General features: G+C 40.3%; 3 protein-coding genes across 4 annotated transcripts in view; 2 read left to right on the top strand and 1 right to left on the bottom strand.

The window, feature by feature from the left end:
• aldob (aldolase b, fructose-bisphosphate) overlaps nucleotides 1–1995 on the bottom strand; it is a 10821-nt gene extending 8826 nt beyond the window's left edge. Inside the window, exons 1-2 of the mRNA XM_061899931.1 lie at nucleotides 1877–1995; nucleotides 1319–1431 (exon numbers count right to left, since the gene is read on the bottom strand). Coding sequence (XP_061755915.1) covers nucleotides 1319–1430 — 112 coding nt within the window. The 5' untranslated portion in view covers nucleotide 1431; nucleotides 1877–1995. The remainder of the gene's footprint in view (nucleotides 1–1318; nucleotides 1432–1876) is intronic.
• A 9345-nt stretch (nucleotides 1996–11340) lies between these two features.
• On the top strand, nucleotides 11341–50433 carry rnf20 (ring finger protein 20, E3 ubiquitin protein ligase). The gene is made up of 22 exons (XM_061899928.1): nucleotides 11341–11492; nucleotides 12011–12198; nucleotides 15435–15503; nucleotides 15599–15697; nucleotides 16977–17124; nucleotides 17202–17387; nucleotides 17505–17620; nucleotides 21457–21603; nucleotides 21668–21742; nucleotides 21870–21989; nucleotides 30107–30286; nucleotides 30352–30487; nucleotides 30601–30722; nucleotides 30820–30976; nucleotides 32956–33271; nucleotides 34616–34733; nucleotides 34859–35008; nucleotides 35081–35293; nucleotides 35408–35533; nucleotides 40496–40636; nucleotides 48177–48281; nucleotides 49983–50433. Exons 2-22 carry the CDS (start codon nucleotides 12022–12024, stop codon nucleotides 50157–50159), a joined length of 3078 nt encoding a protein of 1025 aa, XP_061755912.1. The 5' UTR covers nucleotides 11341–11492; nucleotides 12011–12021; the 3' UTR covers nucleotides 50160–50433.
• A 2071-nt stretch (nucleotides 50434–52504) lies between these two features.
• LOC133552622 (voltage-gated monoatomic cation channel TMEM109-like) overlaps nucleotides 52505–64855 on the top strand; it is a 15724-nt gene continuing 3373 nt past the window's right edge. Inside the window, exons 1-2 of one of the 2 annotated variants that reach the window (XM_061899926.1) lie at nucleotides 52505–53289; nucleotides 55449–55508. In XM_061899926.1, coding sequence (XP_061755910.1) covers nucleotides 53071–53289; nucleotides 55449–55508 — 279 coding nt within the window. In that variant the 5' untranslated portion in view covers nucleotides 52505–53070. The remainder of the gene's footprint in view (nucleotides 53290–55448; nucleotides 55509–64855) is intronic. The other variant, XM_061899927.1, reaches the window with a different exon arrangement.

The following is a 64855-nucleotide window of genomic DNA, read 5'->3' as shown; positions in this document are numbered from 1 at the left end:
GCGTTTGTTGTGTCGGCTTCAAACTACCACAGGAGAGAGATTGAACCCTTCTAATTAAAAGTTGAAAGAGTTTTGATTTCTCGAGCCTTCAAAGAAGTGCTGCGCTGATGCTGCTGCCGTCTCAAGATGGCCGCTTAAAAGCAGGAAGCACCAGCGTGACCACACAATGCAGAGAAGTTAGGTACTTTGCGGGTAAAGATATGTTGACTGGGTGAAAGATGGAGGCACCAGTTTGACTCCAGGATACAGAGAAGGTAGGTAATGTGTTGAAGGCAGCTTTAAAGGCTTACTGAAAGCCACTACTACCGACCACGCAGTCTGATAGTTTATATATCAATGATGAAATATTAACATTGCAACACATGCCAATACGGCCTTTTTAGTTTACTAAATTGCAATTTTAAATTTCCTGCCAAGTGTCGTGTTGAAAACGTCGCGGTATGATGACACGTGCGTTTGACGTCTCGGGTTGTAGCGGACATTTTCCAGCCCGATCCAAGCTATAAGTAGTCTGCTTTAATCGCTTAATTACACAGTATTCTGGACATCTGTATTGCTGAATCTTTTGCAATTTGTTCAATTAATAATGGAGAAGTCAAAGTACAAAGCCTTTAGCCACACAAACACAGCCTATGTTTCCTTGTTTAAAATTCCCGAAGATCAAGCTTTACTATGGAACAGAGCGGTCAAGCGAACATGGTTCCCGACCACATGTCAACCGGCAGTTTTCGGTGTGAAAATTGTGGTGATAAGTCGGCTCTTACCGGAGACATCAGCGGAGCTTCCGTCCTGCTGCAGCTGCGTGACTTCTCTAAGAGATACTGGGTCAACACACCCGTCCGACTTTCAGCTACTATTTAATCTCACTAAAACACTAGTAAAACAATAGGCAGATAAGGGATTTTGCAGAAATATCCTAATAAATGTGTCTAACATCTGAATCGCTCCCACTACAATTGCCATTTTTTTTCCCTAGTCCTTCACTCTAAATTTCCTCATCCACAAATCTTTCATGCTCGTTCAAATTAATGGGGAAATTGTTGCTTTCGCTGTCCGAATAGCTCTAGCTGCTGGTGGCCATGATTGTAAACAATGTTGAGATGTGAGGAGCTCCACAACCCGTGACGTCACGCGCACATCGTCTGCTACTTCCGGTACAGGCAAGGTTTTTTTATTAGCTACCAAAAGTTGCAAACTTTATCGTGGATGTTCTCTACTAAATCCTTTCAGCAAAAATATGGCAATACCGTTAAAATAAGAAAATCTAATTTCAGTAGGACTTTAATTTTTGTTTTGTTTTTTACGATAGTGAACTGACCAGTGGACTCATCCGCCGCCAAGATGCCTTTCCCTGTGGCCACGATCTTCAAGGCGATTTCTGCCAGCTCCTTCTTCTGCTCCGTGGAGAGAGATGGGAATTGCTGAGCCATCCTGCAGCGGGGGAACAAACTGGTTAGTCTTGGCAGAAAGTATGAGGAACTTGTTGTTGTTTTCCCATGATCAGATCAAGGCTGTTGCGTCACCCCTGTAAATATTTGGCTTGCACTGTTGAACTTTGGCCTTCAGAGTAAGAGTTGCACACCTGGGGATGCTTGTAGGAAAGTTAACAGGGATTAGATCACATTAGAGGGGGGAACAATGGCTGCATAAACTTGCATAACTTGCAAAATGACACAGACAACGTTGCATTCATTCTGACGCGTCAGCACTCGCCCGCTTTTCAAAATAAAACGCTCAGTCAGCGAACAAAACAATGCGTGGCTCAGCAGGCGCGGGCAAACTCGTCGAGCAACTTCCGTAAACTTTAAAGGGCAGAATAAAACTTAGGTTAAATGTCAGCCTTTAAAAAAAACCGTGATAAAAGTTGACAACTTACTTGACAGGTTCGTACAGCGGCGAGGAGAAATGTGGAAAAAAGACGGAAGAGCGGCGAAGAGGACGTCGGGAAGTTGCTTTTAACACCAAGGAGGCGTGGCTAGGCGTGTGTGACGTGAAAGGGCGTGTCTCACAGAGAATAACGCGATTGGTCCAAAGAATAGACATGGGCGGACTTTGGCAAGGGGCGGATCCGTGTGGAGATTTTTTTTATTTATTTTTGTTGAATTTTCTAAACCTTTATTTATACATTTCAAAACATTTACAAACAGTTCAGAAATAATAATCAAAGTAAGTACAAAAACAGTAAAAAAAAAAACAGTGCCAGGGGGTTGTAAATTCAAAGCTTGTTTGATTGATTGAGACTTTTATTAGTAGATTGCACAGTACAGTACATATTCCGTACAATTGACCACTAAATGGTAACACCCCAATAAGTTTTTGAAATTATTTTAAGTCAGGGTCCACGTTAATTAATTCATCCAAAAACAGAATGCAACATATATATATATATATATATATATATATATATATATAAATTTTCTACCACTTACTCCCTTTGGGGTCGCGGGGGGCGCTGGTGCCTATCTCCGCTTATATATATATATATATATATATATATATATATATATATATATATATATATATGTATATATAAAAGCAACACGGAACGACACAGGAGGTCCTTCATACCGACTGTATAATGCATTTGTTCCTTCTTGACTGCACTTAAATGTAGAATATATGTACAATATATTTATATTATTCATTTATTGTATATTATATATATAATGTATGATATATACTATATTATTTATATTGTCTATTGGGAGCGAACTGTGGCGCTGAATTTCCCCCACGAATCCATAAAGCGCTTTCTATTCTATTTTATTATCCATCCCATCCATTTTCTACCGCTTATTCCCTTTTGGGGTCGCGGGGGGCACTGGCACCTGTCTCAGCTACAATCGGGTGGAAGGCGGTGTACACCCTGAACAAGTCGACACCTCATCGCAGGGCCAACACAGATAGACAGACAACATTCACACTCACATTCACACACTAGGGCCAATTTAGTGTTGCCAATCAACCTATCCCCAGGTGCATGTCTTTGGAAGTGGGAGGAAGCCGGAGTACCCGGAGGGAACCCACGCATTCACGGGGAGAACATGCAAACTCCACACAGAAAGATACCAAGCCTGGATTTGAACCCAGGACTGCAGGAACTTCGTATTGTGAGGCAGACGCACTAACCCCTCTTCCACCGTGAAGCCCTATTCTATTATATATATATATATATATATATATATATGTGTGTGTATATACATGTATATATAAAACTAAGAAAGTGCAAAGCCATAGGCTCACTCAATTCAGTAAATAACTTAAAGACCTGTGTGGAGATTGAAGAATCAAAACGGCACAAATTGTGTCATCTAATGTCGCAACACACCTTCGTGGGCTTGTTGAGTTGTGAGGAAAACATATCACGCGGGCAACTTGGTTCAAAGTCATTACCTGTTACGAAAGAGAGGACAAACGGCTGTATGTAGAAAGTTGCATCAGCTTTTGTGCTATTTTATGTCCTTAGATTTTTCCATTGTGTTTTCATTAGTTGTTTATTTTTGTGAACTTTTTCAACCACATAATTTCCCCATGGTGGGATGAATAAAGTCTAGTCTCCCCTAAAGTCCATCACTAGAGGAGACCGAACCAATCAGATCCAGCATGACGACTATAGTGCAGGGTCGTCCAACTCATTTTCATGCGCTCAGTAACAACAAATGATATATGAATTTGCCTATGCATTTGATTATTATACACATTTTTTTTTATGTAAACTGTAAAAAAAAAAAAAAATCTGTATTTTTTTACAGTACAAAAATAGCAACTCCATCCATCCCTTTTCTATTTCCCTTTGGGGTTGCGGGGGGGCGCTGCCTATCTCAGCTACATTTGAGTGGAAGGCGTTGTACACCCTGAACAAGTCGCCACCTCATCGCAGGGCCAACACATCAACAACCACAATTTTGCTATAAAATGTGCAGTGTTTTTTGCAACATATTACGGTAAATGGAAAAATTCTACAATTGTTTTTATATCATTCTGGCAACTGAGCTGCCAATTTTTTTACCGTTAAAAAAACTGTGATACTGTTTTACCATTAACAGTAAAAAATGTAAACCATACCATACCAACTTTATTTATAAAGCCCTTTAAAAACAACCACATTTAGAGAACAAAGGGCTGTACACCACAAAGAAATACAGGCAAAGCACAGTCTAAAAAATAACATTTAAAACAGATGTAAAATACACATTGAAAAAGCAAATTCGAATCATCCCGAGAACAATTTGTTAGAAAGTTAAAATTAGTTAAAAAAAGTTAAAAACAGTTTAAAGTCTCATGCAATAGATCTTACAGTAATAACACTGGCAGCTCAGTCGACTGAATTCCCCTTCATACCTTCATAGCTTACCAAAGTCTTACTAAAGCATTTTGATAGATTTTTGAGTGCCGTGTGCAAAGTTCTATATTTTCAATGAAACATACAAAAATGGGCTTCACGGTAGCAGAGGGGTTAGTGCATCTGCCTCACAATACGAAAGTCCTGCAGTCCTGGGTTCAATATAAATAAACATTGATTGATTGATTGATGGTAGTGCAGGATAAAAGAGCAATAAGGTGGAGATATAAATAAATAGATTACTGTATACTTCAATTTATTGTTCTATTTATTATCAACAGTCACTGCTGAGATTAGAAAACAAGGTCAAATTAAAGAAGCTTTACTTTCGACCAAACCCCTTCCCGGACATGTAAACATGAGGTGTTGTTTTTTAATGTAACCATGTTAAGCATGTTCAAACCAAACCATACGATCGCCCTGTTCTGTTCCAACATGACTTTCTTTGGCTCGGTGCACAAAGCATTAGGGACATGTTTGGATGTGTTGGGTGTGGAAAAACAACACACCGACAACATTTTGGAAGAACTAGCCGGGCCCCTCGGGCATAGTCTGTCCCAGTCCGTATAAAGCGCCATTATCATTATAATTGGTCAACCGCGTCTATTTTATTTTATTTTATTTAAAAGAAAGAAACATTGCAGCAGTTGGTTCATCATTGCAGTAACTTGTGTGTCACATGCAGCCACAGACATGCAGACAACAACAAACTTGTGTGATTGGGTCTGCCTTTGCACAATGTGGACTGTGAACTGGGTGCAACCTACTTTCAGGTATTGCTGATCACAGTTCAGTCGAGGGTCCATCGGTCACTTTTATTTATGGACAGAGGAAAAAAGAGGGAGGGGAGTGCAGTTTAATTCTTAGACCCAGAACAGAGAGAAGTGCATCATTTTCATTGTATTATTATCAATCAATCAATGTTTATTTATATAGCCCCAAATCACAAATGTCTCAAAGGACTGCACAAATCATTACGACTACGACATCCTCGGAAGAACCCACAAAAGGGCAAGGAAAACTCACACCCAGTGGGCAGGGAGAATTCACATCCAGTGGGACGCCAGTGACAATGCTGACTATGAGAAACCTTGGAGAGGACCTCAGAAGTGGGCAACCCCCCCCCTCTAGGAGACCGAAAGCAATGGATGTCGAGCGGGTCTAACATGATACTGTGAAAGTTCAATCCATAGTGGCTCCAACACAGCCGCGAGAGTTCAGTTCAAAGCGGATCCAAGACAGCAGCGAGAGTCCCGTCCACAGGAAACCATCCCAAGCGGAGGCGGATCAGCAGCGTAGAGATGTCCCCAACCGATACACAGGCGAGCGGTGCATCCTGGGTCTCGACGAGCGGTCCATCCTGGGACTCGACTTTGGACAGCCAGTACTTCATCCATGGTCATCGGACCGGACCCCCTCCACAAGGGAGGGGGGGACATAGGAGAAAAAAAGAAAAGAAGTGGCAGATCAACTGGTCTAAAAAGGAGGTCTATTTAAAGGCTAGAGTATACAGATGAGTTTTAAGGTGAGACTTAAATGCTTCTACTGAGGTAGCATCTCGAACTGTTACCCGGAGGGCATTCCAGAGTACTGGAGCCCGAACGGAAAACGCTCTATAGCCCGCAGACTTTTTTGGGCTTTAGGAATCTCTAATAAGCCGGAGTCTTTTGAACGCAGATTTCTTGCCGGGACATATGGTACAATACAATCGGCAAGATAGGATGGAGCTAGACCGTGTAGTATTTTATACGTAAGTAGTAAAACCTTAAAGTCACATCTTAAGTGCACAGGAAGCCAGTGCAGGTGAGCCAGTACAGGCGTAATGTGATCAAACTTTCTTGTTCTTGTCAAAAGTCTAGCAGCCGCATTTTGTACCAACTGTAATCTTTTAATGCTAGACATGGGGAGACCCGAAAATAATAGGTTACAGTAATCGAGACGAGACGTAACAAATGCATGGATAATGATCGTGGCGTCTTTAGTGGACAAAATGGAGCGAATTTTAGCGATATTACGGAGATGAAAGAAGGCCGTTTTAGTAACGCTTTTAATGTGTGACTCAAAGGAGAGAGTTGGGTCGAAGATAATACCCAGATATTTTACCGAGTCACCTTGTTTTATTATTTGGTTGTCAAATGTTAGAGTTGTATTATTAAATAGAGGTCGGTGTCTAGCAGGACCGATAATCAGCATTTCCGTTTTTTTGGCGTTAAGTTGCAAAAAGTTAGCGGACATCCATTGTTTGATTTCATTAAGACACGCTTCCAACTGACTACAATCCGGCGTGTTGGTCAGCTTTAGGAGCATGTAGAGTTGGGTGTCATCAGCATAACTTTGAAAGCTAACTCCGTATTTGCGTATGATGTCACCTAGCGGCAGCATGTAGATGCTGAAGAGTGCAGGGCCAAGGACCGAACCCAGCAATTATGAAACTGAATTACAAAGGGGAACGTAATATAGTTACACTTCAACAATTTAACACAATGTGCTTAAAATGCAGTCCGAAAGAGCAAATCTTAACCCTTTTCACATAATATAGAAAAAAAATGATTGAAAAATATATACACTATATTGCCAAAAGTATTTGGACACTTGCCTTTACGGGCAATTACGTGACTCGGGGCCACATTTGGAGAAAAAAAAATGTGTCAGGGGGCCAGTATATCTATTTTTGGGAATACTAATACAAAACCTCACAATAATGTCTAATTGAATGATAAAAACGTTATGACAGAGCGCCTTAAAAAAATTTAATGGAATTTTATTTTTTTATATGAACGATAAAACACTGAATATTGACAAAATATGAATGCCACACCCCCTTTCAATCGACATATTTTACATTCGAGTGAAACGCGACAAAAATGTAACAAACTGTGAAATATGAACGCGACGGGTACAAAATAAACCCAACTACAATCTGATATATGTGATATATCACTAAGCTTTAGAACACGGGTGTCAAACTCTAGCCCGCGGGACAACTTTGGCCCGCCGTGCAATTTTATTTGGCCCTTGAGGCAATATCAAATTAACATTAGAGCTGGCCCACCGGTATTATACAGCGCATTCGCTGCTAATACTCATACTTGCCAACCCTCCCGATTTTCCAACCATTCTGTAACCAAGGCTTCAAATAAAAAAAAGAGGCATTAAATGTTTTATTTAAATTGTATTTAATATACCATTGATGTCTTTCGTTTGTTTTTTGAAAGTTGATTTTGCACTATTAAGTTATGTAAGTATTGCTTGTTCTATGTTCATCGTTAAAGCAAATCAGTGTAGCAAACTGAGCAATAATTAACAATTTATTCATGCACTCTCCTTGAATGTTTGATTAATTAATTATTGTTATTTTCTTTTCTAATTTTTTATCAGCTTGTGGAAAAAGTTTATTTTGATATTTACTTCAGAAGGCTGCAAATGGAAAAGAGGCATTACATTTTTATTTAAATTTAATTTGATATGCCATTGATATTTTTTTATTATTATTATTATTATCATTTGAAACTTCATTTTGCATGTCACTATAAAGTTATATAAGCCTTGCTTGTTAAATATTAAATGCAAAATGTGTTTGGGTCCTTATTAAAAGGTTCATTTGTTCAACCTTGGCCCGCGGCTTTGTTCAGTTTAAAATTTTGGCCCACTCTGTGTTTGAGTTTGACACCCCTGCTTTAGAACGTTGTTGTCAAAATCTCCTTCCGTGTCCGTGGAAACGCTTCCCACCCACACTGCTTAGTGCCTCGTCTTATTTGCAAAAAAAAAAATGTTTATCAGTTTGAACATCAAATATGTTGTCTTTGTAGTGCATTCAATTGAATATGGGTTGAAAAGGATTTGAAAATCATTGCATTCTGTTCAAATTTCCCAACTCATATGGAAACAGGGTTCGTATTATGTACCAGGAACTGATTAACGTGGACCCCGACTTAAACAAGTTGAAAAACATATTGGGGTGTTACCATTTAGTGGTCAATTGTACGGAATATGTACTGTACTGTGCAATCTACTAATAAAAGTTTCAATCAATCAATCAAAAGTGTAGTCCTGTATATCAGTGTTTTTCAACCTTTTTTGAGCCAAGGCACATTTTTTGCGTTGAAAAAATGCGGAGGCACACCACCGGCAGAAATCATTAAAAATACGGAACTCAGGTGACGGTAAAAAGTCGTTGTCGCAATTGTTGGATATGACTTTAAAGCATAACCAAGCATGCATCACTATAGCTCTTGTCTCAAAGTAGGTGTACTGTCACCACCTGTCACATCACACCCTGACTTATTTGCACCTTTTTGCTGTTTTCCTGTGTGTTGTGTTTTACTTCTTGTCCTGTGCTCCTATCTTGGTGGATTTTTCTCTTTTTTTGGTATTTTCCTGGAGCAGTTTCATCTCTTCCTTTGAGCGATATTTCCCCAATCCATTTTGTTTTAGCAATCAAGAATATTTCAGTTGTTTTTATCCTTCTTTGTGGGGACATTGTTGATTGTCGTGTCATGTTCGGATGTACATTGTATTTGCTCCACAGTAAGTCTTTGCTGTCGTCCAGCATTTTGTTTTTGTTTACTTTGCAGCCAGTTCAGTTTTAGTTTCGTTCTGCATAGCCTTCTCTAAGCTTCAATTCCTTTTCGTAGGGGCACTCGCCTTTTGTTTATTTTTGGTTTAAGCATCAGATACTCTTTTACCTGCACCCTGCCTCCCTCTGTTTCCGACATCCATCCATCCATCCATCCATTTTCTACCGCTTATTCCCTTTTGGGGTGGCGGGGGGTGCTGGCGCCTATCTCAGCTACAATCGGGCGGAAAGCAGAGTACACCCTGGACAAGTCGCCACCTCATCGCAGGGCCAACACAGATTGACAGACAACTTTCACACTCACATTCACACACTAAGGACCATTTAGTTTCCGACATCTAGAAAGCAATTAGCTATCGGCTGCCACCTACGTATATGGAAGAGTATTACATGGTTCAACAACAACACATCATTTGCGGACTATAATTACTGGTTTGCAAAAAAATATTTTTAACCCAAATATCTGAAATTAGATCTCTCCCACGGCACACTAGACCAGTGGTTCTCAACCTTTTTTCAGTGATGTACCCCCTGTGAACAAATTTTTAATTCAAGTAGCCCCTTAATCAGAGGAAAGCATTTTTGGTTGAAAAAGAGAGATAAAGAAGTAAAATACCGCACTATGTCATCAGTTTCTGATTTATTAAATTGTATAACAGTGCAAAATATTGCTCATTTGTAGTGGTCTTTCTTGAACTATTTGGAAAAAAAGATATAAAAATAACTAAAAACGTGTGATTCGATTATGAATAAAGATTTCTACACATAGAAGTAATCACCAACTTAAAGTGCCCTCTTTGGGGATTGTAATAGAGATCCATCTGGATTCCTTCACAAAAAAAGAAATCTTTAACATCAATATTTATGGAACATGTCCACAAAAAATCTAGCTGTCAACACTGAATATTGCATTGTTGTATTTCTTTTCACAGCTTATGAACTTACATTCATATTTATTATTCAATAAATATATTTATAAAGGATTTTTGAATTGTTGCTATTTTTAAGAATATTTTTAAAAATCTCACGTACCCCTTTGGCATACCTTCAAGTACCCCCAGGGATACGCGTACCCCCATTTGAGAACCACTGCACTAGACTGTATCTCACGGCACACTAGTGTGCCGCGGCACAGTGGTTGAAAAGCACTGCATATAACCCCAATTCTTCAGACTTTGCACTGGCTCCCTGTTCATTTTAGAATTGATTTTAAAACATTGCTGTTTGTTTTTAAATCTTTACGTGGACTGGCACCTCAATATATCTCGGACCTTATCCAAATGTACATTCCTGCGCGCGCTCTGAGGTCCGAGAGCCAGTTCCAGCTCGTGGTGCCCAAGACCAGACTTAAGACCAGGGGAGACAGGGCCTTCTCTGTGGTCGGCCCTAAGCTCTGGAACACTCTGCCGCTCCATGATCAAACTGCTTCCACAGTGGAGTGTTTTAAGTCTCGTCTTAAGACCCACTTTTATTCTTTGGCTTTTAACACTACGTGAGTTGTGTGGTCCTCTGTTGTCCTCTGTGGTTTTTATACACTTTGATTTCTATTTTACTGTTTTAATTGATTTTACCCTTTAAAATAGTTTTTAATCATATTTGTTTTTATATTGTTTTTATTGGTTTTATATTTATTAATTTTTTGTTTTTATTCAGTCATTGGTGGAGCATAATATATATATCCATCCATCCATCCATCCATTTTCTACCGCTTATTCCCTTTCGGGGTCGCGGGGGGCGCTGGCGCCTATCTCAGCTACAATCGGGCGGAAGGCAGGGTACACCCTGGACAAGTCGCCACCTCGTCGCAGGGCCAACACAGATAGACAGACAACATTCACACTCACATTCACACACTAGGGCCAATTTCCATCCATCCATCCATTTTCTACCGCTTATTCCCTTTTGGGGTCGCGGGGGGCGCTGGCGCCTATCTCAGCTACAATCGGGCGGAAGGCGGGGTACACCCTGGACAAGTCGCCACCTCAAAGCAGGGCCAACACAGATAGACAGACAACATTCACACTCACATTCACACACTAGGGCCAATTTAGTGTTGCCAATCAACCTATCCCCAGGTGCATGTCTTTGGAGGTGGGAGGAAGCCGGAGTACCCGGAGGGAACCCACGCATTCACGGGGAGAACATGCAAACTCCACACAGAAAGATCCCGAGCCTGGATTTGAACCCAGGACTGCAGGACCTTTGTATTGTGAGGCAGACGCACTAACCCCTCTGCCACCGTGAAGCCCATATAATATATATATATACTTTTTATTTTATTTTATTTATTTATTTTTTTTTTTTTACAATTGTTTTTAACACGGCTGTGCAGCACTTTGGAAACGTTATTGTTGTTTAAATGTGCTATATAAATAAAGTGGATTGGATTGGATTGCTGTATATAGTGCAATGCGCCAAATGGCCTCCAGGTCGCTGGAGGGCGCCCTTGCAGTTTTATAAACACTGCGTCTTTCCGGCTTGCGTTTCCGTGAGGAGACGACTCGCAACATCAACATTTGTTAGATCCAATTGACATTTTTTTTTCTCCTAGTAAAAAGCGCTGCGTTAAAAGTGGTAAGCCTTTTTTTAAAAGACAGGCTCTGGGTGAGGCATATAAATTCAGTATTGGCTGAAACTGGGTTTTATTCTCAGTCGTTATGTGAAACCTTACGTTAGCCAGTGGCTAACATTAGCCTGCTAGCTGCTGCTAACGGGCGAAACACTACTTGTGTGGCTCTTTGAAATGTTGTTTGTTTGTTTTATTCTGCGAGATAAGTCATCTTTGAACAACCTTATTAGTACCTCAACCTCCATGCACAAACTTAAAGGATCTTATAGCGGTATAGCTCTGTTGGTAGAGCGGCCGTGCTAGCAAGTTGAGGGATCCAGGTTCGATGCCCGCTTCTGCCATCCTAGTCACTGCCGTTGTGTCCTTGGGCAAGACACTTTACCCACCTGCTCCCAGTGCCACCCACACTGGTTTAAATGTAACTTAGATATTGGGTTTCACTATGTAAAGCGCTTTGAGTCACTAGAGAAAAAGTGCTATATAATTCACTTATCTTACCATTTGTCTGCTTATGTTGTTTTAGGTGTGTTAAGGATGTCCGGGCAGAAGCGTCCTGCAGACCCCAGCGGTCCCCCTTCGTCCTCGGGTGTGCACCCGGAAAAGCGAAGGGAGCGGGACGGCGAGGACGGAGGAGGCTCCGGTGTCAGCGCGGCAGCAGGTGGGAGCACAGCGGTTGAGACCGTCATCAAACTTGGAGGTGTTTCCAACTCGGTGAGGTGGTCATTTTGCACAGTCACCCTTTAACGTGAACCAAATATGTCAATCATCAATCAATCAATCAGTGTTTACTGATATAGCCCTAAATCACAAATGTCTCAAAGGGCTGCACAAGTCACAACGATGTTCAGATGACACTTCCCCCCGTCGAGTGGATCTTGCATAATATTGAGAGAGTTCAGTCCATAGTGGATCCAACATAATAGTGAGAGAGTCCAATCCATAGTGGATCTAACATAATGGTGAGAGTCCAGTCCATAGCGGATATAACATAATTGAGTCCAGTCCAGAGTGGATCTAACATAATAGTGAGAGTCCAGTCCATAGTGGATCTAACATAATTGTGAGAGTCCAGTCCAGAGTGGATCTAACATAATAGTGAGAGTCCAGTCCATAGTGGATCTAACATAATTGTGAGAGTCCAGTCCGTAGTGGATCTAACATAATAGTGAGAGTCCAGTCCATAGTGGATCTAACATAATTGTGAGAGTCCAGTCCATAGTGGATCTAACATAATAGTGAGAGTCCAGTTCATAGTGGATCTAACATAATAGTGAGAGTCCAGTCCATAGCGGATCTAACATAATAGTGAGAGTCCAGTCCATAGTGGATCGAAAATAATAGTGAGAGTCCAGTCCATAGTGGATCTAACATAATAGAGTCCAGTCCATAGTGGATCTAACATAATAGAGTCCAGTCCATAGTGGATCTAACATAATTGTGAGAGTCCAGTCCATAGTGAATCTAACATAATAGTGATAGTCAAGTCCATAGTGGATCTAACATATTAGTTAGAGTCCAGTCCATAGTGGATCTAACATAATAGTGAGAGTCCATTCCATGGTGGATTTAACATGATAGTGAGATTCCAGTCCATGGTGGATCTAACATAAGTGTGAGAGTCCAGTCCATAGTGGATCTAACATAATAATGTGAGAGTCAAGTCCATAGTGGATCTAACATAATAGTGAGAGTCCAGTCCATAGTGGATCTAATATAATAGTGAGAGTCCAGTCCGTAGTGGATCTAACATAATAGTGAGAGTCTAGTCCATAGTGGATCTAACATAATAGTGAGAGTCCACTCCATAGTGGATCTAACATAATAGTGAGAGTCCAGTCCATAGTGGATCTAACATAATAGTGTGAGAGTCCAGTCCATAGTGGATCTAACATGATAGTGAGAGTCCGGTCCATAGTGGATCTAATATAATAGTGAGAGTCCAGTCCATAGTGTATCTAACATAATAGTGAGAGTCTAGTCTATAGTGGATCTAACATAATAGTGAGAGTCCAGTCCATAGTGGATCTAACATAAGTGTGAGAGTCCAGTCCATAGTGGATCTAACATAATAATGTGAGAGTCAAGTCCATAGTGGATCTAACATAATAGTGAGAGTCCAGTCCATAGTGGATCTTATATAATAGTGAGAGTCCAGTCCGAAGTGGATCTAACATAATAGTGAGAGTCTAGTCCATTGTGGATCTAACATAATAGTGAGAGTCCACTCTATAGTGGATCTAACATAATAGTGAGAGTCCAGTCCATAGTGGATCTAACATAATAGTGTGAGAGTCCAGTCCATAGTGGATCTAACATAATAGTGAGAGTGCAGTCCATAGTGGATCTAATATAATAGTGAGAGTCCAGTCCATAGTGGATCTAACATAATAGTGAGAGTCTAGTCTATAGTGGATCTAACATAATAGTGAGAGTCCAGTCCATAGTGAATCTAACATAATAGTGTGAGAGTCCAGTCCATAGTGGATCTAACATAATAGTGAAAGTCCAGTCCATGGTGGATCTAACATAATAGTGAGAGTCCAGTCCATAGTTGATCTAATATAATAGTGAGAGTCCAGTCCATAGTGGATCTAACATAATAGTGAGAGTCTAGTCTATAGTGGATCTAACATAATAGTGAGAGTCCAGTCCATAGTTGATCTAACATAATAGTGAGAGTCCAGTCCATAGTTGATCCAACATAATAGTTAGAGTCCAGTCCATAGTGGGGCCAGAACGAGACCATCCCGAGCGGAGACGTCCCCAACCGATGCACAGGCGAGCGGTCCACCCCGGGTCCCGACTCTGGACAGCCAGCACTTCATCCATGGCCACCAGACCTGCCCCCCCTTCCACAAGAAAGAGGGGGGCAGAGTAGAAAATAAAATAAACGGCAGATCCACTGGTTTAAAAAGGGGGTCAATTTAAAGGTTAGAGTATACAAATGAGTTTTAAGATGGGACTTAAATGCTTCTACTGAGGTAGCATCTCGAACTGTTACCGGGAGTGCATTCCAGAGTACTGGAGCCCCAATAGAAAACGCTCTTTAGCCCGCAGACTTTTTTGGGCTCTGGGAATCACTAATAAGCCGGAGTTCTTTGAGTGCAGATTTTTTGCCGGGACATATGGTACAATACAATCAGCAAGATAGGATGGAGCTAGACCGTGTAGTATTTTATACGTAAGTAGTAAAACCTTAAAGTCACATCTTAAGTGCACAGGAAGCCAGTGCAGGTGAGCCAGTATAGGTATACATATATATAAAGGTATATACAGTATAGGTATACATATATATATATATATATATATATATATATATATATATATATATATATATATATATATATATATATATATATATATATATATAAAGGTACATACAGTATAGGTATACATATATATAAAGGTATATACATCATAGGCGTAATATGATCAAACTTTCTTGTTCTTGTCAAAAGTCAAGCAGCCGCATTTTGTACCAACTGTAATCTTTTAATGCTAAACATAGGGAGACCCGAAAATAATACGTTACAGTAATCGAGACGAAACGTCACGAACGCATGAATAATGATCTCAGCGTCGCTAGTGGACAAAATAGAACAAATTTTAGCGATATTACGGAGGTGAAAGAAGGCCGTTTGAGTCACACTTTTGATGTGTGACTCAAAGGAGAGAGTTGGGTGTAAGATAATACCCAGATTCTTTACTGAGTCAGCTTGTGTAATTGTTTGGTTGTCAAATGTTAAGGTGTTATTAATAAATAGGTGTCGGTGTCTAGCAGGACCGATAATCTGCATTTCCGTTTTCTTAGCATTGAGTTGCAAAAAGTTAGCGGACGTCCATTGTTTAATTTCATTAAGACACGCTTCCAGCTGATTACAATCCAGCGTGTTGGTCAGCTTTAGTGTGAATGTTCTTGGTAATTGTTGCTCCTTGTTGCGTTTTAGGAAGAACAAGATATCAAAGCTCTCCAGACGAAGAACCGTAAACTGGGAGAATCTTTAGATCAACGACAGGTGCGTGGTTTGAGCTTTTTCCTGAACATTTTGGACATGCGTGCTTTTTTAACGATCGGGGCTAAAATTTACCTCTGGGTTTTGGTGTTTTGCAGGGGATTGAAGATGAACTACGAGAGAGAATCGAAAGACTAGAGACGCGCCAGGCCACCGATGATGCAAGTCTGCTGATCCTCAATAGATACTGGAATCAGGTGAACATCCAGGACACACTAGACCAGTTCTAGGCAAAATACGGCCCGTTAAGATTTCCAATCTGGTCCGCCAGACGTTCTATATAATTTTTTTAGACCTTTAACATCAAAACTGTAGCCGCCATTATGATGTGCAGTGCTGTTTTTAAATTAAGGTAAGTCTTGAACTATGAAAAAGCATTTCAATGTTCGAAATCTGCACTTTTGGGTGTTACATGAGTTATTACGGTAATCTATGTCACAGTAGCTCAGACGAGGAACAAAGCAGAGTGGGCGAGGTTTGTTTTCAGAGCAGCCAGCCCTAAACCATTTTTTATGTGATATCATACTGTAGGTGTTTATTACACTTTGCATTCATTTATTTCTGTTTTTTAAATTTTTGTTGTGTTTTGCTTGATTATAAAAGATACTCAACTATCAACTGTTTTGTCTTACTAATTTTGGCGGTCCGTGAACTCACCGTAGTTGGTTTACGTGTACAACTCTCTCCGTCGCCGCCACAGAAAGATGTGTTTAATGCCACTCCTCCTTTGTCTCCTTTTGTCCACCAAACCTTTTACGCTGTGCATGAATACACAAAGGTGAGATTTGTTGATGTTATTGACTTGCGTGGAGGGATAATAGTCAATGCTAACATGCTATTTAGGCTAGCTGTATGTACTTATTGCATCATTATGCCTCGTTTGTAGCTGTATTTGAGTTCATAAAATTTCCTTTACTTATGTCTTCTTTGTATTTAACGCACATTTGCATGTCTCTTGTGTATCTTTATGTAATATTGGCTGCATTTCTGATCGTGTGTCATGTTGTTCATGACCACAGCAAACGTTACCCAGCTTGCAAAGATTGTAATGCATCCATTAGAAGAAGTGAATTGATTAACGTGGACTCCGATTTAAACAAGTTGAAAAACTTATTCGGGTGTTACCATTTAGTGGTCAATTGTACGGAATATGTACTGAACTGTGCAATCTACTAATAAAAGTATCAATCAATCAATCAAAAACAGCCTGTCCTTTCCTTTAACTTGGGCACACACAGCTATACTTTTGGCAGTGTTAAGCCAGTCTTTTCCAGGAGTTATCTAACCCTCTGAGACACTTACCTAATGTGTTGCCTTCATTCAGGCTTTAAACTTTTTGCGGCTCCAGACAGATTTGTTTTTTGTATTTTTGGTCCGCTTTCAGCATGTTGGGTTGCCGACCCCTGCACTACACCAACTTAAGCACCATGAACAATTGCAACAGAGTGTTAAATGGTCTGCTTCCTTTGCTTTCAGTTTGATGAAAATATAAAGCTGTTCATCAGGCGTTATGACCAATCGCCTGGCGAACCTGAGAAGTCTCCCACAATAGAGGGAAGGAACCTAAAGCCAGAAACCCCTGAACCTGATGGAGACTCTAATCAAGAGAGGGCCAAGGACAGAGGTAAAAAAATGACACATTGTGCACAGGAGAGGAAGACGTTCCATGGATTCTCTATTCTAAGCTCTGTTGTCACGCAGGCCACCAGGGAGAGACGTCCAACTCTTTCCTGGCCACGCTGGCCAGCAGCACCAGTGAGGAGATGGAGGCAGAGCTCCAAGAGAGAGTGCAGTCCAGTCAAATGCAGGCTGCTCGAATTGTGGAGATCTACAAGTGTCTGAAGAGCACAGTGGACCAGCTAAATGCAGACGTGGACTCCGGAGTTGGTGAGTGAAAGAGAAACATAGAATTAATGTGAACACGTGTAGAAAGCAGCGGAATTAGTTGCAGCTCTCCCAAAGTGCTTTACGATAGTCCATTACAGTGGATGCTTTCTTCTATAGGAAGTAGTTTGTGGCCTGCAGCGTCCAAACTCAATGCACTCCTGACAAGTGAAAACGAGCGTCTTCAACAGATGACTGAAGACCTCAAGCGGAAACATAGTCACATGACCAGTGAGGTAGGCGTCTGAAACCATGTTGTTCTTGTATTTCCCTTTTTTTACATTATAAATACTATTACAACTCCCTTATAGTACTATTTTTTCAACCTTTTATAATATGTTTAGGAGATTGCAATTTTGTATTAAAAAATAGTAGAAATGTCTGATAATGGCTTTTTGCCGACATCCGATATGCCGATATTGTCCAACTCTTAATTACCGATTCCGATATCAACCGATACCTATATATACAGTCGTGGAATTAACACGTTATTATGCCTAATTTTGTTGTAACGTCCCGCTGGATGCATTAAACAATCCATCAAGGTTTTCCAAAATAAATCAACTCAAGTCATGGAAAGCAAATGCCCACCTGGCACTGCCATATTTGTTATTGAAGTCACAAAGTGCTTTTTTTTTTTTAACATGCCTCAAAACAGCAGCTTAAAATTTGGGACATGCTCTCTCTGAGAGAGCATGAGGAGGTTAAAGTGGGCGGAGTTGGCAGGGCTTGTAGAGGTTCTGGGTATTTGTTCTGTTGTGTTACAATGTGGATGTTCTCCCGAAATGTGTTTGTCATTCTCGTTTGATGTGGGTTCACGGTGTGGCGCATATTTGTAACAGTGTTAAAGTTGTTTTTACGGCCACCCTCAGTGTGAACTGTATTGTTGTTGACCAAGTATGCTTTGCATTCACTTGTGTGTGTGAAAAGCCATAGATATTATGTGATTGGGCGGGCACGCAAAGACAGTGTCTTTAAGGTTTATAGGCGCTATGTACTTCTCCCTACGTCCGTGTACCACTCCGTACTGCGGCGTTTTAAAAAGTCATACATTTTAATTTTTGAAACCGATACTGATAATTTCATACATTACATTTTAAAGCCTTTTTCGGCCGATAATATCGGCAGTCTGATATTATCGGACATCTCTAGTTTTCGGTCATAAATGCCCTCAGAGGGCCGCATTTATTAGTATTAGAATTTACCACGTCAATGCTAACCGCCTAGAATTTTACTGTGGTTTATTATTAACGGTAATCCTTACATCCCAAGGTGTAGCTATTGCATGTCAAGGCATAGAGCATGTAACATTGAATGTAAGAATATCAAAGTATAATTGCCTCATTATATTATTGCCTATGCATTTGGTTAATTGATTTTTGTACGTACAAATTGATGGATAACTTGCTTTGAAATCGTAAGTCAAGGTGACAAGCAAATACAGTATTTTTCGGATTATAAATCGCAAATTTTTTTAATAGTTTGGCCGGGGGTGCGATATATACTCCGGAGCGCCTTATGTGTGAAATTATTAACACATTACCGTAAAATATCAAATAATATTATTTATCTCATTCGCGGAAAAGACGAAGAAAATGTCAGCAATCGTCACACACACACGTCAGCAATCGTCACACACACGTCAATCAATAAGAATTCCGCCGGGGAAGGTCATAGCAGAATTGCATTGTGGGTCATGGGATGCTAACTGCTATATGCTAAATGCTACTGTCTTACCTATTAAAATGGATAATTTCATCGTTGGCGGTAACTTATAAAACTGTGAAGGGCTGAACAAAAATGGCACCGAAAAGGAAATCATGTACTGCAGATTACAAGCTGGATGTAGTGAAATACGCAGCAGAAAACGACAAGAGGAAGCGGCGAATACCTTTTGGAGTTGGCAGAGTTGTTTAGAAGCGACATCGAGGAAGAAGATTACATGAGATTTATTGATTAGGAGTGACAGATTGTTTGGAAAACTTATATCATGTTCTATATGTTATAGTTATTTGAATGACTCTTACCATAATATGTTAGGTTAACATAGCAGGCACCTTCTCCGTTGGTTATTTATACACTTATTCAGCCTGTTGTTCACTATTTATTTATTTTAAATTGCCTTTCAAATGTCTATTCTTGGTGTTGGATTTTATCAAAAAATTTTCCCCCAAAAATGCGACTTATACTCCAGTGTGACTTACATATGTTTTTTTCCCTTCTTTATTATGCATTTTCGGCCCGTGCGACGTATACTCCCGAGCGATTTATAATCCCCAAAATACGGTATTTAAGTATTTATTGTTGTTTTTACAAACTATCATACCGTATATAATAATTAAGGTGAAAAAAAAGTTGTTTTTTTATCACATTCAAATCTTGATTTTTTTATTTTTTTTTTATTGTAATTTTCAAAAATGTAATTTGTTTGATCTTTCTGGACGAATTAAAACAAATAAAAAGTAATTTAGGCCATCTCTTTGCTTACTTGGTGCACATAAGAGTCATACGTCAGCAACCAAAAGGAGGTTTTCTAAGCTGTAAGCGGTTTTATTTGTTGTTATTATTATACCAAATAATACATTGCAAAAATCAGTTTGAATCGAGAATCGTGTTGAATCGAGTATCGATTATGAATCAAATCCTCACCACAAGAATCGAATGGTGAGGTGCCCAAAGAATCACACCAATAACAATTGTTTGTATTTGTAAATATAACAAAGTTTAAAACCTAAAAACCTACTCAGTGGCCTAGTGGTTAGAGTGTCCGCCCTGAGATCGGTAGGTTGGGAGTTCAAACCCCGGCCGACTCATAGCAAATAGTATTAAAAAAAATGGGACCCATTGCCTCCCTGCTTGGCACTCAGCATCGAGGGTTGGAATTGGGGGTTGAATCAACATAAATGATTGCCGGGCGCGGCACCGCTGCTGTCCACTGCTCCCCTCACTTCCCAGGGGGTAATCAAGGGGGATGGGTCAAATGCAGAGGACAAAATTTGACCACACCTAGTGTGTGTTTGTGACAATCATTGGTACTTTAACTTTAAACGTATGACATTTCATGTATTACACACATTTTTTTCTGTCAAAATGGAAGCAATGAAAACATTTAGTAAGAACGATGAAGTATGCCATACTTGCCAACCCTCACGGATTTTCCGGGAGACTCCGGAAATTCAGCGCCTCTGCCGAAAACCTACCGGGACAAATTTTCTCCCGAAATTCAGGCGGAGCTGGAGGCCACGCCCCCTCCAGCTCCATGAGAACCTGACTCAGCAATGTTGTGCCCCTCTTAAACAGGACAATACTGCCATCTACTGTACATAGAATAGAATACATACTTGCCAACCCTCCCGGATTTTTATGAACGGTCAGCGAAGCACAAAGCGTCCGCAGCGCAGCATCGTTCACAACCCAGTATTACGGGCCACCTCGCAAAATGGAGACCCGATGGTGTAACTTATGCTGAGACAAAGATGGCTATGCTGATAGCTGGAAGCAACATCCCGTTCTCATTTGCGGATGTCTACAACAAATCCGTGAAGATATGTTCCCGGATTCGGAGATCGCTCGGCAATATGCAAATGGCAGAACAAAGGTTACTCAAATAGTGAAAGATAAGTGTTGTTGGTTTTTTTAGTAACCAGCAAGCACAGTACAGTTAGTAGAACAACTGTGTTTTTATTACTGTGTATTTGATAGGTGCCATCGGAAATTCAACTATTTATTTTATTTATATATATATATATATATATATATATACAGCTGGAATTCACTGAAAGTCAAGTATTTCATACATATATATGTATTTTTTTATTTATATATATATATATATATATATTAAATACTCGAGTTGGTGAATTATACTCCTCCCCTCTTAACCATCCCCCCCTCGAAATCGGAGGTCTCAAGTTTGGCATGTATGATATATATGGCAAGTATGATAATATGCACATTATTCCCAGGCTTTCGCTGTCCACATTAAGTTATGTGTCGGGCCGGATCTGGCCCCCGGGCCTCAAGTTTGACATGTGTGCGTTTATATCGTGTTCTCTCTTTCTTACCTGTCCAGTCCCGATCTCTGGCCCGCGCTGCAAACAAGGCAGACCAGCGTGTCAGCGAGCTGCAGGTTCTGATCGAAGAGCTTCAGTGGGATATGGAGAAGATACGTCGGCGAGAAAATCGCCTCAATGCGCACATGAGCGAAATACTTGAAAGGGTGAGGTGGAATTACCAGGCTATTTACGTATGGTTTAAAATGACACTTTCTGTCATCACATCAGGTAAACAGCAAAGGCTATAAGGTGTGTGGGGAGGCCAGCAGTGTTTGTGGAACCATCACAATCAACAAGAGGAAGGTGGGAACATTTTACAATTTAGTATTGCATTGATAGTACCCACATGTTTCATTGTAATTATTTTCCTCACTTTTTTTGCTTTGTTCCTTTTGTGATTTTTTTTTTTTTTTAAATCCTGCTCGTGCAGTTTGAGGAAATGGACAGCGAGTTGGAGGAGAACCAAGAGCTGGCAGATAATCGTTTCACTGAGCTTCAGAAACTCCAGCAGGACCTCCAAAATGTGCTGCAGGAGAACAACAACATGAAGGTGCGTGTCATAAAACAGTGGGAGTGCCGTTTTCCTTAGTAATGTGTTCCAAAATGTCAGACGCAGACTGAATTGTGTGAATAACTAAGGCAAGTTTACCATAAAAATGTCTGTTCATTCCAGACATAGGAAAATGCATACACAAAAATATATTTTAAGCAGAGGTGGAAACTCGCTGGAATATAAAGACAATATAAAATACATCCATAAACCTGGATGCATATGCAAAAGTGCAATATATTTATCCGTACAGTGATCTATTTATTTATATCTGAACCTTATGGCTTTTTTATCCTGCACTACCATGAGCTAATACAACACAATTTCATTCTTATCTGTACTGTAAAGTTCAAATTTGAATGACAATAAAAAGAAAGTCTAAAGGCCTACTGAAAGCCACTACTACTGACCACACAGTCTGATAGTTTATATATCAATGATGAAATCTTAACATTGCAACACATGCCAATACGGCCGGTTTAGTTTGCTAAATTGCAATTTGAAACTTTGCGCAGTAGTATCATCCTAAAACGTCGCGGTATGATGTCGCGTGCGCGTGACGTCACGGATTGTAGCGGACATTTTGATCCAGCACCGATCCCAGCTATAAGTCGTCTGCTTTAATCGCATAATTACACAGTATTCTGGAAATCTTTGTTGCTGAATCTTTTGCAATTTGTTAAATTAATAATGGATACGTCAAAGAAGAAAGGTGTAGGTGGGAAGCGGTGTATTGCGGCCGCCTTTAGCAACACAAACACAGCCGGTGTTTCCTTGTTTACATTCTAGAAAGATGACGGTGAAGCTTTGCTATGGAACAGAGCGGTCAAGCAAACATAGTTCCCTACCACATGTCAACCGGCAGGTTTCAGTGAGAAAATGGTGGTAATAGGTCAGCTCTTACCGTAGACATGAGCGGATAGCTTGCGTCGTTCCTCCTGCAGCTGTGGACTCTCTTGCCTCCTCCGACCGGCCACCTCCGACCGCCGGATGCTTACACCGTGGAGGAGGGGGGGGGGAAAAATCTCAGCCCAGCTGCCTTGCCTCGTCGAGAGACGTGGCTTCCCTCGGAGACACTGCCGGTCACCACACCCGTGGCCACACCCCTCCGACTCTCATGCTGTACAGGTACGACCATATAATCTCACTAAAACACAATAAGCAGATAAGGGATTTTCCAGAATTATCCTAGTAAATTTGTCTAATAACATCTGAATCGGTCCCACTGCCCTCGCCTTTTTTTTCTTTTTCTTTTTCCAGTCCTTCATTCTCACTTTCCTCATCCAGGAATCTTTCCTCCTCGCTCAAATTAATGGGGAAATCGTCGCTTTCTCGGTCCGATTTGCTCTCGCTGCTGGTGGCCATAATTGTAAACAATGTTCAGATGTGAGGAGCTCCACAACCCGTAACGTCACGCGCACATCGTCTGCTACTTCCGGTACAGGCAAGGCTTTTTTATTAGCGACCAAAAGTTGTGAACTTTATCGTCGCTGTTCTCTACTAAATCTTTTCAGCAAAAATATGGCAATATCGCAAAATGATCAAGTATGACACATAGAATGGACCTGCTATCCCGGTTTAAATAAGAAAAGCTCATTTCAGTAGGCCTTTAAGTATAAATATTTGGGCACCTAATGTTTCCATTCTTAGGGTGACGATTCAGAAACCATTCTCGATTCAACACCATTCTCGTAATATATATCATTTAGTATTGTAATGAAAAAAGTCTAATGTATGATTTTGGCCTAAAACATCTTTTTAAAATCTTATTTACCAAAACCACAGAATGTTACTCAATCTAATAAAATACCATAATGCAATCCCAACCCAGCTTTACAATACTTAAAATAGAAATTTAAAAAAGCAATTGAGAAGACATACAAATACAATACTTTAAATACAGTCCACCCAGAAAGTATTCACAGTGCTTCACTTTTTCCACATTTTATTGGGCTACAACTGGAGCTGAGCGGTATGGCCCTTTTTTAATATCTCAATATTTTTAGGCCATATCACGATACACAATATATATCTCGATATTTTGCCTTAGCCTTGAATGAACACTTGATACATATAATCACACCAGTATGATGATTCTGTGTGTCTACATTAAAACATTCTTGTTCATACTGCATTAATATATGCTCATTTTCAACTTTCATGCTGAGAGGGAAACCACAACTAAGTCAAGTGACCAAAACTGTATTTATTAAATAGTTATTAAGCAGTGGCACAAACATTCATGTTATTTCCAAAACAAAAAGTGAAAGATTATCAGAGACATTTTAAAACAAGCTATTAGTGCATTTTTGTGCATAATGTCACTAAGATGACATATCAAAACAACACTAAATTAAAGTGCACTTTTTGTACAGAACGCCACTACAATAGTTTAAAACAAATAAAGTGCACTTTTGTGCGTGATTTTTGTGGGCATGTGGCACCGAATAGAGATATTGAAATGCGGAGTAAGCTATCTTCATTCTCTAGCAAGTAACTTTTCAAATGATGCTACATATTAGCAGTAATGCTACTTTTTGTAGCAACGCTTTAGCATCACACTTGACCAATTACGGTTGTCTGTTTGACATATTCCCACTTGAAGCCGAACCACCGCCAGACGATGGACCCCCCTGCTGTTTTTATTGGGAATTAATTCTTCTTTCATTTGTTACCAGATTCGCACCTTCTGTCTCTCGTATTACCGCTAGCACCACAGCTAACGTTACCCATGTCGCTACCGCTCTGCTCCGCAAGGGCATATGCGTATGTGACGTATGACCTGACAGTATGTGACGTATGTAAGACGGTGCGCTTGTTTTAAGTCTCTGTGAGAAGCAGAGACAAGAAAGAGTGAAAAAAGCCTGTAGTGTAATGCCAGCAGCTAAAAGCAACTGCGTGACAATGTATACTCGAATATTACGATATAGTCATTTTCTATATCTTACAGACACAAACCTGCGATATATCGAGTATTTTGATATATCGCCCAGCCTTATTCCAAAATGCAATACATGTTAAGTATATTTATATAGCGCTTTCCTCTAGTGATTCAAAGCGCTTTCCATAGTGAAACCCAATATCTAAGTTATGGTGACGTATGCTATACACAAGGGGGTTTTCTGGGGAGGGCAGCACGTCTGCTCTGTGGACGTACTTTAATATATCCGAGATTTACCTGCAAACAGCCATCTGCAAAATTTAAGTGGACACTTATGTCACACAACGGAAGCAAGTGTGATGTCAAGCTCTCCGTAGCTCGCTTTTTGTTGTGGACATGGAGCAACAAAAGTAAAGTGTCTCCAAACACGAGTACAGTCTACACTAACACCATAGCTAGATGCTCGATTTGTTACCAGTCGTTTTTAATAAAGCGTGTCAAAAAAAAAAACAAGGATTGGAGGGCTTTACGGTGGCAGAGGGGTTAGTGCATCTGCCTCACAATATGAAGGTCCTGCAGTCCTGGGTTCAATCCCAGGCTCGGGATATTTCTGTGTAGAGTTTGCATGTTCTCCCCCTGAATGCGTGGGTTCCCTCCGGGTACTCCGGCTTCCTCCCACTTCTAAAGACATGCACCTGGGGATAGGTTGATTGGCAACACTAAAATTGGCCTTAGTGTGTGGATGTTGTCTATCTGTGTTGGCCCTGTGAAGAGGTGGCGACTTGTCCAGGGTGTACCCCGCCTTCCGCCTTATTGTAGCTGAGATAGGCGCCAGCGCCCCCCGCAACCCCAAAAGGGAATAAGCGGTAGGAAATGGATGGATGGATGAATAAGGATTGGGAAAAGTCTCTAGGAAAAAATATCCAATTACATTGCACAATAAGCAGTAACAATTGAAATATAAAGTGAAACGATATAATGTAAGGAAAAAATATATGTTAATACTATAATAAGAACAGACTTCTTTTAATGAATGTACCATATTTTTCGGACTATAAATCGCAGTTTTTTTCATAGTTTGCGACATATACTCCGGAGTGACTTATGTGTGAATTTATTAACACAATACCATAAAATATCAAATATTACTTATCTCATTCGCGGAAGAGAAGAAGAAAATGTCAGCAATCGTCACACACACGTCAACCAATAAGAATTCGGCGGGGGAGGGTCATGGCAGAAGTGCATTGTGGGTCATGGAATGCAAACTGTTATATGCTACTGCCGTAGCTATTAAAATGGATCATTTCATCGTTAGCGGTAACTTATAAAAACTGAGAAGGGCTGAACAAAAACGGAACCGAAAAGGGAATCATGTACTGCAGATTACACAATATCAAATAATATTATTTATCTCATTCGCGGAAGAGACCAAGATAATGTCAGCAATCGTCACACACACGTCAACCAATAAGAATTTGGCGGGGGAGGGTCATTGCAGAAGTGCATTGTGGGTCATGGGATGCTAACTGCTATATGCTATATGTTACTGTGCTACTGTCGTAGCTATTAAAATGGATCATTTCATCGTTGGCGGTAATTTATAAAAACTGAGAAGGGCTGAACAAAAATTCGACCGAAAAGGAAATCATGTACAGCAGATTACAAGCTGGACGTAGTGAAATATGCAGCAGAAAACGACAAGAGGAGGCGGCGCATACCTTTTGGAGTTGGCAGAGTTGTTTAGAAGCAACATCGAGGAAGAAGATTTCATGGGATTTATCGATTAGGGGTGACAGATTTTTTGGTAAAGATATAGCATGTTCTATGTGTTATAGTTATTTGAATGACTCTTAACCTAATATGTTAGGTTAACATACCAGGCACCTTCTCAGTTGGTTATTTATGCGTCATATAACGTACACTTATTCAGCCTGTTGTTCACTATTCTTTATTTATTTTAAATTGCCTTTCAAATGTCTATTCTTGGTGTTGGCTTTTATCAAATTAATTTCCCCCAAAAAGGAGACTTATACTTTAGTGCGACTTATATATGTTTTTTTCCTTCTTTATTATGCATTTTCGGCCGGTGTGACGTATACTCCGGAGCGACTTATAATTAGAAAAATACGGTATATTTGCCTTTTTAAAGAAAGTATATGTAGAGTAGAAAATAATGTCATATTGACCATGTCCCTAGCCCCGCCTCCACCGCTACAGGTATCTTAACCCCTTAACCCTGAATAGTGTTTTATGCATTTGTTATCAAAGTGCCTATACTTGCAACTCTCTTTGGTCCCATGGTGGCTTATTTTGTGGCCGTACTTGATTTAAAGAGACCAGTGGTGTAACTGTGTTAGTTAGCAAATACTGTAGCTACAGAGTTAAACAGTGATGACATCATATGGCAACAGAACTTGGGGTGAATGACTTCTGGGTGAGGAGTTGAAAGCAGGTGAACACAGGCACGTTTTGTAATGAAGACACATTAGTTTGCATGTTCTCCCCCGTGACTGCGTGGGTTCCCTCTTGGTACTCCAGCTTCCTCCCACCGCCAAAGACATGCACCCAGGGATAGGTTGATTGGCAACACTAAATTCGCCCGAGTGTGTGAATGTGAGTGGGAATGTTGTCTGTCTATCTGTGTCGGCCCTGTGATGAGGTGGCGACTTGTCCAGGCAGTACCCTGCCTTCCGCCCGAATGCAGCTGTGAATCACCAACACCTGTGATTCGGTGTTTGGGCAAACAAGTTCGGGAATTGTGTGCGGGCAATGGCCCATTCAATGCTTACTTAAATAGCTGTAAATCACGAGTGTCTCAAAGGGCTGCACAAGCCACAACGACATCCTCTGCTCAAGAACAGCGGAGTTCATTCTCCAACAGGCTCCTAAAGCTTTGTTCCCACAGTGTTTGATTCAAGATCTCCTTCATTACGCACTCCATTCAGCTGTATAATCACTCGCCATACAGCTATAGATGATGTCTATTACCTGATACTTTCTATGTTAGCTACTTCTTTGTTTATAATGTCTATTTTCTGCTGGATTTAGTCTATTTTCTGCTGCATCTGTTACATATACTGTAATATTGTACATGCAATTGTCATATATTGTATGTATGATATAAACATATATCTGTATATATCCTACACTGTACATATATTATGTAAATATTACGTATATGTTATATTTAATATTGCTTATAGTCTATTTTATATTTGCATTGTCCTTTCCATCATTTGTAATTGAGCTACTGTGTGGAACAATTTCCCTTGTGGATCATTAAAGTTTGTCTAAGTCTAAGATTCCACATCAGGCCAAGAAAAAACTCAACCCAATGGGATAACAATGAGAAACCTTGGAGGGGACCGCAGATATGGGCGACTGGTGCAATGGACGTTGAGTGGATCTAGCATAATATTGTGAGAGTCCAGTCCATAGTGGATCAAACACAGGGGTCGGCAACTTAAAATGTTGAAACAGCCATATTGGACCAAAAATACAAAAACAAATATGCCTGGAGCCGCAAAAAATAAAAGCCATATTACATACAGATAATGTGTCATGAGATATAAATTGGATTAAGAGGATTTAAAGGAAACCAAATGAGCTCAAATATAGCTACAGATGGGGTGTAATGATGCAATATGTACATATAGACATGATCTCGAGAAATTAATCCACGCCTTTATCTGGAATGGTTTAGACTACTGCAATGCCCTGTATGTTGGCATTAGCTAGGCTTCCCTCGCCCGCCTGCAGCTCGTGCAGAACTCTGTTGCTCGTCTGCTAACACAGACCCGCAAACGTGAGCACATCACCCCTATATTAGCGTCCCTTCACTGGCTCCCTGTGCGTTACCGAATCAATTTTAAACTCCTCTATTTGTTTTTAAATGTCTAAACAACCTCGCGCCAACATATCTCTCCGACCTCCTTCAGCCTCACTGCCCCACCCGATCCCTAAGATCAGCCGATCAACTGCTACTGACAGTCCCTGACACAAAGCTGAAGCTTAGAGGTGACAGAGCTTTCGCCGCTGCCGCTCCCAAGCTCTGGAACGACCTACCTCTGAGTTAGATAAGCCTCCTCTCTTCCTGTTTTTAAATCTCTCTTAAAAACATACTTTTATTCCTTGGCTTTTAACACTGAGTGATATCCATCCTGCAATGGCGCCCCATTATACACCTGCTATGAACCTGTTTTTATGTTGTATTTATTTTTTTTTTTTATCATGTTCTGTTTGTGTTATTGTTTGCTCGGTTCTCGTATTTCCTTTTAACCGGCCAACTGTACAGCACTTTGGCTACCCTTGTGGTAAATTTTAAATGTGCTTTATAAATAAAGTTGATTTGATTTGATTTATAGCTAGCCAAACTAGCATGTTAGTATCGATTAGCTTGCAGTCATGCAGTGACCAAATATGTCTGATTATCACTCCACACAAGTCAATAACATCAACAAAACTCACCTTTGTGCATTCATGCACAAGGTTAAGTTTGGTGGACAAAATGAGACGGAAAAAGAAGTGACATGAAACACGTCTTAGAAAGTCGGAGAAAGCTATACAAGGACTGCCAAAATTAGTAATAAAAAACGGCGCTCGCCAAATACTCGAATCAGTTATGCATGTTTAATATAAACAGTGTGCTTTATAACAATTAGAGAGGTTTGTGTCATGTTTGTCCTCCTACAGAAACCATATAAATACAAAAAAATATATTTTTCCTTTTATCTTTTTCCATTGTCATACATTTTTGAAATAGCTCCAGAGTGCCACTAGGGCGGCGCTAAAGAGCCGTATGTGGCTCTAGAGCTGCGGGTTGCCGACCCCCGATCTAAAATAATAGCTAGAGTCCAGTCTATAGTTGATCTAACATAATAGTGAGAGTCCAGTCCATAGTGGGGCCAGCAGGACATCATCTTGAGTGGAGACAGGTTAGCAGCGCAGAGATGTCCCCAACTGATGCATAGATGAGTGGTCCACCCTTTGTCCCGACTTTTGACAGCTAGCGCTTCATCTGTGGTCACTGACCCTGTGCACCCTCCCCCACAAAGGACAGGGGGGGCAGAGCAGAAAAGAAACGGCAGATCAACTGGTCTAAAAGGTTAAAGACTATTTTTTTTAGTCCAATGTATGATAAACAAGACGGTGAAGTGGCCTGTACAAAGCCGAGCTTTAACACTCACAGAGTTTGAGCTCACATCTCACACCAGTTTTTCTTTCTCTCTCTCAGGCAGAGCTGCTGAGTCGAGCAGAGTGCATGGTGAGGGAAACCTCTGAGTATCGCTGTCTGCAGTCGCAGTTTTCTGTGCTCTACAACGAGTCTTTGATACTCAAGGCTCAGTTGGATGAGACACGCGCTCGTCTCAACACGACAAGGACGGCACGCCTTCGACAACTGGAGCACATGGAGGCAAGATGGTGTGTTTTTCCACAAATTGAGCTTTGCTTCACTGATACAGTTTTCGGTGCGAACAGAATGACGAGGTGACTTTGCAGAGGAAGGTTCGCACGGAGGTGTTTCAGCTGGAAGATACGCTGGCTCAAGTCAGGAAGGAGTATGAGATGCTGCGCATCGAATTTGAACAGACTCTCGCTGCCAACGAGCAAGCGGGTGTGTATCCAAGGGTGCTGCTTGCAAACACAGCATAAAACCTGAAACCGCTTGAGGTCGGCAGTTAATGATCCTCGTGTGTGAAGGTTGATAATGTACTCTTCTGTCATCAGGCCCTATAAACCGAGAGATGCGCCATTTGATCAGCACCCTCCAAACTCACAACCAGCAGATGAAGGGAGAGGTCGTGAAATTCAAGCTGAGGCTAAGAGAGACACAAGCTGAACTCAACCAGGTTGGATGCAAAGAGAAAGTCAATCTTAAGAATTTGATGTAGAAAAACCCAACAAAATAAATAGCACAAAAGATGATGTATTTTATTGTCTGCGTAGATCTGCGTTTCAAAGGGGAACACCATCTTGCAATCTCAGTCCAGCACAGAGATGGATGTGAAGGAGGAGACGTCTCCTACGACAACCGCTATCTCAGGGGACTCGGTACTCAAGACTGAGCCCCCTGACAACGGCTCTTCCACGCCGAGCAGCACTGGTTGGTCTAAGTTGAATTGTTTACATTTTATTTTGTTACAATGTTGGACATTTTACAGTCTCTGAGGGTGAACAAAAACCATTTAAGGGATGCGCCGGTCATTTTGACACAATTTGTATCGTAGAAATTCAGGGAAAAAATCTGTTTTTGCTTCAAAGTGGCGCTATTACAAAACTTGTATTAACTGGACAAACAATGTTCTCTGTGAACTGTCATAAAAGTCTAAATACAATTTTTGATACATACATACAGACTAGAGCCGCAGCTATCGATTATTTCAGTTATCGAGTAGTTCAATTAATCAAGTTATGGTATAAAACAGGCCCATGACCCCAAAGCTGATGGAACGGGGACCCCCTACTTGTATATCCTGCATTAAATTGTGTTTTTAGTCAAACTGACTCTAAAGGTACCTTGTTATTGTGCAATTGTAAGATATTTAAAGAATACAGTATAGCACCACTAATAGCTAGCTGGCAGCTAGTGCCGCTAATTATTAACTTGCCACTGGAGCGATAATAGCTAACTATCTTAAATGCTAAGATCATTATAATCATCGGCGGTCACTTGAACAGGTATGACGATCCTCCTGGTAGGGGTGTATCTCTTTATGGAGGATGCCTGTGCGTGACTTTGTTTAACGTGAAGAGACTGGTGCACAGTCACCACACAAATGGGTCAGGGTCCAGTGGCATGGAGTCCAAGAGGACTGGGGACCCTTTTCTGCCGCAGCCTTCTTCCGCCATCGCAGCCGTTGTGGTAGTTCTTTAATCTACCGTCTTCACTGTATCCCTGGCTAGGGGGCAGTCAGGTACTAGGCCTTTGCCAAGGGCCACCTGGGGTAACAGTAGTAAAGGGGTTAACCTCCTAGTGCCGCAAGACCCCATAGAGGAGCCTCCACTTTCGGATGCACTTTAACGTCATGCCCAAGACACATTATTATAATATTTTACATACTTAACCATGTTTTGTTTAGTTTTTCAAACATTGACAGTGCAGTGAGTAGAGCGGTCATGTCACTGCCATTTATAAACAAATGTTAATGTGTATTTAAAGACATTTACAGTTATGAAAAAAAATTCAGTTGGAACATTAAAAAAATATATTGTCCCCTGTTAAAGAACTAGTATAAAACACATTTTTTACTCCATTTGTATTTCAGGGGAAATAATCTACATAACAATATTGTTTGCTTGCCTTTACCTTCATTCTTTACGTATGATAAATGCACATCATTATAATTGACATTTCACTTTCAACATGTGTGCAATAATCAAAATACTCTTTAAACATTTTTTTTTTAACTCCGTAGTTAGCTGCCACCCACACACCACCACGCTCACGTTCACTGTATTGCAGCGGTCATGCAAAAACAATGTCCGTGTATACATAGTTCCGGGCACTCTTTGTGGTCCGGATTTTATGAAATTTAGTAGTTACACTTATTAAACAATAACTGAAGCAACGGAATGCAAAAAAATATATATTTTTTTCTAATCGATGAATCATTGCAGTCCTAATGCAGACATTAAAACCACACAACACTGTCTTTTTTACTCAAATGTGTTAAAAAAAAGTCGACCCTGTAAATGACAAAAAACACTGTGCCTTAACTTTGTTTGTAAGCGCTAATGTTTCATAGTTAATCCTTGAACAGAGCTCTTATCAACCACACTCAATGAATGTTTACCTATATAGCCCTAAATCACTAGTGTCTCAAAGGGCTGCACAAGACACAGCGACATCCTCTGCTCAGATCCCATATCAGGGGAAGAACAAACTCAACCCAATGGGATAACAATTGGGTTGAGCGGTGCAATGGACACTGAGATCTTGCATGATAAAATCGTATGTAAATCTTACTTAAATTTTGAATTGTTGTACAGTTTAACTGACCCACATTCCCCGAAAATTATAAATTGTTCCGTCGTATTTAGAATATCATAGCAGATTGTCGTTGTGATTCTCTCTCCCTCCAGGCACATCAGTTAAAACAGAGCCAGGAGTCGAACCTGAGGTATCCGTCAAAGAGGAGGTGAAGGATGAGAAGAAAGAAAAGGAAGAGAAAAAAGAAATTGTTATCAAGAAAGAAGAAAAAGACAGAGAGCGGGAGAGGGAAAAGGAAAGAGACCGGCCAACTCGCAGCGGCGTGGGCAGCAGCGGCATAAAGGAAGAGAAGGATAAATCGGGGAGTAGCCACCAATCTGAGGAATCTTCTGGGGAGCGCCTTTCTTCAGCTGGGGTGCCAAAAAGGAAAGAGATGGAGCAGCTAAAGATCGTCAGAGTGGAGCTCAAGTGAGTGATGTGTGTGTAGCACATGTTTTTGTCAGTTATATTTTAAATTTTCCGGACTATAAGGCGCACTTAAAATGTTTTTTTTTCTCAAAACTCGACAGTGCGCCTTTATAACCCGGTGCGCTTAACATACAGAATACTTCTGGTTTTGCTTACCGACCTCGAAGCTATTTTTATTTGGTACACGGTATAATGAAAAGTGTAACCAGTAGATGGCAGTCAATCATAAGAGATAGTGTAGGCTGTAATATAATGGCAGTCACACACAAAAGATAGGTGTAGACTGCAATATGACCAAAATAAACACCAACATTTTATATGTTCCATTGAAAATATGGAACATTACACATGGTGCTCAAAAATCTATCAAAATGTTTTAGTAGGACTTGTGTAAGCTATGAAGCCGCACCGCTTGATGGATTGTACGGTACTTCAACATACAAATATTATTATAATGTGTGTATATGGTAAAACACATTATCTGGCGTTTTGTTTAACCGTATTATGCAAAAGCAACTTTTCTTACCTTCTGGTACCTGTTTATCTGTATTTGGGATCTGCATAAGTCCTGAAAAACTGTGCGCGTCCACCTTTGTAGTTTGTAGTCGATAAGCTTATTCTTTTTCTCTATCTTCTTATGTGACATTCATCCTCCGCTGTTGCCATTTCTAATACAAAGTAGTGTAAAGTTCTTAGTTAATCTGCCATGAAAGCACTAAAACATACCGGTGTAGTGGGTTTAGCTTATTCACCCAAGGAACTTTAGTTATTAGGAAGTTCCGGTCGGACGGTTTTACACGAGACACATTTCCGGCGGATGAAGGGAGGCTGCTTCGTTATTAATTGAAGTAACGTGTGAATGTCATTAAAACAGTTAGCTCCGTCTTTTGACACTTCTTCCACTCCCGTCCTTGCACGCTACACCGCTACAACTAAGATGACGGGGAGAAGACGCTGCCGAAGGTGAGCCACGTAAATAAGAGCGCACACAAAACGGCGCATCCTGAAGTGACTGTCAGAAAGCGGCTTGAAAATGATCTGTAAACATCCTCTATGCAACATTTTGACCAAAGAACCACCATTACATGTTATGTAGACCACAAGGAAGTGTTTTAAATTAAGAAAAAAATAAAATAATAATGAGATTCCTTTAATGCGACCTTTAATGCGGTGCGTCTTATATATGAAAAAAGATGGGAAATTGAGCATTCATCAGCGGTGCGCCTTACAATCCAGTGCGCCCTATGGTCAGGAAAATACGGTAATTAGAATAAGTGTTTGCTTTGTTGGAGTCTGGCTGAAAGTGCTATTGGTGTGATAATGACTCTTGCAATGACTATTCAGAAAAGCCCAGGAGTCCCAGAGGGAGATGAAGCTGCTCTTAGACATGTACCGCTCAGCCCCTAAGGAACAGAGAGACAAAGTCCAGTTGATGGCAGCAGAGAAGAAAGCCAAGTCAGAGGTGATCAGCCTCACACAAACCAGTTACTTGCATGCAGTTTTTACGATGTTCTCAATCTTTATGATATTTTGTCAATGGTGCAAAGATGTTTTAAGATATTGTTTCTTTGATAATGCGGATTACAGGCAGAGGAGCTGCGTCAGCGGCTGAGGGAGCTTGAGGAACGAGAAAGGAGAGAGGGCAAGAAGATGGCCGACGAGGAAGCCTTAAGAAAGATCCGCTCAGTGGAAGAGCAGATCGACATCCTCAACAAAAAGCTCTCCATAGCAAAGCAGGTGTGTGAGTGTCAGACAGCTGAATGCTCACAATTTGGATCTTCTTCCTTTTTAAAACGGCTGCCTGTATAGGAGGAGGACGCCCTGCTGAGCGAGATGGACGTGACGGGCCAGGCCTTCGAGGACATGCAGGAACAGAACATCCGCCTGATGCAGCAGCTCCGAGAAAAAGATGACGCCAACTTCAAGCTGATGAGCGAGCGCATCAAGTCCAACCAGATCCACAAGCTGTTGAAAGAGGAGAAGGAGGAGCTGTCGGATCAACTGCTCACTTTAAAAACTCAGGTGAGCCTTGAGGGGAAATTGCGAGACCTAAACACATGCACTTTTGTTTATGTGACCATCACATCTGTTACAGTTGTGATGTTTCATCTTATGTGTTGTGTGCTTTTCTGGTAGGTGGATGCCCAGCTGCAGGTGGTGAGAAAGCTTGAGGAGAAGGAGCGCCTCCTGCAGGGCACTATTAGTACTGCTGAGAGAGAACTAGCTCTAAGAACACAAGCACTGGACATGAACAAACGCAAGGTAGCCCATCTTTTCCTCATCTTCACAAGCTTTTTTTTTGCCTTTTTTCACTGCTGATTTTATCTCCCTTAGTGTACTATGCTGTAGCTTTGCTGCTAGTAACACACTATACTTGGCTACAGAGCATTTGAGAAGAATTGAGGTGGTAACTAAAGATGATTCATAGTTTCCAATAGATATCGACCGATTATCGGCACCAATATTTGGCATTTTGACATACAGTTCAGGCGAAAAGTTTGGACACACCTTCTCATTTCAATGCATTTTCTTTATTTTAATAACTATTTACATTGTAGATTGTCACTGAAGGCATCAAAACTGACACCTGTGAAGTGAAAACCCTTTCAGGTGACTACCTCTAGAAGCTCATCGAGAGAATGCCAAGAGTGTGCTAAACAGCAGTCAGAGCCTAGGGTGGCTATTTTGAAGAAAACAGAATATAAACTACTCAGTGGCCCAGTGTTTAGTGTCCGCCCTGAGATCGGTAGGTTGTGAGTTCAAACCCCGGCCGAGTCATACCAAAGACTATAAAAAAGAGACCCATTACCTCCTTGCTTGGCACCCAGCATCAAGCGTTGGAATTGGGGGTTAAATCACCAAAAATGATTCCCGGGCGCGGCACCGCTGCTGCTCACTGCTACCCTCACCTCCCAGGGGGTGAACAAGGGGATGGGTCAAATGCAGAGGTCAATTTTCACCACACCTCATGTATGTGTGACTATCCTTGGAACTTTAACTTAAGACATGTTTTTGGTTATTTCACTTTTTTTTGTTAAGTACATAACTCCACATGATCATTCATAGTTTTGAATCCTTTAGTGACAATCTAAAATGTAAATAGTAATGAACATAAAGACAGGCATTGAATAAAAAGGTGTGTCCAAACTTTTGGCCTGTACTGTGTATCAGTATCAAGCCTCTTTATCGTTATTGGTCTTTTCTGTTTAATGTAGTTATGTATTTATTTTTCTAACTAAAACATAACAATAGATACTACGCATATGATACCAGTGTTGGTTATATTAGCGTTATTTTTTTCAGTAACAAGCAATTTGATTAATCACTGTTGCCATTGTTGCAACGCATTTGCGGTTACTGAGAATGTGAAGTCACTCGCGTCTTACTACAGTTTGGTTGAATGAAGCGTAAAGTGTCTGGTTTCAGCAAAGGTGGGGTTTAGAAAATGATCGCCAATAGCGGAGGAATCCGCTGAAAAAGAGACACGATACACTAGTATACCCCTTCCCCATCAGCTTTCAGTAAACCAGTGTCAACGAAAATCAATTTCTATTTAATTTCGTCGATGGGTGTGGCATATTGAAAGTATACCCAATCACATCTCTTTAATAGCGTTAAATATGAGACAGGGTGAGGTCTGGGGGTTAGCAACAATGTAGAGCCAATCAAATACTTTTGACTTGACTTGACTCGACTTGATTAATTCATGATTGCAGTGGCCCCACTGAAAAAACAGCTGAACTTTACAATAAATATCAAACAAACAAAAATGAAAAGAACAGACAGTATTTTATATAAAAAACAAACAAAAAACATTTTCTGGGCAGCAGCAGCATGGAAACTATTAGCATTCTGGTATATGATTGTATTACTTATTTAATTAGATAGTGTCATTATACAGCTTAATTGCAATGTGCAGGGTAGAGTTTTTAAGTCTCTTTGTCTTGGCTTTGGACTCAAGTTCAGCCAGCTTATGTTGGTTCCTCAATGTCCTGGCAGTGTGGCTGCCTCATGTTGGAGGTAGCAAGCAGGTCATGCAAAAGGTGTTGCTCATCATGCATATCCCTGACCAGCTTCACTGCAGCCTCCTCTCTTCTGGTCTGGAGTGATAGTTGGAGTTGTGAGATTTCCTTCCTTGTTTAGGAAATTAAGATTTTCTCCAGCAGGGCCAAAACAAAAATGTGTAGATTTGTTCGACGCCGTCATATGTGAACAGTAAAGAGGGCACCTTTTATTTTTGATGTCATTGTGACATCTACAGACTGTAAGGGTGCTATGTGTATTTGCTGCTTCTACCGCACTCATAAACAAATGATGATGAAGGCATTCGTCGTAACTCCGTTTCACAACAATCATGCGTACCTGCTTAGCCAGAGGCAGCACATAAAAACATGTTTTAAATTTCTCTGAGTAAATGAGTGGAGAATACATGCATACTTTTCAGTTTTGTAAATATTGACTATTGAGTGTGAAGTCCTACTTAATGTTAAATGTGGCCATCAAGTTAAGCTAAATGTTGCGATAGTTGATAAAAATATGAATGAAGGATACTTTTATTTAATTTACTTGTATTTTTATTGCACTACTTAAAGGCCAAATGCTATTTTGTGTCTTTTTTACAAAAGTCTAAGTTCAATATATAATGTTTATTATACATTGTTATTGTTATGCTTATCATATAGTACACTGCAATCTATTGATATAAATGCCAAATGTTGTAAAATACTGTATGCAGTGTTTTTATTTTTCAATCAGTTGACATTAAAAATAATATCAAACTTAATAGCGTATGAAATAACGTCTGTCACTTTGCTGAGTAAATACTCTTACAATTATAACCTCAATTACTTTTTGGGATAAATAATTTATAATTAAAACTAATTACTTTTTTAAGGTAAGAGGACCAACACTGGATACCAGTATTTAGAATTTAAAAAAAAAATGTTTATAACAATTGGGTTTGCATGTCCTCCCCGTGACTGCGTGGGTTCCCTCCGGGTACTCCGGCTTCCTCCAACTTCCAAAGACATGCACCTGGGGATAGGTTGATTGGCAACACTAAATGGTCCCTAGTGTGTGAATGTGAGTGTGAAAGTTGTCTGTCGATCTGTGTTGGCCCTGCGATGAGGTGGCGACTTGTCCAGGGTGTACCCCGCCTACCGCCCGAATGCAGCTGAGATAGGCGCCGGCGACCCCAAAAGGGACAAGCGGTAGGAAATGGATGGATGGATGTTTAAGCACCACCTTTTTTTTTAGTGCAGTGCTCAGCGGCCACGCCTCTTCCTTTCTTTTCCTCACACAGTGTTGGTTGCTTATGTATGGCTTTCAAAACTTCCAATTTTTTGCCAGCAAAGTTAGTTTTTGTCCTTTTTTGGCATCTCACTGGTTCCGTTTTGTTTTTTTCCGGTACCGCAAAGCTGCCGTTAGCCACACACTAGAAACGTTTTTATTTTTGTTTAGCCTTTATTTAACCAGGTAAAATCCCATTGAGATCAAAGATCCCTTTTCCAAGGGAGACCTGGCCCAGAGGGCAGCAGCAAGGTTACATTATAAACAGTAAAACAGTAGACAACACATAAAACATCAAATTTCCAACATTAAAATTTGCTCACATAACACATGTGCATACAGACAATCGATTGTAGGTTTTCCGGTGCTGAAAACCTAAATGCTTTCTTGCCCAGTTCAGTTCTTACTTTGGGGACGACAAATTGCACAACATTCATTGAACGAATATTGTGACTTCCTTGTTTCTTTGTTCAAATACAAGACCGATTAGATGGAGTGATACCTAGAATGGTTTTGTAGATGAACACATACCAATGACTGAGGCGTCGAGCACATAAAAACATCCAATTAACCATTGAGTATAAGATACAATGGTTATTAAGGGGAGCGCAGTTGGTGATGAATCTCAGTGGTACACACTATCCAGCTTGTGGAGACAACCAGGAGTAGCTTTCATTTACAACACATCTCCATAGTCAATAATGGGTAAAAAAAAAAAAAAAGTTGTTTCCACCAATTTCTGTTTCACAGTAAAAGAAAAGCAAAAATCCCAGTAAAAGTTTCCGTTTAACCATAAGCGTGGGCTTATGGTTAAAGGGAGCGCGGCGAGTTACAAATAAAGCGATGCAGAAAGACAGCCGGCAACAGTGTGGAGGCAAAATAATCTTTAGTGGGTGATACTTGAAAGAAATGTACTTTATTTGTCGCCATGGAGCCGAGGATTAGTGATTTAGAAGAAGCTACACCACTACTGACTGTGGATGGATGTTCTCTGCTTGCTAGCTAGCCCTGTACTCCCAGAGATGAGTGCCATGTACACAGCTCGCTGCTTAAAGCGAGTACGCAACATCCTGAAGGACAAATACCATCCAGCACATGGCCTCTTCAACCTGCTACCCTCTGGAAGGAGGTACAGATTGATTCGCAACAGGACCACCAGAATGTCTCACAGTCTGTATCCCCAGGCTGTGAGACTGCTAAATGAACAGCCTGCCCCTTTAGTGCCCCCGACCATCTTATTACCTCACTCTTCACCGCCTCAATAATTGTGCTCTGGACATTGCATTGCTGCAGCATCAACGCAACACCCATTAGACATCTGACTGTTGTCGTCGTCCCCCCACGTCCCTCTATACGTTCTCATAAACAAATGCTAAGCTTAACTGTTAACTATGGTCAACCTGCACATCAATGCAGTTTCTATGCCGCTGGACAAAGCTCAAACGAAATCTCGTTGACATGTATGACTTAAGTGTTGTTCATGACAATGACAATAAAGGAATTGATTGATTGATGTCTTAAATCACCTCTTCCTGAGGGAGTTCAGTGTTCTATCGTTTATCGTTAGTTTTTAGGCCAAAATATGCCCGTTCTCCCCTTTCTGTCTACACACTGTTTCTGCTTGTAAGTGCTCCTCTACTCGTAAAACCAGCCATGTCACGACGTGATGGCGAACCGGTACTTTCCAAACATAGTATAGTACTGTTTTTAATTCATTAGTACCACAATACTATACTAGTTCCGGTATACTGTACAACCTTACTTACATGTTTAAATAACTTTTATTGAAAATATCAGTTGATTTCTAGTTTCTAAACGAATGACTCAACTTTCTGCGCAAGCCTCCACCCAAGCATGAGGAATGTTTCAAAAGAACGTCATTGAAGATTTGACGGTCATGTTTGCTTCCCTTATTTCCCTGTTGTTGTCCTCCAGGCCCAGGAGTCGGCAATGTTATCGGAGGAAGTGCGAACTCAGTTGGAGCAGGTGCAGCAGAGGCTCGTCGTGGTCAGAGAAGAGGTGGTGGAGAACAGCATCTCCAGGGAGAAGGAGTCGTTCAACGCCCGACGAGCACAGGTAGCACGCAAAAAAACTCAAGGGATTCCAATCCCAGCTTACGAGATATTACCCAGTTAGACTGGCAAAGGATATGGTAGGCTTTCTGAGCGAGACAAAATATTGTCCAACCCTCACATTTCATCAGTATTCTCTCAAGGGGCCAAAAGTAAGTCATTGTACAGCTTGGAGATTAGTATAGATTTACTATCCACTGGGGATGTAACAATATCAAAATCTCACAGTACAATATTATCACCGTATCAAGGCCATGGTACGATTTCATTTTGATAATTTTTTTTTTAAAAGACTTAAAATTGGCATAGTGTGTAAAATGAAGTGGCAGAAATGTTTAAGATCAACACACTTACTGTAATTGAACACAATCGTAATGCTAAAATTAGAGATGTCCCATAATATCGGACTGCCGATAGTATCGGTCGATAAATGCTTTGACATGTAACATCGGAAATTATAGGAGAGAAGTACAGACCGCCAATAAAACTTAAAGGCACTGCCTTTGCGTGCCAGTTCAATCACATATCTACGGCTTTTCACACACACAAGTGAATGCAAAGCATACTTGGTCAACAGCCATACAGGTCACACTGAGGGTGGCTGTATAAACAACTTTAATGTGTGCCACACCGTGAACCCACACCAAACAAGAATGACAAACACATTTCGGGAGAACATCCGCACTGTAACACAACATAAACACAACAGAACGAATACCCAGAATCCCTTTCAGCAGTAACTCTTCTGGGATGCTACAATTTACACCCCCAGCTTCAACCTCCTCATGCTCTCTCAGGGAGAGCATGTCCCAAATTCCAAGCTGCTGTTTTGAGGCATGTTAAAAAAAATAATGCACTTTGTGACATCAATAATAAATATGGCAGTGCCATGTTGGCATTTTTTTTCCATAACTTGAGATGATTTATTTTGGAAAACCTTGTTACATTGTTCAATGCATCCAGTGGGGCATCACAATAAAATTAGGCATAATAATGTGTTAATTTCACGACTGTATATATCGGTATCGGTTGATATCGGAATCTGTAATTAAGAGTTGAACAATATCGGAATATCGGATATCTTTAGCTAAAATGTACCAATCATATTTATTACCACAAACGAGTGTTTTTAAGTGCTAAGATTTGTGCAGGGACAACTTTTACTTTGAGTCCTCTACAGTGGACATTTTTATATCCGTTTGGAAAATGCAGTTTCCCAGAATTGTTAACTGACATTTTAACTTTGAATATGTAAATACCTCACAAATTAATGTTGAGCTTGACTGGCGTAATTTCTTCTGGGTGATGGTAGCTTATCAAGTAGCTTCGATATGCAGTCGTTGCTTTCCTTCGGCCCGGAGCGCATTGACCAAGCCTGTTTTGGCTTGGCTCCAGACGATGATGTTTTTGCCAGGGTTGGTTTGTCTGTTAGCAACTTAAACTCAGTTATTTTGAAAAAAACAATTCCCTTTAATGTTTGTTAGCAACTTCAATCAATCAATCAATGTTTATTTACATAGCCCTAAATCCCAAGTGTCTCAAACGGCTGCACAAGCCACAACGACGTCCTTGGTTCAGAGCCCACCTAAGGGCAAGGAAAAACTCACAACCCAGTGGGATGTCAAGGAGAATAACTATGAGAAACCTTGGAGAGGACCGCAGATGTGGGTGACCACCCCACCCCCCAGGGGAGACCGGATGCAATGGACGTCGAGTGGTTCTAGCATAATAATGCGAGAGTAGTCCATAGTGGGGCCAGCAGGAGACCATCCGGAGCGGAAACGGGTCAGCAGCGCAGAGATGTCCCCAACCGATGCACAGGCGAGCGGTCTACCCCGGGTCCCGACTTTGGACAGCCAGCACTTCATTCTGACCACTGGACCTGTGCGCCCCCTTCCACAAGGGAGAGGGGGGCAGAGCAGAAAAGAAAAGAAACGGCAGATCAACTGGTCTAAAAAGGGGGTCTATCTAAAGGCTAGAGTATACAAATGAGTTTTAAGATTGGACCTAAATGCTTCTACTGAGGTAGCATCTCTAACTGTTACCGGGAGGGCACTCCAGAGTACTGGAGCCCCAATAGGAAACGCTCTATAGCCCACAGACTTTTTTGGGCTCTGGGAATCACTAATAAGCCGGAGTTCTTTGAACGCAGATTTCTTGCCGGGACATATGGTACAATACTATCGGCAAGATAGGATGGAGCTAGACCGTGTAGTATTTTATACGTAAGTAGTAAAACCTTAAAGTCACATCTTAAGTGCACAGGAAGCCAGTGCAGGTGAGCCAGTAAAGGCGTAATATGATCAAATTTTCTTGTTCTTGTCACACTTAAACTCAGTTGTTTAAAAAAAAAAAAATTCTCTTATTGGCTATGAAGTTGAAAACACTTCACTTCCTGCTTCCGTCTCGCTCTTCTTTACTGTGCTCCACACCCCCGCGTGCAGAGGATTATGGAAGATGTTTATTTTCAGACCCGGCAAAGCAAAAAAAGCCTACAAAAAGCCTGGTTCTTACATGCACTCCATGTTTTCGTTTGATACCGTCACGTAGGGCTTTACAATTAATCCAATTTTGATTTAGATATTGATTATGGCTTCTCATGATTGTGCACGCTAATTCCGGAGCTTACAGGTGCTGTTCATATTCATAGAATATCATGAAAAAGTTTATTTATTTCAGTAATTATATTCAGACCGTGAAACTTACATATTATATCAATTCATTACACACATAGTGATACATTGGAAATGTTTATTTCTTTAAATGTTGATGATTAGTACTGACAATTACTGAAAATCCCAAATTCAGTATTTCAGAAAATTAGAATATTAGTTTCGACTTGTACCAAAAAATATTTTTTAGAAATGTGGGCCAACTGAAAAGTATGAATGAACATGGAAAGTTTCAGCATGTACGGCAATCAATACTTAGTTGCAGCTCCTTTTGCCTGAATTGCTGCAGCAATACGGCGTGGCATGGAGTCCACCAGTCTGTTGCACTCCTCAGGTGTTATGAGAGCCCAGATTGCTTTAATAGTGGCCTTCAGATCTTCAGCATTGTTGGGTCTGGCATCTCGCATCTTCCGCTTCACAATACCCCATAGGTTTTCTATGGGGTTATGGTCAGGTAAGTTTGCAGGCCAATCAATAACCACGGTTACCATGGTCCTTAAACCAGGTACTGTTAGATTTGGCACTGTGTGCAGGTGCCGAGTCATGTTGGAAAATGAAATCTTCACCTCCATAAAATTGGTCCGCGGCAGGTAGCATAAAGTGTTCTAAAACTTCCTGGTAGACTGCTGCATTGACCCTAGACCTCAGGAAACACAGTGGACCAACACCAGCAGATGACATGGCACCCCAGACCATTACCGATTGTGGAAATTTGACACTGGACTTCAGGCAACTTGGATTCTGTGCCTCTCCTGTCTTCCTCCAGACTCTGGGACCTTGATATCCAAAGGAGATACAAATTTACTTTCATCTGAAAACATAACTTTGGACCACTCAGCAGCAGTCCAGTCCTTTTTGTCTTGAGCCCAGGCGAGACGCTTTTGACATTCTCTTATTCAAGAGTGTCTTTACACAAGGAATGCGACAGCTGAAGCCCATATCTTGCATACGTCGGTGCGTGGTGGTTCTTGAAGTACTGACTCCAGCTGCAGTCCACTCTTTGTGGATCTCTCCCACATTTTTTAATCGGTTTTGTTTGACAATCCTCTCCAGGGCGCGGTTATCCCTCTTGCTTGTAGACTTTTTTCCACCACATCTTTGTCTTCCCTTCGCCTCTCTATTAATGTGCTTGGACACAGAGCTCTGGGAACATCCAACCTCTTTGGCAATGACCTTTTGTATCTTGCCCTCCATCTGGTCATCTTTTGGACAGTTGTCAAGTCAGCAGTCTTTCCCATGATTGTGTGTCATACAGAATCAAAACGAGAGACCATTTAAAGGCTTTTCCAGGTGTTTTGAGTTAGTTAGCTAATTAGAGTGTGGCACCAGGTGTCTTCAGTATCTGACCTTTTCACCATATTCTAATTTTCTGAGATGTTTAATTCAGGGTTTTCATTAGTTGTCAGTTATAATCATCTCCTTTTTGGCAAAAAACACTTGAAATGTATCAGTCTGTTTGGAATGAATGTATACATTCTACAAGTTTGACTTTTTAAATGGAATTAATGAAATAAATCAACTTTTTCATGATATTCTAATAATATGACCAGCACCTGTATAACAGTGAAACAGATGAGGAACAGATAAGTGAAAACAAATCCACATCTACTCGAAGTTTAGGATCTGGCCATGGTTGCTACTTTTCATTAGACACGGCGCTAATATGCATAATCAATAATTACTGGACCAAAAACTGCATATGATTTCCGCGTGCGTTCACGTAACCCACACAGAGTCACATAATAATACCAGAATATTAGGGAAATTGACATAAATGTGAGGGAAATGTTATTGTGAGGAGAAGGAACATTTGTTTGTGAAAATAATGTGCTCATTCATCCCCCGACACACTCAACCGCCCTGTCCTGAACTATTCAATCTTGATACGGCCCCCTGAAACAGCCAAACAGCAATAGATGATCATTGTCTATTACCTGATCACTTCCATGTGAGCTACCTCTTTGTTTATAATGTATATTTTCTGCTGGATCTACTGTCTATTTTATGCTCCCCCTTTTTTTTTGCTGCAGCTGTTACATATACTCTAATATTGTACATGGTAATTGGGATTTGTTATATAATAATATAATACTATAATGTAGTATATATTATATAGTGTAGACATGCACCTGGGGATAGGTTGATTGGCAACACTAAATTGGCCCTAGTGTGTGAATGTGAGTGTGAATGTTGTCTGTCTATCTGTGTTGGCCCTGCGATGAGGTGGCGACTTGTCCAGGGTGTACCCTGCCTTCCGCCCGATTGTAGCTGAGATAGGCGCCAGCGCCCCCCGCAACCCCGAAAGGGAATAAGCGGTAGAAAATGGATGGATGGATATATAGTGTAGAGGAGACGAGTTGGAAGCCAGGAGGAGGAGATAGGCAGTGACTTGACCACCACTGCCGGCCCACCAGCGGTAGGTCATTACGGTTCATGGTCGAAACTGGATACCGTCTGATGATAAAGTCCTCCTGGCCAAGGCTTCATTCACTAAGGTGAATGAAGAGGAAGGCCTCTCTGGATGTAATACAATCATGTAAATATTACACGTTATATTTGGTATTGCAAGTATGGTACATTTTTAGTCTGCTTTATACTTTTTTTTTCTTGTCCTTTTCTTGTGCTCTTGTGTGGATTATCCTTTCCATCTTTTGTAACTGAGCTACTGTGTGGAACAGTTTCCCTTGTGGATCATTAAAGTTTGTCTAAGTTTAATTAAATAAAGTTGTCAAAAAAGTACTTCACACACGCATAATGTTCTTAGAGCACTTATTGATACATTTACACAATTATGCTTTGACCTAAAATACTGGTCAAAGTTGTCCAAAGATGTTTTGGATGGATCTTTGTCATTTCACAAGTACAACAAAATGTTGTTTTCACCAATAAATGTGGGAATTTTTGCATTTATTAACAAACATCTTCATTGTAATTAATCCTATGCAATGTAATTGACGCAAATAGCATGCACTCTATGGTGGTAAAATAAGTGTAGAAGGTAAAAAAACGGATTTAAAAACAAAACGTAAAAGTTAAATTTTCTAGTTTTTTATATTGCTATTATTGAAATCGTTTCTATGATTCTTATTTTTTTACTTGTTTGTTACTTATTTGTCTGTTTTTTAAAAATACATTTAAAGTGAAGTACTGGTAGTGCAATAAATACTCATGTTTTTAAATTAATGAACCATCTTGTTATAATCGTGATTACGATATCAATAAAAATAATTTGTGGTTATTTTTTTTGCCATAATTGTCCAGCCTTACCGCCTCGTGTCACAGCATTATTGAAAATAAGTTAAAACAGTCATTATTGGCCAAATAGATGGCAACAGAAGTGATTTGTCTCGCGCTGCCTTAGTTTTCTTGGGCCTTGGATTTGACCTGTAAAATAAATCTGGATTTTTTTTTCCACTGCAAGTAAGCTCATTACAACATGTTAGTTTACCTCTATACGTCTGGAGATTAGTGCACACTTTATTTCTTTTACTCAGCGCGGAATGCAGCATATCATGCAGTGTATTTTATAGAGCAGATGTGTCAGTCGTTTTCTCTGAGGGCCACATCGCAGTTATGTCCGGCCCCAGAGGGCCGCATCTAACAGTGAATACTATTACTACACAATTTTTTAATGCGTTTTTTTTTTTTTTTTAACAAAAAATGTAAAAAAAAATATGGTGAATTGCAATAATTTCACCTCAAAATGTAGTGTATATTACTGTAAATGGAAAAAGAGTACTGCTGTTTTTATGGTGAAAAAAAAAAGGCATCTCATTTGGCAGAATTTTACTGTCAAATTTACATTTGTTTTTTACTGTAAATACATTTTTTAAAACTGCAATTTTATAGTAAAATTTTGGCACCTGAGCTGACCGTTTATTGGGTTTTTTTAACCACAAATAAATGGGTTGTACTTGTAAAGCGCTTTTCTACCTTCAAGGTACTCAAAGCGCTTTGACACTACTTCCACATTTACCCATTCACACACACATTCACACACTGATGGAGGGAGCTGCCATGCAAGGCGCTAACCAGCACCCATCAGGAGCAAGGGTGAAGTGTCTTGCTCAGGACACAACGGACATGACGAGATTGGTCCTAGGTGGGGATTGAACCAGGGACCCTTGGGTTGTGCTCGGCCACTCCCCCACGCCGTCCCTAAATAGACTACTGTAAATTTGGGGGGATCCATCCATCCATTTTCTACCGCTTATTCCCTTTTGGGGTCGCGGGGGGCGCTGGCGCCCATCTCAGCTACAGCCGGGCGGAAGGCGGGGTACACCCTGGACAAGTCGCCACCTCATCGCAGGGCCAATTTTTTTTTTTTTTTTTTTGGGGGGGGGATATTACTGTAAATGCCAAACAGGCACCAAAGTTTTTTACAGTAAAAAAAAAGTACTGTTTTTTTCATTTAGAGAAAAATGCTGTAAAAAACACAGTAAATTTCACAATCTGACCATAAAATCTATTGCTACTTTTACATTGCACCATTTGATAGATAACTTGCTTTGAAACCATTATTATTTATTTCTAATTAAAAAAATGGTTTGAGTGTTTGATAATATATTTTTTCCATAATTTCATAACATTTAAGTTGACATAATTACATGGAGTACATATATTGTTTTCCTCCCAAAATAGAAAGAAAGAATACATTTAGTAAGAAAAGTTACAGTACTTTATTGATACATTATTTGCAGGCTTTCGAGGGCCACATAAAATGAAGTGGCGGGCCATATCTGGCCCCCGGGCTTTGAGTTTGACACCTTTGTTGTAGAGAATCTTATTTCCGTAACCGTGGCATCAAAATGCAATGGGATGCCGTCTGAGTGAACAGAATAGCTATGACATTGCTGTATGGTTTTTTTTTAGGAGGACATCTCTAAACTGAGGCGAAAGATCGAAAAGGCCAAGAAACCCGCTGAGAAAATTAGCAATGGCGACGACCTCCTAAATGAAGAAATTAGTGACTATAAGGTAAGTTGTAATGGTCCAAAGCTGCCAAAGCCTTTATTTAATTCACAATTTACCAGGGTTATACAGTATACAGGTACTAATATAGTGCCGTGATACTAAGGAATCATACTCGGTACCATACCGCCTCTAAAAAGTACCAGTCCTCACCTCCCCGTTTTTTTTAACCGGCATGAAGGCGTGTCATCACATTGTGACATCGCTGGTTTTCCAAGCAGAGGAGCATGTTCGGCAGCGCATAATCACAGAGTACTTGCAAGCATATACATTGTGTGGACAGAAAAGGGAGAATGGACACATTTTTGGGCTAAATCTAAAGATAAAGGTAAAGTTATAACACTGAAACACCCTCAAGTGCTTTAAAACATGGTTAGCTAGCTAGCGGCTAATGTCAAGCCGCAGTCCGTGCAGTGTTTTAGCTACTTCTAAATCACTAATCCTCGCCTCCATGGCGACAAATAAAGTAAGTTTCTTACAAGTATCATCCCTGCGGGACGAGGAATAGCTAAAAATGCTTCACTACACACCGTATCTCACCGGCGTCACAATGTAAACAAACGCCATGGGTCGATCCATACCTAACATCCGCTATAATGATATCAAGTACAGGAGTGTATCGAGTCGATACTACTATGATTACATCGATATTTTTTTTAGCATCACCAAATTATTTTTTTTAAATGTATATTATGTCAATACGTCCCTGGACACATGAGGACTTAAATTATGACTATTATATGATCCTGTAACTACTTGGTATCGGATCGATAACCATTTTTGTGGAATCATCCAAAACTAATGTTAAGTATCCAACAACAGAAGAATATGCGATTATTACATTTTAACAGAAGTGTAGATAGAACATCTTAAAAGAGAAAGTAAATGAACAAGTATATTATTTCATTTTCTACTGCTTTCCCTTACTAATTTTTGACAGAATAATAGAACGAAAAATGTTACTACATACGGGGCGGTATAGCTCGGTTGGTAGAGCGGCCGTGCCAGCAACTTGTGGGTTCCAGGTTTGATCCCAGCTTCCGCCATCCTACTCACTGCCGTTGTGTCCTTGGGGAAGACACTTTACCCACCTGCTCCCAGTGCCACCCACACTGGTTTAAATGTAACTTAGATATTGGATTTCAGTACATAAAACGCTTTGAGTCACTAGAGAAAAGCGCTATATAAATAAAATTCACTTCACTACATCAGCAGCTAAATTAGGAGTCTTTATGTATTGCTATATGAGGTGGCGACTTGTCCAAGGTGTACCCCGCCTTCTGCCCGATTGTAGCTGAGATAGGCTCCAGCGGCCCTCCCCATCCCCGAAGGGAATAAGCGGTAGAAAATGGATGGATGGATATATTGCTATAAGAAACCTTTGTTTAATGTACCGTAAGATTTATTGTTAAAATAAAGCCAATAATGCAATTTTTGTATTCCCCTTTATTAAAAAAAAGTACCAAAGAGTATCAAATACATTTTGTTACCAGTACTAAAATATTGGTGTTGGGACAACCCTACTATTTACTTTTTACTCCAGTCAAATCGTGTCGTGCTTTGAGACGATGAGCTTGAATGCCACTCAGTATGATCCCATAACCTCCCTTGCTGTCCTAGATATTTCTGTGCAGCCATTAGTACCATTCATCTGAGTACAAAACAACCTCCGCTCTTTCTCTCTCTCTCTGCCTCCTCCCCCCCCAGGCCCGGCTAACGTGTCCTTGTTGCAACTCCCGGGTGAAAGACGCAGTCCTGACAAAGTGTTTCCACGTCTTCTGCTTCGAGTGCGTGAAGACACGCTACGACACACGCCAGAGGAAATGCCCCAAGTGCAACGCCGCATTCGGGGCCAACGACTTTCATCGCATTTACATCGGCTAGTCCACCCTTAATGCGAGGCAGGAGGACGACTAGCAATATAGTGCAGATGCTGCCCGCAGCTCTTGTTCTCCTCTTTTGTGTTGAAACGGCTCTACTGTATTTGTCCGGCCTCAAACTGAACTGAAGGCGTTAATACTTTAGCTTTTAGGTGACTTTTTTTTTTTCTTTTTTTTTTTACTGACTGAATTTGTATGTGGCCTTAAAACAAGGCAGTCACACACAAAGGATTAGCAGCATTCCTGTTTCCTTGCAATGAATGTGTAATGTTTGTCTACTTGTTGCTGTTTCTTTTTTTTTAATGATTTTTTTCTCTGAAAACTGCTGAAGATTGTACTAAAATCTTAAGAGACTAAAGCCTAAAATCGCGCCCTCAATTTCATCCATTAGATCAGGGATCAACAACCTTTTTGAAACCAAGAGCTACTTCTTGGGTACTGATTAATGCGAAAGGCTACCAGTTTGATACACACTTAAATAAATTGCTAGAAATAGCCAATTAGCTCAATTTATCTTTAACTCTTTTATTATTAATAATTAATTATATTTATCTTTGTGGAAACACTGATCATCTTAATGATTTCTCACAATAAATATATATTTTTGATGACATGTTTTAAATAGGTTAAAATCCAATCTGCACTTTGTTAGAATATATAACAAATTGGACCAAGCTATATTTCTAACAAAGACCAATCATTATTTCTTCTAGATTTTCCAGAACAAAATTTTTTAAAGAAATTCAAAAGGACTTTGAAATAAGATTTCAATTTGATTTTACAAATTTTCTAGATTTTCCAGAATATTTTTGGGGAATTTTAATTATAAGTTTGAAGAAATATTTCACAAATAACAGAAGCTAAAATTAAAAATTGAATTAAAATGTATTTATTATTCTTTACAATAAAAGAAATACTTGAACATTGATTTAAATTGTCAGGAAAGAAGAGGAAGGAATTTAAAAGGTAAAAAATTATGTGTTTAAAAATCATTTAATCATTTTTAAGGTTGTATTTTTTTCTCTAAAATTGTCTTTCTGAAAGTTATAAGAAGCAAAGTAAAAAAATTAATGAATTAATTTAAACAAGTGAAGACCAAGTCTTTAAAATATTTTCTTGGATTTTCAAATTATAAGTTTTGTCTCTCTTAGAATTAAAAATGTCGAGCAAAGCGAGACCATCTTGCTAGTAAATAAATACAATTTAAAAAATAGAGTCAGCTTACTGGTAAGTGCTGCTATTTGAGCTATTTTTAGAACAGGCCAGCGGGCGACTCATCTGGTCCTTACGGGTGACCTGGTGCCCGCGGGCACCGCTTTGGTGACCCCTGCCATAGCTGTTGCAGCTTCATCGGAAATAATCTAATACAGGGGTCACCAACGCGGTGCCCGCGGGCACCAGGTCACCCGTAAGGACCAGATGAGTCGCCCGCTAGCCTGTTCTAAAAATAGCTCAAATAGCAGCACTTACCAGTAAGCTGCCTCTATTTTTTAAATTGTATTTATTTACTAGCAAGATGGTCTCGCTTTGCTCGACATTTTAGATTCTAAGAGAGACAAAACTCAAATCGAATTTGAAAATCCAAGAAAATATTTTAAAGACTTGGTCTTCACTTATTTAAATGAATTTTTTTCTTTTTTTTACTTTGCTTCTTATAACTTTCAGAAAGACAATTTTAAAGAAAAAATACAATCTTAAAAATTATTTTAGGATTTTTAAACATACCTTTTTACCTTTTAAATTCCTTCCTCTTCTTTCATGACAATTTAAATCAATGTTGAAGTATTTTTTTTTTATTGTAAAGAATAATACATTTTAAATTAATTCTTCATTTTAGCTTCTGTTTTTTCGACAAAAAATATTTGTGAAATATTTCTTCAAACTTATTGTGATTAAAATTCGAAAAAAATATTCTGGCAAATCTGTAACATCTGTAAAATCAAATTTAAATCTTATTTCAAAGTCTTTTGAATTTCTTTTAAAATTTTTGTTCTGGAAAATCTAGAATAAATGATTTGTCTTTGTTAGAAATATAGCTTGGTTTAATTTGTTATATATTCAAACAAAGTGCAGATTGAATTTTAACTTGTTTAAAACATGTCATCAAAAATATGTATTCATTGTGAGAAATCATTTAGATGATCAATGTTTCCACAAAGATAATTATCATTAATTATTGATAATATAGAGTTAAAGGTAAATTGAGCAAATTGGCTATTTCTGGCAATTTATTTAAGTGTGTATCAAACTGGTAGCCCTTCGCATTAATCAGTACCCAAGAAGTAGCTCTTGCTTTCAAAAAGGCTGGTGACCCCTGAGCTATGGGGAGAAAGACTGCATTTCCCAGAATGCATTTCGTAGCCTCTTTTGGATTTCCCCCCCACATCTATGCTGCAACTCGTCAGGATTTGTCGTCAACCCCGGCGGGGAAAGGAGTATATATTTTTTAATTTTTTTTAGCAACCACTGGAGCCATTTTACTTCCAAAATAAGAAAATATCCGAACTTAACATACATTTGGAGACAAAGGGCTATCGCGCGTGACTTTTGTATGACTCGGCGCTCAAATAAGCTTCACTCGGCTCGTGTTCCGCTCAAAGCCACAACGTCTCGTTTTTTTCCCCATCTTTTTGTTTGGCTTACTTTTGGAACATTAGTGCACTGAATTGTTTTTTTTATTATAACTTGAAACTGGAAGCGTGTTGGACTTTTGGGTTTAAATCTTCTGAAAGTGTTAGCTGCCTAATATAGCTAGCGTTAATACCGCAGCGTCCTTGGCTGAGGAGGAGTGGATCATTGCCGCCTTGCCAAAGTTTATAATTACACCCTCGATCGCATTTCCGTCCTTTTAACCCCTTTTTGTCGGTTAAAGACCATTTCTTATCCCGTCCTTGGAACAAAACGGTGCTCCTACGATGGCTTTTAATGTCTGTTTGAGCGCCGCGGCTCGCATTTTGCTGCTCCTGCTGACTTCCACGGTGCTCCATGCTGAGGCCGAGCAAGCAAGCCACACCGCCGGGAAGGAGAGCCCGCCGACGGTCACCCTGCGCAGCTTGTTCCGTGGAGCCAGCCAGGAGCTCCACCAGTACGCGGAGTCTCTGCTGGGAACTGGTGTCATCCGATCAGTGGTTGAGGTAAAAAAAACAAACACGATTTTTCCTCCTAACTCTTCCTAACGCGACTAATTATCCCTAATCAAAGCTTAATTAACCTCTAATTGGACCTCTTTCACTCTGTCTTCATCCAACCACAACTATTAAAGGCCCACTGAAAGGAGATTTTCTTATTTAAACGGGAATAGCAGGTCCATTCCATGTGTCATACGTGACCATTTTGCAATATATTGCCATATTTTTGCTGAAAGGATTTAGTAGAGAACATTGACGATAAAGTTCGCAACTTTTGGTCGCTAATAAAAAAGCCTTGCCTTTACAGGAAGTAGCAGACGGTGTGCGTGTGACGTCACTGGTTGTGGAGCTCCTCACATTGTTTACAATCATGGCCACCAGCAGTTAGAGCGATTCAGACCGAGAAAGCGACGATTTACCCATTCATTTGAGGGAGGATGAAAGATTCGTGGATGAGGATACTGAGTGTGAAGGACTAGAAGAAGGAAAAAAAGACGAGGGCAGTGGGGGCGTTTCAGATGTTAGACACATTTACAAAGATAATTCTGGAAAATCCCTTGTCTGCTTATTGTGTTACTAGTGTTTTAGTGAGATTATATAGCAGGGGTCGGGAACCTTTTTGGCTGAGAGAGCCATGAAAGCCAAATATTTCACAATGTATTTCCGTAAGAGCCATATAACATTTTTCAACACTGAATACCACTAAATTCGTGCATTTTTAAGTATGACCAACATTTGTAGAGTATAATAAGTCTCTTATTCTTTTTAACAACATTGTTATTATAAAAGTTAACCAATAATACATATAATACTTCTTACCATTAATCTTGAACAGGTGTGGTAGAAAACGGATGGTTGGATTAAATTGCATGAGAATGTCTTATAATTTGAACGTTATTTTTGAAACTGTGATTACCAGCGGAATTATTCATTACTTATCGTGTTAAGCAATGTCAGCTAAGATTTATCTGAGAGCCAGGTGCAGTCATCTGGCTCTAGAGCCGTAGGTTCCCTACCCCTGGTTTAAGCATTAGACACCTTTTTACCTGCACTCTGCCTCCCGCTGTTTCCCACATCTACAAAGCAATTAGCTACCGACTGCCACCTACTGATATGGAAGAGTATTACACGGTTACTCGGCATAGCTCGGTTGTTAGAGTGGCCGTGCTAGCAACCTGAGGGTTCCAGGTTCGATTCCCCCTTCCGCCATCCTAGTCACCGCCGTTGTGTCCTTGGGCAAGACACTTTACACACCTGCCCCCAGTGCCAAATGTAACTTAGATATTCGGTGTCACTTTGTAAAGCGCTTTGAGTCACTAGAGAAAAGCGCTATATAAATATAATTATCTGAGAGCCATATGTGGTCATCAAAAGAGCCACATCTGGCTCTAGAGCCATAGGTTCCCTACCCCTGTTATATAGTCATACCTGGAAGTCGGAGGGGTGTGGTGACAGCCAGTGTCTCTGAGGGAAGCCACGGAGAAGGCAAGAAAGTCACAGCTGCAGGAGGAAAGACACAAGCTCCGCTCATGTTTACGGTAAGAGACGACTTATTACCACAATTTTCTCACCGAAACCTGCCGGTCGACATGTGGGAGAGAACCGTGTTCGCTTGACCGCTCTGTTCCATATTAAAGCTTCACAACAAACAGAGAAACACCGGCTGTGTTTGTGTTGTTACAGCCGGCTGCAATACACCGCTTCCCATCTACACCTTTCTTCTTTGACGTCTCCATTAATAATTGAACAAATTGCAAAAGATTCAGCAACACAGATGTCCAGAATACTGTGTGATTATGCGATAAAAACAGACTACTTTTAGCCGTGATCGGTGCTGGGAGAACATGTCCGCTACCACCGGTGACGTCACGCGTCATAAGCGTCATCATTCCGCGACGTTTTCAACGGGATACCTCGCGGGAAATTTTAAATTGCAATTAATTAAACTAAAAAGGCCGTATTGGCATGTGTTGCAATGTTAATATTTCATCATTGATGTATAAACTATCAGACTGCATGGTCGGTAGTTGTGGGTTTCAGTAGGCCTTTAAATAACCACTAATTGGACCTCTTTCTCTCTGTCTTCATCCAACCACAACGTTTAATGCTCCCCCCTCCTTTTTGGCTTCTTCACCTGTTGTCACTTCGCTCTTCTGCTCTCCTAGAGTGCACTCTTGTTTCTAGAGTCACTGCTCGGGCAGGAGAACGTCTATTCAGTGGCCATGGTAAGAAACCACCTGGGATTTTCTTCTAACCTGCCCCCCCTAGTAGCATGACATGATTGTAGACCAACGTTGCACAGGACACATAAGGTCCCATCCAATAGTGTGTTTGTTATTGTTTGCAGTAGCAGTAGTGGTGCATCTTCCTGAGAGACGCTTGTTCAGATTAAAACAAATATTCCATGCATGTGAGGTGAGGAATTACGTGCATGTGGGGTATTTCATGCATGTGAGGTGAGGAATCCATGTATTCTGCTGCTTTAGTGCAAAAGGGATGGTAAATGGTTGTACTTGTATAGCCCCTTTCTGCCCCTTATTTTAAGGAACCCAAAGCACTTTGACTACAAAACTTGTGTCCATATGAGTTGGGAAATTGTGTTGGATGTAAATATAAACAAATACAATGATTTGCAATTCCTTTTCAACCCATATTCAATTGAATGCACTATAAAGACAAGATATTTGATGTTCAAACTCATAAACTTTATTTTTTTTTGCAAATAATAATTAACTTAGAATTTCATGGCTGCAACACGTGCCAAAGTAGTTGGGAAAGGGCTTGTTCACCACTGTGTTACATCACCTTTTCTTTTTACAACACTCAATAAACGTTTGAGAACTGAGGAAACTAATTGTTCAAACTTTGAAAGTGGAGTTCTTTCCCATTCTTGTTTTATGTAGAGCTTCAGTCCTTCAACAGTCAGGTGTCTCTGCTGTCGTATTTTACGCTTCATAATGCGCCACACATTTTTGATGGGAGACAGGTCTGGACTGCAGGCGGGCCAGGAGAGTACCCAATGCCCATACTCTTTTATTATGAAGCCACGTTGTTGTAACACTTGGTTTGGCATTGTTTTGCTGAAATAAGCAGGGGCGTCCACGATAACGTTGCTTGGATGACAAAATATGTTGCTCCAAAACCTGTATGGACCTTTCAGCATTAATGGTGCCTTCACAGAAGTGTAAGTTACCCATGCCTTGGGCACTAATACACCCCCATACCATCACAGATGATGGCTTTTGAAATTTGCGCCTATAACAATCCGAATGGTTATTTTCCTCTTTGTTCTGGAGGACACCACGTCCTCTGTTTCCAAATATAATTTGAAATGTGGACTCGTCAGACCACATAACACCTTTCCACTTTGCATCAGTCCATCTTAGGTGAGCTCGGGCCCAGCGAAGCTGGCGGCGTTTCAGGGTGTTGTTGATAAATGGGTTTGGCTTTGCATGGTAGAGTTTTAACTTGCACTTACAGATGTAGCGACCAACTGTAATTACTGTCAGTGGTTTTATGAAGTGTTCCTTAGCCCATGTGGTGATATCCTTTACCACACTGATGTCGGTTTTTGATGCAGTACCGCCTGAGGGGTCAAAGGTCCGTAACGTCATCGCTTACGTGCAGTGATTTCTCCAGATCCTCTGAACCTTTTGATGATTTTACGGACCCTAGATGGTAAAATCCGTAAATTCCTTGCAATAGCTCGTTGAGAAATGTTGTTCTAAAACTGTTCGACAATTTTCTTACAAAGTGGTGACCCTCGCCGCATCCTTGTTTGTGAATTACTTAGCATTTCATGGAAGCTGCTTTTATACCCAATCATGACACCCACCTGTTCCCAATTAGCCTGCACACCTGTGGGATGTTCCATAAGTGTTTGATGAGCATTCCTCAACTTTATCAGTATTTATTGTCACCTTTCCCAACTTCTTTGTCACGTGTTGCTGGCATCAAATTCTTAAAATTAATGAATATTTGATAAAAAAAAATGTTTATAAGTTTGAACATCAAATATGTTGTCTTTGTAGCATATTCAACTGAATATGGGTTGAAAATGATTTGCAAATCATTGTATCCGTTTATATTTACATCTAACACAATTCCCAACTCATATGGAAACGGGCTTTGTATTTCCACATCCACCCATTTTCACACACTGATGGCGGGAGCTGCCATGCAAGGTGCTAACCAGGACCCATCAGGAGCAAGGGTGAAGTGTCAAGTTCTCAAGGACACAACAGGGTAGAAGTTCCGGATTGAACCAGTAACTCTCAGATTGCTGGCACGGCCACTCTCTCAATTTCTCCACGCCGTCTCCAGGATGCAGAAAGAGTTGGATCAGAAACCGAAATAGAACTTTAATCTGGCGGTTCTATCAGATTATGTGTCCAGTTAGGACTTGGGTGTCAGGTCAAAGAAGTTTAGCGTACAACATTTATAAAAATGTAGAGTACAGGCCAAGCGTTTGGACACACCTTCTCATTCAATGCGTTTTCTTTATTTTCATAACTATTTACATTGTGGATTGTCACTGAAGGGGCAGCACGGTGGTACAGGGGTTAGTGCATGTGCCTCACAATACGAGAGTCCAGAGTAGTCCTGGGTTCAATCCCGAGTGGAGTTTGCATGTTCTCCCCGTGACTGCGTGGGTTCCCACCTTCAAAAACATGCACCTGGGGATAGGTTGATTGGCAACACTAAATTGGCCCTAGTGTGTGAATGTTGTCTGTTTATCTGTTGGCCCTGCGATGACGATGAGGTGGCGACTTGTCCAGGATGTATCCCGCCTTCCGCCCGAATGCAATGTCATGAAAAAGGGACGTTTTTGTGGTTGGTGCACTAATTGTAAGTGTATGTTGTGTTTTTTATGTTGATTTAATATTAAAAAAAAATATATATATATATATTTTTTTTTTATAAAAAATTCTTCTGCAGCCCGGTGGTTGGGGACCACTGATGTAGACCACAAGGAAGTGTTTTACATTTAGAAAAAAGTAATAATATGACTCATTTGATGTGCCCTATAATCGGGTGCGCCGTATTTATGGAAAAAAGATCATACATAGACCGTTCATCGGCATTGCGCCTTATAATCCGGTGCGCCCTATGGTCCGGAAAATACGGTACATAACTCCACGTGTTCATTCATAGTTTTGATGCCCTTGGTTACAATCTACAATGTAAATAGTCATGAAAATAATGAAAACTCATTACATGAGAAGGTGTGTCCAAACATTTGGCCTGTACTGTATATAACATTTACTAAACCTAAATCTTGTCTGACTAGAAGAAACTAAAAAGTATATCCAGTAAGAAAACAATCTGTTCAATGTAATGTTTCAGCTTCACCTCATCTTATAAAGGTAAATTGTCATTTATTTTTGCCAATATTGAGGATCAGAATCTTGACCATTATTGAAAGAAGTAAGACCAGTACATTCACATTCCTGGGACTTTTCAAAACCTGTGTTCTGACTTTATCTTGTTCCACCACTTTTGTCTGTAACTTGTTGTGCAGACTGACTCATTCCCATACTTTCTGACTCATACTAATAATTTCCACAGGCTACTTCCTTTTACTTTTGACAACAGATTTTTTTCCTTTTTTTTTTCTAGTTCATCACTGAAAATACATGTTTATCAGGGCTGCAGCTACCGATTTATTTTAGTAATCTATTGAGGCGTCGTGGCTTGGCGGGTAAAGCGGCCGTGCCAGCAACTCGAAGGTTCTAGTTTCCGCCATCCTTGTCACAGCTGTTGTCCTTGGGCAGGACACGTTACCCACCTGCTTCTTGTACCACCCACATTGGTTTGAATGTAGTTTAAAGATTTAGATCATGGGTTTCACTGTGTAAAGCGCTTGGGAGTCTTAGGAGGAAAAAAAGCGCTATATAAATGTACTCTACTATTGATTAGTTAGTTTGGTTATGCTTTATAGCATGGGTGTCAAACTCTGGCCCGCGGGCCCGCCCTGCAATTTCATTTGGCCCTTGAGGCAATATCAAATTAACATTAGAACTGGCCCGCCGATACTGCTGTAACAATGCATTCGCCGCTAATACTCATACTTGCCAACCGTCCCGATTTTCCAACCATTCTCCCGAATTTCTCCAGATTTCCACCCATAAAACAATATTGGTAGCGTGCCTATAAGGCACTACCTTTAGCGTTGTCTACAATATGTTCTCACGTCCGCTTTTCCTCAATACAAACAGCGTGCCGGACAAGTCATATAATATATGCGACTTATACACACACTTAAGTGAATGCCGTCCATACTTGCTCAACAGCCATACAGGTCAGACTGAGGGTGGCCGTATAAACAACTTTAACACTGTTACAAATATGCGCCGCGCTGTGAACCTACACCAAACAAGAATGACAAACACATTTCGGGAGAACATCTGCCCTGTAACACAACATAGACACAACAGAACAAATACCCACAATCCCTTGCAGCACTCACTCTTCTGGGACACTACATTATGCACCCTTCGTTACCACCTGACGCCACCCCCCACCCATCGCATTATTTTAAGATTTATTAGCCTGTGGAAAAATGTAATGTTGATATTTACCTCAGAAGGCTGCAAATATAGAAAAGACGCATTCAATGTTTTATTAAAGTTGTATTTATTTTACCATTGATGTTTTTTTGTTTGTTTTTTGAAAGTTTATTTTGCACTATTAAGTTATATAAGTATTGCTTGTTCCATATTCAGTGGTAAAGCAAATCAGTGTAGCAAACTGAGCAATATTTAAGAATTTATTCATGCACTTTCTCTTGTTACTTCAAGGCTTGAATGTTTGATTCATTCATTATTGTTATTTTATTTTCAAATGTATTATTAGCCTGTGGAAAAAGTTTGCTTTGATATTTACCTTGGAAGGCTGCAAATTGAAAAGACGCACTCAATTTTTATTTGATATGCCATTGATATTTTTTAATCATTATTATTATTATTATTATTATTTGCTACTTGTTTTTGCATGTCACTATAAAGTTATATAAGCCTTGCTTGTTCAATATTCAATGCAAAACTTGTTTGGGACCCTATTAAAAGGATAATTTGTTCATCCTTGGCCCGCGGCTTTGTTCAGTTTTAAATTTCGGCCCACTCTGTATTTGAGTTTGACACCCCTGCTTTATAGCTTTGATGCGTGTTTTTTTTCTGCTTGATATAACCATCGTTAATATTTTTTGAATAAACGCACATGAAATTGCACTTTCAACATGTTTGATTGATTGAAACTTTTATTAGTAGATTTCACAGTACAGTACATATTCCGTACAATTGACCACTAAATGGTAACACCCGACTAAGTTTTTCAACTTTATTGAGTCAGGTACACATGTCAAACTCAAGGCCCGGGGGCCAAATCTCCGTGATTGCCTAAAAAGAATGTGGATCAACTTTATTTAATCTTTATTGATTAATGTAACTGCGATGAGGTGGCGACTTGTCCGGGGTGTAACCCGCCTTCCGCCCGATTGTAGCTGAGATAGGCACCAGCGACCCCAAAGGGAATAAGCGGAAGAAAATGGATGGATGTGAATTATTTATATAGCACTTTTCTCTAGTGACTCAAAGCGCTTTACATAGAGAAACCCAATATCTAAGTTACATTTAAACCAGTGTGGGTGGCACTGGGAGCAGGTGGGTAAAGTGTCTTGCCCAAGGACACAACGGCAGTGACTACAATGGCGGAAGCGGGAATTGAACCTGCAACCCTCACGTTGCTAGCACGGCCACTTTACCAACCGAGCTGTGCCGCCCCTGGATGGATGATTAATGTAACTAAATGTCGACAGAAAAAAGCAGCTTTTACCTCAATATTATTCGATGCAACAAGCTACAGTAGGAACGGGATTTACACGGACCCAGTCCTGGGTGGATCTCACATGAGAGGAAGAGGAGGGGTTAATCATTTTGCAATGCAGTCTGCTGAAAATGAGGGAAAGCTTCACTCTACATAGCAACTGGTCAAAGCTGGAATGGCGGCTAAAGTGGACATTGCACTTGTAAACAAAATAGTGCCTTCTCAATCCCGTTCCTACTGTATTTCTTATCATGAAGCGGCCCTCCAAGGGCTTTGGTATCTGCGATGAGAATGCCCTTGGTCTAGTAAATATTATGTTGACATTGACATTTTAATACGATGACTGTATAGACTTGAAATGATTCAACCCCAATTGTAAATAATGTAGATTTCGAAACGTACACTCTTTCAAAAAGACGGACAGGTACGATTTTTGTATTTTATTTTAAATGTTGCAAACTATGGCATCAAGGTGGAAGAGGGGTTAGTTATGAAGGTCCTGAGCAGTCTTGGGGTCAATCCTCTTTCTGTGTGGAGTTTGCATGTTGTCCCCGTGACTGTGTGGGTTCCCTCCGGGTACTCCGGCTTCCTCCCACCTCCAAAGACATGCACCTGGGGATAGGTTGATTGGCAACACTAAATTGGCCCCAGTGTGTGAATGTTGTCTGTCTATCTGTGTTGGCCCTGCGATGATATAGCGACTTGTCCAAGGTGTACACTGCCTTCCGCCCGAATGCAGCTGAGATAGGCTCTAGCGACCCCAAAAGGGACAAGCAGTAGACAATGGATGTTCCCAACTACTGGGTAATATTTGCTATATTGTTAGCATTATTAGGTATTGAATAGGCTTATACTGCAGCATATGTGCGAATGTTTTTATAACCTTTTTTTTTTTAATCTCTCAGGAGGAGGTGTTTGCATTAGTAGTCACTCAACTGGCCATAGCTTCTCTTCTTACTAGTTGAGACTGGCTGCAGACTATTTTGTCACAATGACTTCAAAATGTGAACAGTCATTTCCACAGAATTACACCAGTTAATAGATAAATTAATTGCTATATCAATTGTCTAACAAGGCCTATTTTAAGGCGTACACAGACAGCACCGTGAGGTGACAGATGCCCGAGTCATGCTCTGACATGCTGAACAGTCCTCACTTTGTAAGTTGCTGTCGTGCAACAGGTGCAGATAAGCGACTTTGCAGGGCTTCCCCTGACCTTGACGGACGATTCCTCTGCATGTGTGCGTTTGTTTGTGTGCTTGGTATACAAAAATAGAGGTGGGGCAGCTGTTGCCACTCACACACAGCTGTTTGCTCAAGTCCACAGCAAAGCAGCAATTAAATTATGTTCAGAAAGTTATTTCCCTTCACTATTATGTACAGTAAGGGCCTAAAGTTTGAACACGCCTTCTCATTCAATGTGTTTTCTTTATTTTCATGACTATATATTTTACATTGTCAAAGAAGGCATCAAAACAATTAATGAACACATGTGGAGTTATGTACCGTATTTTACGGACCATAGGGCGCACATGATTATAAGGCGCACTGCTTATGAACGGTCTATTTTTGTTCTTTTGTCATATGTAAGGCACACCGGATTATAGAGCGCATTAAAGGAGTCGTATGTAAAACACTGCCTTTTTTAGCTGCGGACCGGTCAACGCTTGATAATTTTTCCTGCGGCTGGTGGACGCGGGAGGTGTCTTTTTTTTTTTTAATTTATATATATATATATTTTTTTTTTTCTTTGTCATGAAAAGGGAGTTTTTTTGGGTTAGTGCACTAATTGAAAGTTTATCTTGTTTTTTATGTTGATTTAATAAAAATATATATTTTTTAAAACAATTAAAAAAAAAACAATTAATAAAAAATTATTCTGCGGCCCGGTGGTTGGGGTCCACTGGTCTACATAACATGTAATGGTGGTTCTTTGGTCAAAATGTTGCATTGATCAGTGGTCCCCAACCTTTTTGTATCTGCGGACCGGTCAACGCTTAGTAATTTGTCCCGCGGCCCGGGGGGGGGTTGTCTTTTTATTTATTTATTTATATATATATATATTTTTTTTTCTTTGTCATGAAAAAGGGAGTTTTTTTGGGTTAGTGCACTAATTGTAAGTTTATCTTGTTTTTTTATGTTGATTTAATAAAAATATATATTTTTTAAAACAATTTAAAAAAAAAATTAATAAAAAATTCTTCTGCGGCCCGGTGGTTGGGGTCCACTGGTCTACATAACATGTAATGGTGGTTCTTTGGTCAAAATGTTGCATAGATCAGTGGTCCCCAACCTTTTTGTATCTGCGGACCGGTCAACGCTTTTTTTCTTTTCTTTTTATTTTTCTTCTTTGTCATGAAAAAGGGACGTTTTTGTCATGAAAAAGGGATTTTTTTGTGGTTGGTGCACTATTTGTAAGTGTATATTGTGTTTGAAAAAAAAATATTTATTTTATTTATTTATTTTTCATGAGACGGCGTGGCACAGTGGAAGAGTGGCCGTGCGCAACCCGAGGGTCCCTGGTTCAAATCCCACCTAGTTCCAACCTCGTCACGTCCGTTGTGTCCTGAGCAAGACACTTCACCCTTGCTCCTGATGGGTGCTGGTTGGCGCCTAGCATGGCAGCTCCCTCCATCAGTGTGTGAATGTGTGTGTGAATGGGTAAATGTGGAAGTAGTGTCAAAGCGCTTTGAGTACCTTGAAGGTAGAAAAGCGCTATAAAAGTACAACCCATTTATTTATTTTTTATAAAAAATTCTTCTGCGGCCCGTTACCAATGGTTGGGGACCACTGGCATAGATGATGTTTTACAGATCATCTTCAAGCTGCTTTCTGACAGTCGCTTCAAGATGTGCCGTTTTTTTTAGTTAAGTCAACATAAAAAATACAAAATACACTTACATTCAGTGCACCAACCCAAAAAAAAACTCCCTCCCCCATTTACACTCATACACACAAAAGGGTTGTTTCTTTCTGTTATAATAATCTGGTTCCTACAATTTAGAACAATACTATCTGCACGGGATACGTACAGTCCGTGAAGCACACACGCTGGTCCACTAATAGTACTAACTTTTAACAGTTAATTTTACTCATTTTCATTAATTATTAGTTTCTATGTAACTGTTTTTATATCGTTTTACTTTCTTTCTAATTTTATTGTTTTTAAATTACCTTATCTTCACCAGATCAGGTTGTCAATGAAATTAGATTGTTTAAAGCATGGGTGTCAAACTCTGGCCCATGTAATTTAATTTGGCCCTTGAGGCAATAATAAATTAACATTAGAGCTGGCCCGCCGGTATTATACAGTGGCGGTGCCGTTGTATCACCGCATTCAACGCTAATTCTCATACTTGCCAACCCTCCCCATTTTTCCAGGAGAATCCCGAATTTCCACTTGGACAAAAATATTGGGGGCGTGCCTTAAAGGTACTGCTTTTAGCATCATCTACAACCTGTCGTCACGTCCGCTTTTCCTCCATGCAAACAGCGTGCCGGCCCAGTCACGTAATATGTGGCTTCTACACACACACAAGCGAATGCAATGCATACTTGGTCAACAGCCATACAGGTCACACTGAGGGTGGCCGTATAAACAACTTTAACACTGTTACACCACACTGTGAACCCACACCAAACAAGAATGACAAACACATTTCGGGGGAACATCCACACCGTAACACAACATAAACACAACAGAACAAATACCCAGAACCCCTTGCAGCATTAACTCTTCCGGGACGCT

This window comes from Nerophis ophidion, linkage group LG05, assembly GCF_033978795.1.
Source record: "Nerophis ophidion isolate RoL-2023_Sa linkage group LG05, RoL_Noph_v1.0, whole genome shotgun sequence".
Lineage (NCBI taxonomy): Eukaryota > Metazoa > Chordata > Actinopteri > Syngnathiformes > Syngnathidae > Nerophis > Nerophis ophidion.
Note: the sequence above shows the minus strand (reverse complement) of the source record. Positions and strands in the feature narration are given on the sequence as shown.

What these genes read in the sequence shown, in the direction of transcription:
- rnf20 (XM_061899928.1), top strand. Translation starts at nt 12,022, where the DNA reads ATGTCCGGGCAGAAGCGTCCTGCAGACCCCAGCGGTCCCCCTTCGTCC. An exon ending in CACAAGCTGAACTCAACCAG is followed by an intron (nt 30,723 to 30,819) that starts GTTGGATGCAAA and finishes TTGTCTGCGTAG; the next exon opens with ATCTGCGTTTCAAAGGGGAA. An exon ending in ATCGTCAGAGTGGAGCTCAA is followed by an intron (nt 33,272 to 34,615) that starts GTGAGTGATGTG and finishes ATGACTATTCAG; the next exon opens with AAAAGCCCAGGAGTCCCAGA.